We start from the raw sequence: 60,948 nt of genomic DNA on the forward strand, positions 1-60,948 counted from the left end.
CCCGAAGATCTCAGGTCTCCTTTTATCCCCCTTCCAAATGCATATGCATACAGTTTCACAATAGGTTCATACATATTCATTCCGCGTGACATTTATTGCCAGTTCTTCTTTATCAAAGGAATTCCTAGGTTGGGGGCAAATTGACCTCGTGGTCTTTTCTGTTTTTCTTTCTCTGTCTCCTTGCTGTCTCGGCATGCGAGTTTTTTCTTCAGCTTTGGCCGCACAGACTTTTCACCTCTCCTAGACACTTCACCTAATTCAGACTGGATCTCTGCTATGTCTCACATGGAGTATGCTGTTTTCATCATAGTTCTCAGGGAAACTGATGTTTGGGTCCAACAAAAGGGGTTACAACTTTTTTTGCACCAAGTCTTTTTTTTCCCCAGTTATTAACAGCTGTGGTAGTGGGCAGGAAATTCAGGTTCTCCTGGTGCTGGAGACCTAAATCCATAGGCTGAGAATTAATAGGGGCAAAGGGCTACATTAGATGTGGCTTTCTTAAGGGAGTTTGCTAAGGAAAAAAACTCACAGTACAGGATTAAGCTTAGGGATACTCCTCATTGCACCATTGCACCAGGAAAAATATCCCTAAACAATGACTCACCCAGTACTTGTTTGTGATTCTAGTAATTATAAATTAATAGAAAGCAGAAAGCAAACGCTGGGATAAGCTACTGTTACTGAGCAAACCTGCATTTTGAGAATAAGAATAAAGCTTTTTGGAAGATAATATCTCTTTTTTTCCCCTGTGCAGTTACAAAGAAAGGTATTTAATCCTTCTAAAAATAAGTATGAATGTGTCTGCTTCCAGAGTCTGCAAAATATGTCTGCATCAAAGCAATGTGGGGACATTTGGGAATAAGTAGCTAATTTAATACTCATAACAAACCATAGCCTAGGACTTTGTGTCAGAGAACTGGGTTGACCTTTCAGCAACTGATGATAGTTCTGAAATGATTTCTCATCAGTGAAAGCCCAATCTAACATCAGTTAAAATAAATTAAAAGCTATCACTGGCTTCTACAGATATTGGATTAGACGATACAAAACCCACTTGAATGATGGGAACCCAATGAAATTATCATGGTAAATCTAAATTCTAGTGAAGCTTTACAGGCTTTAAAATATCTCTCTGCAGCCCCATTAAGAATGGGTTTCTACTTAGCTCATGAATAATTCACTTCTTTTTCCTCTGATAGTGTCATCATGAAGTAAGCCAGCAAAAAGCCAGCCTCCTTTTTGCTCACAGCAGATCCAGAGCACGTTTCTGTTGAAAGAACAGTCCAGAGATTAAAGGCCTGAACATAGACACAGTTTCCCCTCGAAGTATCTCTTCTGATTTCCTGCCATCCCCATAAAGCTAGGAACAGCCTTTCCCAACACCTTTTCATCTCCCCATTTCCAGTCACTTACCCTGGGCCATGGTGATAATGACCATGGATCTGGAAAGATTAACTTTCTTTTAGGAGTTGGTCCTCAAACACAACTTTGTCCATCTCCTCCTGCTCATTTTTGAAGCACTTGATCTTCATTTCAGAAGGATAAAACCTTGTTGCAGAACAAACCTGCTAGCTGGGGTAGCCCCACAGCTCTGTTACCATGGGAGAAATTTTTGCTGTTCAACTAAAAAAGAGAGAGATGAAGAGTGCTGGCCAGTGCTCCTCAGGAATCATTCCTAGCCATGGGAGAAATGGATATCATATATATTACTCCCTCAAACCATTTGTCATTGCATCCTTTGTTCCAAGTGCACTGCCTTTAACATGACCTCACATTACACATCTCCCAGCCACATTCACCTTCAATCCTCTCTCTTTCTTCCCTCAGTGAAGGACCATCTTAGAAGACAAATTCTGCTTCTACCAGAAACATCTATTGGGAACATTTCATGTCTCCTAAACCCAGACATGAGTACAGAAGAACCATTATTTTTCATCATCCTTTTAAACCTCCCTCCCTGCAGACACCCTGGCTACCGGCATCCTGCTTCCCAGCCCAGACTGACATTGCTACTCTGATCCACAAAGAGCACCAGTGCTCTCTGGAAAGCTTTTAGAAGGGCTCTGCTCTGCATGGCAAGAAATGAAACATACATTCATACACAGCCATGTCTTTGCCAACACCTGAAACACCTCCAGAACACCCAGTCTATGTACCAGAGAGGAACAATGCTGGGAGTTAGCTGCAGCACTGCATCGATCTATAAGGACCTACTCGAAGAACCTGAGATCTGGGGTCATCCCTGAGGCTATGGTTTGTGGTTCTGATGGTGCCAAACTGCTGGCCAGTGAGGACAGCATCCAGCAGGGAAAAGAAGATGGGCAGCTATGGGAACTGAGGTCTACAACCCTGAGATTTTGCTGTGAGATGTGTGGCTAGGGGATTTCCATGAGCTATTCCATGAGATGTGTGGCTAAGGAATTCCTGGGGGCATGAAGATGGGGGGAATAGTTTATCAGGTGAAGGCCAGGTGACCCTCACCACTGCAAGAGGTGGAAGAGGGAGTGATGCTAAGGTGTTATCATTCTGTTCCACCCTTGTGCAAGACCCACAGACTCTGTGATCTCTCTCTTTGTTACCCTTGAGATTCCCCATTTACAGACAAAGTGGCTGCCCCACCACTTATGACAGCAGGAGCAGAAGATTTGACTGTCTCACCTCCACTTCCCCCAAAAGTATAGTGATACCATTTGGGTTTTGTAGAGAAGGATACTCACCTGGATGAGAAAAGTTCAAGTCTGGTCCAAAAACACTTGAGGCCAGACTTTCCTGTGTTATGCCCTTGCCTCCAATTGCCCACAGGTGGTCCTAGAGCAGATGGGTCTGAGGGGAAGGACCGTACCACTTTCCTGGTGTGTTTAGACATTGTCACTGGTGCTACCCTCTAATACTTCCTTACATTAATTGTTTATTTGCCCTGAAGATGGTTTAATGAGCCAAATAACCCCAGAAAAAATATTCTGGGCAGTAGGGCAGAACAGGAGAAATCAATCCATAGCTGAGAGCAGTAAGGAATGCGCCATGTGTGACCAGGCACAGAGAACACGTAACATGCACTGAGCAGTCATTACACACATGTTTAATTCTCACATTAAGCCAGGAGTTCCCTGAATGACAGAGGCCTAATTTCCTACCAATTCACATCCTGTATCTCTGCCTGACACTGCAGCAGCACCAGCCCCTTCCTGCACTAGGATTCTCTAAGAAACCACAGTACAGCAGTGTACCAACACACAGCAAAGCTCAGTGCTGGCCCTTACAGGAGGGGATGGTGATTAGCATTAAAATAAAATTAATTTTGCTCACTGAGGAGTACAAAGACATGTGTGCCTCTGTGTTTCTATCCAGCACTGAGGCAGTAACCCATGTGTGTCCAGGCAGTCTGCACGATTCCATGCAGTGGCTCAGAGGTCAGATACTGGCAAAGCTGTCCTTGCTGCCTGAGGATGTGCTTCTATCCCTCCCTGTACCTCCCCTCCCTGCACCCCACCCCTGAGGTCTCCTGTCCTACCTCTCAGTATCTTTCTTATCCAGCTGGTTATGTCTGTGGCCCTGCCCTGCAGCTCTAATTCCTCAGGATGGTGTTTCAGGCAGGACAGAGCTCAGGTCAGGACTGAGCCAGGGGTGGGGACATTGGCTTACTTGGAGCAAAAGCAGAGGTGAAGGAAGGCCCTGGCAAGCAGCTTTGGACTTTGAGAACAAGAAGCTTTTCATGCACAGATAAAAAGAATCATATGGGAAAGTCAAAAAAGCTTTCCTCTCTCTTTTCCACAAGCCCCGCTTGTTTCTTCCAAAAGCAGCCTCTGGCCAGCAATTCCTTTCTTACCTGGGACTTTACAGCAAGGTAAAAGGTTTGCCACCCTGCAAGCAGTGTCACTACCAAAGCTGCCTCCCAGCACCTCCTGGCCCTGGAGCATCCCACTGCTGCTCTCTTGTGTGACCTCAGTGCTGCAATGATCAAAGCACGGCAATGAGGCGACCTCTGACCACAAGCACAGCAGGAGTGTTCAGCTGCTGCCCTCCTGCAGGGAAGCTGCAGAACAGGGACAGGCAGGAATCAGGCAAGCAGAGCAGCAAAGGCCGGGCTGCATGGGGAAGCAGCACGGGCTTTACACATTTCAGAAAATCATAGAATGTTTTGGGTTGGAAGGGACATTTTAATATCGTTTAATTTCAACATTCCTGCCATGGGCAGGGAACCTCTCCATTAGACCAAGTTGATCCAAGCCCCATTCAACCTGGCTTTGAACACTTCTAAGATTAAGGCAGCCAACCTGGGCAACCTCTTCCAGAGCCTCACCACCCTCACAGCAGAGGATTTCTTTCTCGTGTGTGATCTATATCGACACTCTTTCATTTAAAAACCATCTTCCCCTATCTTTGCACTAAAGGTTTCTCTGTCTTTCTTACAAGCCCTCTTTAAGTTTGGAAGGCTGCAGTAAGGAAAAAGCCCTCTTCTCACCAGGCTGAGCAGCCCCAGCTGCCTCAGCCCATCTCCATAGCAAAGGTGCTCCAGCTCTGTGACCACCTTTGTGGCCTCCTTTGTACTCAGTCCAACAGGTCCGTGTGTTTCCAGTGCTGCTGTCCCCAGAGCTGGATACTCCAGGTGGGGTCTCACAGGAGCAGGGGAAAAATCCCCTCCCTCACCCTGCTGGCCCCACTGCTGTGGATGCAGCCCAGGATATAACTGGCTTTCTGGGTTGCAAGAGCACATTGCTGGGTCATGGCCAATTTTAAGCCCACCCCTAATGCCAAGTCATTCCCTGCAGGGCCAGAGACCCTGATGGCTGCTCCTCACCATCCACCCACACCACCTGGAAGGACAGAGGGGCATAAGCCTCAAAAAGAAACAGGAGAAAAGGTTTATTCATCATCAAGGCTTGAAGAGCATACCCAAGTCCTGAGCCTCTTATCAGGAAAAGTGAATGTGAAAAACGCTAATCACTTGTTTTTTAAAATTTTAAAAGTTTTATAGTAATAAAATGGTTATAAAAATAATAATACAATTAGAGTAATAAAAATTTGGACAATTTGAATTAGGACAATATTACACAATAGATACAAAGAGTTACAGATGTCCAGGTACCATTTTCTGGGCAGCACGAGCCTGAAAAAGGACACCTGTTAACAAAGGATTAACCCTTAAAAACAATAGCCTGTTGCATATTCATACATCTCATACATGATGCATAAATTCCATTCAAACACAGGATTCTGTCTGGTCAGTGTCAAGTTCTTCCTCTGAATCCTAACAGCACCTTCAAGGCAGGAAGAAGTTAGTTTCTTCTGATAAGGGAGCAATAAATTATTTTTCTCTGCAAGATTTAGGTGTCCTGTGGCTGCTATCTCGCTGCAAGCCCTTTCTTTAAAAAAAGGTATCCTACATAGCACAGTTTCTATTTTAACTTTTTTTATAACTTAAAACTGTATTAGACACATTACTTAAGAGAATCAATACAGCATTACTTTCTAACACAACACATATAATATTCATTTCAATATTTGAGAAAAGCCAATCATAAAATAGGTATTTTTCACAGTGAGGAAGGTCGAGGGGTATGAGAGAGTCACTGCTCCCTGGGAGAAGCCCAGAAGGACGGGAGAGTGGCTGAAGCCCCCCGAGAAGCACCGCACGCCACCTCCAGATCGCGCTGCCGCTGAGGTTGTCCCAACGATCAGTAGGATACCGTATCCCCGCCACGGGGATCCCTTGTGTCCCAACACGGGATCCCTCTCGTGGCCACGGAGCATCCTTACTCCCACTCGCGGAGATGCCATTCCCACGTGTCCCGCTAGGAGCCGCCATCCCGTAGAAAGAACTACATTTCCCAGAGCCGCTTACGGCCGGGAGGCGGAAATGGTGGGCGGAGTCGCGCATTCTGTTCCGATTGGCTGACCCGGGGCAGTCTGGGCGGCCATTGGCTGGCGAGCGGTCACGTGGGGCGGTGGGAGGCAGGCGGGCTCACGTGGGCCCGTGCGGGAACCGGGAGCGGGCGCCGGGCTCGGGCTGGGCTCTGGGGAGCGGCCCTGCCGGGCCTCGCCATGCTGTGCGCCCGGGGCGGGTGGCGGGCCCTGCGCCGCTGCGCCTCCCTGCCGCGGGCCGTGCGGCTGCGGGTGCGCGAGGCGCTGGGGGCGCGGGAGCCGGTCGAGGCGGTCAGAGTGCAGGTGTGTGTGCCCCCCGGGGCCGGTCAGAGTGCGGGTGTGTGTGCCCAGGGCGCCCGGCCCAGCCCGGAGCCCGAGCGAAGGGGAGGGCCTGGAGGGGCACGGCCCACGCCCGTGCTTCAGCGAGGGAAGCGGGAGCCCTGCAGAGCGTTTTGAGCTCCCGGATCTGCTGTGCCGCCGTGCCGAGCCGCTCCGTGTGTGCGTTCTCCCGCCCTGCTGTCGCAGCCCGCGGAGCCTTGGGGGCACTCGGCATGTGCGGGGCAGCGTTGTCACCGTGTTGGGTTGTGCTGAACGTGCTCTCCGCCGCGTTGGATTTATCTGTTCCGGAGAGCGAGCCATTGCCTGTGTGCTGTTGGTTTTAAAACTTTTTCACAGGTCTTGTGCCACGTACCTCCAGGTTTAGAGCAGTGTCAGTAGAACCGTCGGTAACACTTCCCCTGACGTTTGTATTTTGCTCCTCTTGTGAGCCAAGATAGCCTGGAATTAATGGGCATTTTAGCTATGGGGCGCTTCTCCTTGGCATGGGATTGTTCCCCTTTTTTGTGCTGTTTGCAAGTGGCAGAGCGGTGGTTGCACACACAGAGTCCCTGCTTCCATGCAGGGCTATGCACTTGTCAGTATTTCTGGACAAATATGAAAAGGACTGGGGTACTTGGTAACAGTTTTAAATGAAACTGAAAGAGGGTACATTTAGATTTATAAGAAGGAAATTTCTCACTGTAGAGGGGTAAAGCACTGGCACAGGTTGCCTAGAGAAGATGTAGCTGCCCCATCCCTGGAGGCGTCCAAGGCCAGGATGGGGGTTGGAGCAACATGGTCTAGTGAACAGTGTTCCTGCCCATGGCAGTGGGGTTAGAACTGGATAACCTTTAAGGTCCCTTCCAATTTAAACCTTTCTGTGATTGTACTAACCCAAAAACCAGTTTGTAGCACACTGGTATTCCTGCTCACACATAGGTTAAGCCTAATAGGGTACGAAGAAGCTCATCCAGTGTTGGTTCGTTTTGGATGTAGTTTGATGAATAATGCAGGCTAGAATAAACTGATGCTAAAGTTTGCAATACTGTCATTCCTTCACCTTCCCTGTCCTCCAGACCATTGCTGCTTTGCTCTTCCCCTTTGCTACCAAAATGTGGGAGTTTTGTATTAAAATGGGCTAGGAATCTGGTCTGGCTTAAATCCAGCCTTATAATTGCCAGGTTGTTGGAATCTGCAGTCTAATTGGTAGAGTCAGGGTTGTCACTTTTATTGTACATTGATTCTGGTAGGTGTGAAGTGGTCATAACATTGCTGCTGCAGCCTCTGCTGCTCCAATACAAGCCTGTGGGTATGCTTTTACTTCCTTTTGCAGGATGCAAGACTCCTCTTATTTAATAGATTCCAGAACAGCTTGATGAGGTGGCAAAAAAAGCTCTTGAGAATGTTTCTTTGCTCATTTTTGGTGTGTTTTGTTAAGGAGTGTTTGTGGGGAGGAAAAATACCTGCCATTATACATTAAACATGCATAACATACGTGGTGTGTTCCTGGAATACAGAGGATAAGCACAAAAGCTTCAGGCATGTTACTGTAGGAAATATCTTTTACTTTCACTATACAAATAAGAGGATGCCCAGATGATGGTGTTTCTTGCATTAGTTCTTCCTTTGGGTGGTTTACCCTGTCTGACTCACTAGATTCATGTCTTTAAAATCTTCAATGGTTCTTACATAGAGTATGGAAAGCATGTTCTACAAGCCTGTGTAATGCTTTGCCTGTGCTAGTAGTAGTTCTTAAAACTATAACACACTTTACTTCTGGTGCTGTTTAATCTTGGTTTGTTCTGTCTGGGTGACAGAAGTAGATGGATTTGCATTCGTTTGCCTGGTAAAAACTCCCTAAAGCACTTGCCCAGTTTGAAGTCATTGGGACTATTTGGTCCCTTCCAGTTAAGAAAAAGATGAAACTGGCTGGAAAAGAGGCAGTTTGGTTGTTTAATCAGCACTGGGTTTAGTTCTCTATAATATTGTTAGAATTTGATCTGCAAGGCCCCCAGCAGATAATTTTGCTTTGAAGGCCAGCTTTGTCTCAGCTCTGCTAAGCTGAGAAGCAACTATGGGAGTTACATTTTGCATGCTATTACTATTGCTTGCTGCCTTGGTACTGACTTAATATTTCCCATAAAAAAGTAATTAAAATTTATATGTCTTTAAAAACTCAAATTAAGACATTTAGCCTGCACTGTACATGGTCAGTTTTCCTGTTTTGCTGTTACAAAGAATTGGGGTATCATTAGTTTTATTCTTTTCATGAAACTCAACAAAGTATTTTTAAATTTTTTTCTTAATAGCTTTTTTTTTTTTTCTCCATGGGCTCAATGAAGCAGTCTTGGTTTTTGAGATGAAAGGAAAAACATCCGAGGCAATAATTTTTATTTTTGTTTTGCATGAATACTTAGTTTTTCATGTGAATCTATTGGCTGCAACATGCAACATTGTTTTAGCAGTCCAGCATTTTAGGGCACATAAACCAGTAGTGAACAGATTGGAAGATTTGAAACATTAGAACCTTACTACAAGGGTGCAACAACAAAACTGATACTGGAAACCATCAGAACAGTCTTGAGTGTATTGTAATGAAGAATAGTGCATTACTGGTCTCTCCTGTTTTAGTAAGAAGAGTTTGGAAGGGACATCACCTATAGGAATATGTACTTTGCCAAAACACTTTACATCTTCAAAGCACTTTGTTGCTTTCTATATTCTCAGCTCCCCAAAGGTGCAGGTACATCTTTTTAATCCTTGCTGTTCTCAGGAAGAGACTCTGCCTCAGAAGGATGTCTCTGCCTAAGGATTCGTTTCTCTCTGCTTTGAAGTCAAAAGAAAAACTGACGTTAACTTTTTTCTTTTGGTTTTTTATTGTCATTAATTTTTTTGCCTCTAAAGAAGCAGTTACTTTGATTTCAGTAAGAAGATGAAGTAGGCTTGAAGTGGTGTGTCCAGCTCAGCTGGAAGAAGAGCATGAGCACACAGCGTTCGTGCCAAAAAATAACAGATCTCTTTTTCTTTTACCTCTAGGGCTGGGTTCGCTCTGTCCGATCCCAGAAGGAAGTTTTGTTCCTGCACATAAATGATGGGAGTTCTTTGGAAAGCCTCCAGGTGGTTGCTGATCCCAGCCTGGAAAAGAGGTAGGTCCATTTGAAATAACTGGAGAAATACATGTGCTGAGCAGTGCTTGGAGGGGTCTGCTTAGGCCTCCTTCCCTGTGCCAGGGACTGGCCAGCCACGTTTGTCTCCACCAAGAGCCTCTTCTGATAAAAACCTGTCACTGTTTTCCTTGCTTATCCAACATTCCTGCCTTGTTCTAAATTCTTCTATAGCTTTGTGAGTCTCTTCCCATTCCCACCTCTGCATTTAATAATTTTTCATTTTGTCAGTTAAGCTCTATGGCTACAGCATCTCTTGTGATCCTCAGTAATCCAGCTAAATTAACAGGAATCTCTCTTCTGAATGTAGTTGTATCAGCACCTAGTTAAGCTGTTGTTTTTTCTTTGTTTCTTAGAGACCTGACTTTTGGAAGTGCAGTGGAAGTGCAAGGGAAGCTTGTCAAAAGTCCTCATAAGATGCAAAACATGGAGCTGCAAGCTGAAACCATTCATGTGGTGGGACCTTGTGATATTTGGGTATGTCACTGTAGCAGAAGGGGTAGGACTGTTAGAAATCAATTCTTGAAGGGCCAAGTATCCAACAAAACATGCTTGAAACTGTATTTTCTTTAAGTCTGAGTGATCCTGCAGACTTTGATTTGTCAGCAATGCTTGTAGGGTGCATCAAAAGAGAAACATTGGATCACCATGAAAGCTCTTTCCTGTGACAGAGCCATTTCTTCATGGAAAATGTGCACAAGCTGACAGTTAGGAGTATGCCTTTGTCCCACCCTGAAGCACTTACCTGTGTAGGTGGCTTACCATGAATTGGAGAAACAGTGGAGCTGGCAAGACACTCCAGGTTGTACAGCTGTAAGAGCCATATCTGCCACAGGCACGTTCAGAACCAGCTTGCTGTTGCAGCAGTGAGGTGAACAGCTGGGTTTCAGAGGGGCTCAACATCCAAAAGGTGGAGTCTTTTAGAATGCTGATACTTCCTCTCATGTTCATGGATCTTGCTCTGCTGTATGCATTGTAAAATACACAAAATAAACAGAGGATAGGCAAAAGCATCTAGTTCTTCTGTGCTCTGTAATGGTGATTTGAGTTTTAGTAGGGAGAGATGGCATTCTGTGAATAGCAATAAAACTGCATGGACTCCCAAGTTCTCATCCTCTTACTTTGATTTCCTTGTTGTTTCCAGTCATTTCCCCTGAAAATGAGGGAGAGGCACCCGCTGGAGTACGTCCGACAGTTCCCTCACCTGCGCTGCAGGAACAACACGCTGGGCGCCCTGCTGCGAATCCGCAGTGAGGCCACTGCCAGCATCCACTCCTTCTTCCAGGTAATCCCCTCTGTACCCAGCCTCTTGAGTAGAACACTCCACCCAGGCTGGCTCTATGGGAGCAGGTTAGCAGGGAAGGAGCATGACAGTGGTTTTCTTTCCAGGCCAGAGCCTGGCTGCACCTTGGCCAGACTGTTGCTTAGGCAGTTGGTTATGTTGGTTAGTGCATCTGTGGCCTGTCAGTGTCTTTCCACCCATTTCCTGTTATTTATCCCTTTCACAGAGTTGCAGTATAATTGCCTGCAAGTGTGTGGTCTGTGGAACACAACATAATGTGATTGTGTTTAACCCATCCTCTGCAGTGACCTTATGGTCCTTGGACAGAAACCTCCGCCCACATGGAAAAACCTGTGATGCAGGAACACAGACCAACTGACTCAGAGCTTCATGTTATTCTCAGTTCTTGCCTCTTACTGCAATACAAGTCTGTGTGGATGCTGTTGGCTGACATGAGACTCCTGGTCTGGTGCATTTGAAACTCATGGGTGGGAGCCACTTGTGTTTTCTCAATGTGTCACCCTTAAGCTGTGAGCACAGCACAGACTTTTTGCAGGCAGAGGAGCAGTGAATTGGCTCTGATGCCAGATGTCACATAGATTCTAGTCACATGTGTGACTAGAAAAAGAAAGGTAGTAAGTCCTTTAGCACACCTGAGCCTTCTTTAAAGCTGTTCCTGGAAATAAGCATGTTTTAGTTTAGATAAGCTGGCTTTAGATAGAATAGAATCACATTCAGATAATTCTGATGACAAAATTCATCTGTAATAATTAGTGTGGCCTAAGAAACCGGTTAGAAATGTTCAGATGAATTTCTGGTTCCAGGTTTGCTGGTCTTTGTTGCCTGCAATGGCAAAGAAGGTTTGCTTGTTCTGAGAACTGCCTGTGTGGATTTGCATGGTGTTTGAATGAGTTTTGTGGGTTTTGTTGGGGTGGGGTGGGGGTCCCGTGTCAGGTAAAGCTGCTGGTTTCAGGATTGTGCCTGCTCCCAAGACAGAAGCCAGCTCTGTTGGGAATCAGTCTGTGCGGGTGTCGAGCCACTAGATGGCATTGCCTACAACGCTTTGTGCTTCCAAACCTGGACACCGCCGGCAGCCGAGGTACAAAACAGCCTTATTCAGGCTTTGCTTCTCCAAACCCCCTCCTGCTGAGGCTCTGACATACCTTCCTGTTTACAGTGCTCAAGAGCAGAACTTTGTTTTGTAATAGACTCTATCATCAATTTAGCAGCAGCAGCTACACTAAAGTTATTTTTAAAGGAATAAGGCAAGATTTGGTCCCAGACCTGATATTTATAAATGCTTGTGTGAGAACTCTCCTAGTACCAGGAATGTCTGTGGTTTTATTCTGTCTCTAATGGAAGGAAGTCTTAAAATTGCCACTTGCATCATCCCAAGAATATGGCAATTTCCAACTTGACAATGTCAGAACATACCGTAGCTACAAAGTATAATTTGACCATTTTCACTGGGCAAAGCTGTAAGGAGCTTAATGGTGGAAGAAAATAAGTGGAGCTGTTTGAATACACAAAATTATCAAGACTCTCTGTAACTTTAAAAACCTCTCTGTTTTAGCCTGTTCATTTCCAGGAATGAATGACTAGTGCCAAGTGCCTTTGGTTTGGATGTTGAAAGCTAAAAATGCCCTTTTTAAATCTTCTGAGAATTGTGGTCCATGTGGGATAGGAACATTGTTCCTAGGCACAGTAAGATAGTTGCATTGTGAATGGCAAATTCCATTCTGTACATTAAGTTCCAGGTTTGTGAGAGCCAGTAATGCAACTCGAATTATTTTAGAAGCTTTTATAATGGGAATTATCCAAGAGGTTTTATGGGGATTCTCTTATTTCAGATCTGTGCAGTTTGCATTACTTTCCAAAGCATGTAAGGGATCTTCTATGTGAAGTGTGCTTCTTTACAGCAACTGCTACCACTGTATAAGGAATTTAGGCATTTTTAAACATCTCATGTGGAGCTGGGAGGCCATGTCACCAGCAGGGCCCTGAATATGCAGAGAACTGTGTGAGAGGCCTGCATTTTGTACTGGTAGACTGAAACTTCCTTCTCCAGGCAAAGCAAGTAGCTCTGGATCCAAGACTTCCTTCTATGCAGTAACTGGATCCCAGTGAGGAGCCAAGGTCCTTGCACCTGTAACCAGGGTAGCCTAGAGCTGGCTGCAGGGACTTTGCTCCCTCTTGGTTGTGTTACTGTACTCCCACAAAATGCATTGCATGTCCATATGAGGTTTTTGTTCCAAATTAATTTTAGAGTGGGCAGTAAATACTACTTCTGTCTTCCTAGTCCCTTAACAAGCTGGTGATAAGGACCAGGACCTCTCATATGACTGGCTGAATTATATTATTCTGGTAAAAGCTGTGCAGCTAAGATGTATCTATCCGCTGAATATTGGGTTGCAGCTGTTTTAAAAGCCATGGCTGCACTGCAGAGAAATCCAGAGAACAGGGCCTCTCTTCATTCAGCCTTACTGGTTTCAGAGGCCTCAGCTGGATTTATGAGCTATTACATGAATGTGTAATACTGCAGGTACCTAGAACACGACCAAGCCAGGGTATACCCTGTCTCTTAAAATCAGTTTGACTTCAGTATCTTAGAAGATGCAAAGTAGGACTGACACTTTATGGGTGGTTGGGTGTCTCTAAGGTCTCTTTCATCCAGTACATGATTTTTGTCATCCAACACATTTGATCACTTCTCTTAAGGCAGCACACAAAGCGTGTCCTTGCCTACCACTGTCTTCCAAAAAGCTGAAAGAAACAACGTGTTGAGGTCTTAGGTGTGAATTTGATTGAAACTGCCCAAAACTATAAAAATGCTGGAGGAAGTGAAAAGAAGAGAATGGTATGGAAATAGGCCATTGCAAAAAAAACTCATAGTAATGACATAAATCTCTTTTGGTTTTGAAACCTGGAGGAAAACACGCAGATAGTAAACAATGATGTGTAAATCATGGTAGCATTTAGTTTGTCTTCTGTTCCAGAAGCTGCCGAAAAGACTCCATGTGCTGTCCTGGCTGGGGGCTGATGGCCTAGTTATGTGTGCTGGTTGATGTCATCCTTCAGGGTGACAGCTGTTAACTTTGCTGTTCTGTCTGTTCCAGGATAATGGATATGTGCATATTCATACCCCCATAATTACATCCAATGACTGTGAAGGTGCTGGGGAACTCTTTCAAATTGAGGTAAGTTGGGTTTCATAAAGTTTGTTTGGTTTGGTTTTTTTGTTTTTCTCAAAGCAGTTCTTGAGTTATTAAAGGCTAGAGGAAATATTTATCTTCATAAACCCTTTTATGTACTTCTGTGATTTTTTTTTAATAAAGAAATCCTTTGTTTCAACTAATAATTTAGACAGTTAAACAGATACATTATCTTTTATTTTATTGCTATTTTGTGCATTAATCAGCACCTTTTGTACTGATGAGGTTGTTCTATTCCTGGTGCTGTGGAAAAATTTACAAAGAATAACAGAGGGAGGTGGAACATCTTAGTAAACAGAATGATGTGATCATAAGAGCCCAAGAGATGGGATGGGCCATTCAGGACAGACTACTACACTCAAGTATTTCTTAGCTTTGAAACAAAGAATATAATTAATCATGAGATAATTCTTTAAAAAAAAGTCAGCAGTATCTGAAACTCCTTTTCACCAGCATGTACATACAGGTTTCTTCCTACAAGCTGCTCCTGTTGTATGTTGGAATTCTCCCCCAATATTGTCAAGTTTCTCCATAAACACCAAATTACTGCCACAATCTGTTGTTATAAGAGTACTTCACATCATGGGTCAGAACCTCCTGTGAAACTGAAACACAGCCATAACCACTAAGATCTCCCCCACAGATTTCTCATGATTCCTGACCCCACAGTCATTAATCATACAGAATCCCACTGCCTGTTATACTTCTGTATCTGAAATTCAGTCTTCTGTCTCAAACAATGGCATCCATTGCCTCGTATACGTATTGTCTCCAGCTTTGCTGGTGATTCATCTGTAAATAAAAAAATTTGTTGAGGTAGCAGTTACTTGTGAGATCGTGTCTTCCACTCTGCACAGCCTTGTGACAAAAAAAGCTTCTGTCTGCTTGTTCTCCAGGATCTCAAGGTCTAACCTGTGCTACCAGTGATTCCCTTCCAGACCAGTACATGTGGCTCAGCTTTTTGCTTGCTGGGACAATAGGGTTGATTAGCTAAACTAAATTGTTCCTGTTTAATTGAGATGCCTTAATGCTACCCAAGGTTCACTCCAGGCTGTTGCATGCAAATTAAGACGTGAAAACAAGTGACACTTAATGATGGAAACATTATGCAGTTTGCAGCTGTACAATGTTTTGCGTCTTCAGGACAAATTGTATCCACTTGAAAGCTGTTGAGGATGCAGGACTGCAGCGTAGGTGGCTGGTAGTGACAGCAGCCCTGATGCAAATGCTGATTGAGGTGCTAAACTGTGAGCCTGAAACTTGTATAAACTGGATCTTATCTAAATGCATGGTTCAAGGTGGATATTTTACTCCTCTCCAGTGGGATTGCTGAGGTGCAAATAGTACCTGTCTTGGAGAAATGTAACTACAGCTGTGCTTGAAAGGTGTGCACTAAATGCCAAGTCAGGCCCCATTAAATGGCCTGTGCCATAAAGGAAGGAATTCACAAACCCACTTGCTGCTGGGAGGAGGGGAATTCTCCCTGATTTCCTGTTTTTTTTCTTTGATTACAGCTTCACTGTCTGGCTTAATTTAGGACTAGTTTTGTTTCTGCAAAGCCCTATTCACAACTGGTCCTGGCTAGCAGAATTCTAAGGCTGCCTGCTATTGTGCTGGGGTCACGTCACTCCACTGGAGCACTGATACTATTTTTTGACAGTGAAAACATGGAGAAGATTGAGCCTGCCTTGTATGTGATGTGATGTATGTGATGCTGTCAGACACAAAATAGGAGTCACAGAAGGCTGTCAGACATAATATTAAGGGTATGGTGTTTGCAGCAAAGCCCAGAATCTTCACGTGCTTTTAACCAAACCAACTATCGAGACATTCTTGTCTGCTGTATTCAGTCACTTTTTAAACTAGCCTTTAATTCACTGTTTGAACAGGACAAGGGAGAATATAAATTCATGTTCCACTTGTATTTGAGGAGGAGCTAAGATTTCTGGTGATGGGAGTTGATGAAAACAACCTTCAAATTAGATTCTTCAGTTTCAAAAAATATTTAAATCCTGTTCTTTAAGTTTTAAGACCCGTCTTCTAGCTGCAGCCAGAATTGGTGTCCTATTACTCCTGAATTTGTAGTAGTTGCAGTACATCTGCTGTTAACAGGTTGGAGTTATTCTGCCTTTTGGGTTTGTTTCTTTTTTTTTTTAGCTTCCTTGGGCAGTGTGTAGAACTAATAGTCTCACCAGTTTTGCTGATCTGCTGCAGGTGAAGTAAGTTGAAGACTTTAGTTGCATAGCCTTTAGGACCCAAGTAGAGGCTGCTTTTGTACCCACTATGTACTATTGCCTTTAAATAGCTGTTTTCTCTTACTAGCACAATTTTAATCCTCTGACTAACATCTGATGGCTGCTCAGGCTTGTGCATTCTTTTGAAAGGATGGAAAGTGAAGAGAGTATGAATATGTTTTTACATGTGAGTTGAAGAAATGGGGAAAAATGTATCTGAAGTTAGAATGAAAAGGCTTTTTGAAATGTGGTCTTTGATTCCCAAAACTCTTAATCCTGTAGGATTTGTTTGTTTATATGTTCAGCTTCCTCATTATCTTTGTTTGGTTTTGGATTTACTGATGAGTCTGTACATAGCTTTGGGTCTCATTTTAGGACTTGGGATGGGGGAGAATCCATATTCCCTCTCTGCTGGGCAAATCAACTAAATGTTTTTAAAATGAAGTACTGTAATAGTGAAAAGAGTGCAGTAAGCAGAGGACATTTTAAAGAATAAATAAATCACAAGATGCTAACAACTCCAGAGGAAACTTTTCCACCTGAAAAGTGTAGGTTTGAGGAGAAACTGACAGAAGTGTGAAGACTACTAGACAGAACCTAACCCACATCAGCAACACCATTTTGTGGCTTTCTGCACTGTTGACAGTGTCTTCCTGTAGTGGGAGCATGTAGGGGAGAAAGTATCTTGTTTGTGCTTCTTTCTATAAAGTAAATATATTGAAAATACTAGAAGAAGTTTGACTGTTGAAAGCAGTGTTTTAGTATCATCCAGAGGAGGATGAGGTAATGAGAAATAGGGAGAATGTAGATCAGCAGGGGCAGATGGCCCTTTTTCTATTTTAATCTGAAAATAATTCCCCTATACCAGCAGTTTTAGCACTACACCTCAGCACAGATTCTTTCCTTGGTTTTTTGGTTAATTTTCTTTTTTGTTTCTTCTGAAGTCTAGAATTCTTAGCAGCTTTTTATGTTGCAAGAAACTTTACCCAGTCCCCTTCTGTGGCTGCGTCCTAAGAAATTTGCCATACTTTTGTCCTTGTGACCCAGCTGCATGTCTGTTCCCTGCTATTTTCAGTAGCCTCCCACTCTGTCTGCAGTGTTGAAGACTCCCTGTTTTCTGAGTCTCTTGCTCTCTTTTCCACTTTGCTGCCTGGAAAATTTTCTTTGTATGGCTGCTTTCATCTGATGTGGAGAAGGTGGAGGCTTCTCAGTGCTCTGTAAGAGCCTGTCTGGCCCAGGACACTCCAGCTGGTTCAGTGTGGGTCTCCACAGCCACTTTCCCTGCTGCCCAGCTGCAGCCTTTTAAGGGAACTCAGTATGCAGTGAGTTTCAAAGTATAACAGCTGCATCATGCATTCACAGCTCCTTAAAGAAGATCTCACATGTAGTTTTTATTAGCTGTGGCCATATTCCTTCCTGGGACCACTCTCTATGTGTAAGGAGTTTTACCCTGTCAGAGGTAAAATGTGCTCTGTGTGAGCCTTGTCTCTTCCCATGCACACCTCATGGCACCTGGCTGAACCCAGGGTCTGGGTCAGGCTCTTTCATTGCTTGAAAGGACATTTAACTGTAAACTTGAAGAACTGTCCAGGTACAGTTCTTCTCTAAAATGCATCTGGAGATTGTTGAGTTTTTGAGGGTTTTTTGCCCCTCGCTCACACAAACCAATGTCAAAGTTTTTAGGTTCCTGATGGTGCAGGTTTGTGGCTGTGCCAGCTGTGGCACCAGCAATATGTACCTGCTCCTGAAGATGCAGAAACTTACTCCTACCATCCCTTTGGTACTACTGAAAAGTATCCTTGTCAGCACCAAAGAAAGCTGGGATCTGCTGGGGAGGATCACAGTTAAACACAACAGTATTAGCGTCTGTAAGGTGTTTAACCTTTTAAAGATGTGTGATGGTCTGGGAGGCAGCCAGTGCCTGAGAGACTGGTACTTCAGAGAAGTGCTCAGCAGGGATCAGGGTAAGCTGGACCTGAGCTGAGGGACAGCTGGCTTTTTCATGTTCTAGCTCTCCCAGTTTCTCCTCATTTCTACCTGATTCATATCTGCCTGTTCAGTCCATATTTATGAGATGTTATGCATTCCAGTACATATTTATGAGATGTGTGTCTCAGCAGAACCAGCTGCTGTTGCTCAGTGCAAGTCCAGCTGGTCAGAATTAGGACTGGAATTGCAAGGAGGACTACTTAGAAGTTAGGAATTTTGCAGAGGTTGTCTGAAAAGGAAAATCCAATAATGTTTATGATGGGGTGTCACAGAGGGCAAATCTGGATTAAAGATGTGTTTCTGGGAAGCTGCAGCAACATGGTTGTGTGGGCCTGGGCTAGAGCTACAGCAATGATTTCTGTGAGCTTTTCAAGTCCTCTCTGATCCCTTCATGCTTTTGGCTTGCATAGAGTGTAAGACAGAATCAAACAGTTTGTACTCTCCTGAAGCTAATTGCCTCAAGGAGAAGTTAATACAAGACTGACATCAAAGGGAATAATTTTAAATTAAATCATTAGACATTTGAGGAGATGGAGAACAAAACAGGTACTAAATCCAGTTGTTCTTGTATTTAGAATGAGAATAAAAAGCCTTTGAAGTTGACGTCAAATACTAGCATGTTTATAGCACATTTGCTCTGAGACTCCAAGATGTTTCATACAGATTCTCTCTCCCTTTTCCCCCATTGTAATTTGGGTAGTTTTTGACTCTGGGATGGAAAGAGCTTGAAAGGACACCCATAATTCACCTCCTAATATTTTATCAAGTCCTTGTTTTGGGTTTGGGAATTGGGAGAAGTGTCCATCTAATTGAAGCAACAGCACCACAGTGTTATTACTTCATTTTGCTGGTCATGGACATGAAAATCAGTCTCACCCAGTGTTAGCAGTGAAGGGATAGTGTCCCCTACCATTTGTTTATCTTGTACCAGTAGCAGTGGTTTCATATAATAAAGAAGCCATCTTGATCTAAAAGGCTGAGCATGAATCTGGGGCACAGGCCCTTGGGAACATTGGCCTGTGCTCAAATGTATAAAGTGGAGGAATCACCTCCAGTGGATTAGCTGATACTTGTACCTCTGAAATGTGCAGCTGCTGATTTTGGAATCTCCCCTTGCTGAAGGGGTCCATTCTGAACAAAAAGGGAGGCATTTAATTTTTCCTGCACAGAAAAGTTTTCTGCATGAGCTGTGTTGTACCATTGTATTGAGTATTGTGCCTTAGGATGAGAGAGAGCAGGTGGGCAGCTGTGGAGAGGGGAGGTGATCAGATGGTGATGGGGCAGTAACATTTAATCTAAATATTGCTGTGTTTATGCTTCACCTTCTGTCAGAAGCCATTCAGGAGCTGCTCACAATGCAGACAAACACCTTGGGATCTCTCAGTGACCTCTCAAACAGGCTGCAGGTTTTCAGGAGATCAGTTGAGTTGTAGATTGTCTCACTTTGTCTAGTCACTTACTGTGTTTCTCTTTTCTTTTTGTCTCTCTGAGATCACATCTAATTTGAAGAATGAAAACTTACACAAAGTCATTATAAATAAACCAGGCCCCAGCTCCTGGAGACAGTTATATCCTGTTTGTGGATTTGGGGGGAAGCATTGAGATTTTGTGGCTGACTTCTTGTTCTTTTCTTGCTTCTAGTTTGTCTCTTTGTCATTGTTTAGAAGTTGCATCCTACAGGATTAGGTGGGATTTTTCACTGGTGAAACAAGGAATGTCTGAACTAAGCTTGCAGGAAAAGAGAAACCAGAAACCATGGCTCTTCTCTTTAGTGTTCTGGCCATGGTTCTGGGGCTGCAGTATGTGAATGTTTGATGTTTATTAATATCCTTATTGTTTTTGAGCAAATGTTCTGGGTTTATTTGATGAAAACAGTAGGGACCTGCTTCTGCATCCTCAAAGTTTGGTGTTTGGTTTTTTTAGAACCACAAGACCTCTGAAACAAAGGAAGCAGTCCTGGGGTTAGAGCCACAAATTGTCATATTTTCATTGATCTCTGTGGAACAAGGCAAGCTTGCTCTTTTCTTCAGTGTGATGCTGTGAAGAGATAAAACTGCCTTGTGATCTGAGGTTTTTGGAAGTCACTGTTTTATCTTTGTGATGAGCAGCAGAGCTTTTTGAGAACAAAAGCAACACCTTCAAGCTCATAAGAGAAAAATGGCAAGTTGTAGGCTATCAAAGGCTGGAGAACAAGGCTCCCTGTGACAAAGCAAGTTGGGGAGTGGGGTGGCTGGAGGCAGTGGCATACTTAGCTGAACTAGCAACACTTAGCATGACTCCTAGGAGCTACACCTTGGGTATTTCAAACTTATTTCAGAAGAAAGTCTTTGTTTGGAAGTGAATGTAGATCAGCCAGACCTCAGATTAGCTTTGAGGTTTCGTTCTGTTTTTCTCCTGAACCTTTGGCTCCTCTAAAGTTTAGGGATGACATTGAAATATACAAGATGATGATACACAATATAATTTATCCTCATGTTTCTTTAAAAGTCACTGAGTTGTGACCTCTAGAGATCATCTAATCCATCTCACTGCGCTCAAACAGGGTCAGCTGGAGCAAGCTGTCCAGTACTCCGTTGCTGAGTTTTTTATATCTCCCCAGATGGAGGCTTTACAGCCTCTCTGGACAACCTGTTCTAGTGCTTGACACCCACAGTAAATATTAAAGGTTATTCTTGTTTTCAGATGAATTTTTGTGTGTCTTTTTTAAAATCTGTGCCTATTGTCTCTTTGGACTTTTTTTTTCTTTTGAGGTTTTTCATAATGGAACACTGAACTTGTTAAATTTTCTATTACTTGTAGATTTTTATGCCTAAAATATCTGATTACCTGAAAAAAACATGCAAAAGCTGAAATGAAACATAGTTTATTTTTCACTGCCTATATAATATTTAAGCTGTGATGTCTCCAAATTAATATTGTTTCAGTTGAGATATTTTTGAAGACTGAATAACAGATCTTAAGAGGATAATGCACTGCATTTTTTTTATTTCTGTTTGTCTTTTTCCAGTGGAAACAAATTCATTTCCCTGTGAAAAGAAAATAACACTGTGTTTCAATTTTTTGCTGAAAGACAGTGGGGCTGACACAGAAAACACTCCTCCATTTTTCTCATCAGGCTTGAAATTGAATTTTGAAGGCAATGCTGTATGAAGCTTCAAACTACAAATGATAGAGATTCTTCTCTTCCTCCTCTCTGTTCATCTTGGTAGGAAAGTGAAAATTGATGCTTTGAAAAGAGGGAAAATAAGCTGCGTGCTGTGCTTTTTATTTAAACACCAATGGTCTGACTTGTTCCTCATTGTTACAGACATCAAGAGAAGAAGAGGATTCAGTGGAAAAGAGCCATTTCTTCAATGTGCCTGCCTTCCTGACAGTTTCTGGCCAGCTCCATTTGGAAGTAATGGCAGGGTGAGCAAAATTAGAAGTTTTCGTCTTTGTGGGATATTCCCAGCTGGTAATTTTGGTATCCATCAGGTATCTGCTGTGGTTCTCTGCCAGAAATGCCAGCAGTGGCTGGATGATAGGTGCTGAGAGGCCAGTCTAGAGAGAGAGCTGGAGCACCTCTTGTGTGGACACAGGCTGAGAGAGCTGGGATTGTTCAGCTTGGAGAAGAGAAGGCTCCAGGGAGACTTTAGAGCCCCTTCCAGTACTGAAGGGGCTACAAGAGAACTGAGGAGAGGCTTTGGACAAGGGCATGGAGTTACAGGGCAAGGGGGGATGGCTTCAGATTGAAAGAGGAAAGGTTTGAATTAGATACTAGGAAGGAATTATTTACTTGAGGGTGGTCGGGCACTGGCACACGTTTACCAGAGAAACTTGAACACACCCAGGGATGCATGCCCCATCCCTGGATGTGTTCAGGGCCAGGTTGAGTGGGGCTCTGAGCAGCCTGGGGTAGTGGAACATGTCCCTGCCCATGGCCAGGGAGTTAGAACAAAATTATCTTTGGGGTCACTTCTAAAACCATTTAATAATTTTGTGCTCTGGAGGGACTCACAGCATCTAGAGAGTTAATGCTGTGTGATGTATCTGTGCTGTGCTTTTGCATCCAGAAGAACTTCATTTATTTTTGAAGACTGAAGGGATTCAATACCACTTGAGCTGCAGGCCTCAAAAACTCAGTGTACTTAAAAAAAGTAAAAATAAAAGGAGCAGGTTCCCAGAACAGCTATGCTCCATTATGAATAAACACATCTAAATTTAGATGGCCCTAGATTTATTCAAAATGTCTGAAAGAACAACACACTACTGTAAAATAGGAACATGAAGCTGTAATGTACTGCATGCTGAAGAGCTTTGATTTTTTTATTTCTCCATCCTTAGAGAGTAAGGTGCATCTGAGTGATATCAATGGAAAAAGTATTTACCAGACAAGTAATATGCTGAGTTTAGCTTTATCTTAGAGCAGGCTGTGTACTATTTAAGGGATACAGCCTGATGTAATAGAGAGATTGTATTTCAGGTTGATCATTAGAATCCACGTTGCTTCTTTGAAATTACTTACTTGAATTACATCTTTCTGTAAAGGTCACGATGCATGACAGTCAATTAAGTCTAACACATACAAACCCATGCCATCTCATTTTCCAGGGACCAAAATCTCTCCCCCTTCAATTAAACAAACCTCTTCCTCATTAACTTGCCCCAGCTAATATCTGAGATGACACAGCTAATATCTACTGCCAAGTGAACCTGTGCTTTGGCCACAGCAGGCAGGGCACCACATGAGAATCACCTTGTCTATCAAGAATGTCTGGCTTGAGTGTTTCGGCATATTGCAGACATTGAGCTGGTCTGAGAAGAGACCATGTCACTCAGGAAGAACAAACCAGGCAGAAAAGAGATTTCTGAAAAAATTTATATGTTTTGATTTGTATGCAAAAATTGCCCTTTGAACAATTTCATTGCAGCTATTTATCAGCAGCCAATAAACTGTGCTACAGTGATTACATAAAAAACTCCAGCACTGATTCTCGACATTGCATATTGAGGCATGGACAGCAAACACTATTAGAAATACAGGTCAGAACTCCTGGATGAAAAGGCCAATCTTTGAAGTTCACATTATCCGAAGCTAGAATTTTATCCCTCCCATTTTCAGAAGGTTTCCACTCCACAGTAACTGATCACTTTAAAAGTGTTTTTAAAGTCACCATAAGTTCATTATGAGCCCCCCTTGGTACATGGCAAACAACTGCAGTGCTACCTGCCTGAGATCTGGTCTCTTACAGGCTCTATCAGCAGTCCAGCTGGCCAGCAGTAATTTGGCTGAAGTACCATGTCTGAGGAGAACACACATTGCAACTGCTCAGAAAAATGTGCAGATAAGGGTTGTTGTGCTGATTTCATGCCAGCTGCTCAATGTACTAATTTAGTTAATTTATTGGGAAAATTCAGTGTAGATGAAGACCAAACCTATTATAAAAGAGAACATTCTCTTTGACAGACTTGAGACTTTCACTCATAGTCTTAGAGTAGTAAAAAAGTGAGTTTTCCACCTCCAAAATGGAAATATTCTGGTCTTCCCAATAAACAAATCAGGTAAAACAGTAAAGACTTATCTGTTTTGGATTTGTTTCCATGAAATTTACCCTTCGTTTTAGCCAGACTAAATTCTTCACATCTATAAAATTATCTAGTCATGAAAAATTACTTTAGCTTAGATATAATGGTAAGTGTTGCAGTCTTAAGGCTCTCCAGAACGTTTTGTTCCTGAGAATTTGTGGGAGGAGACTGAGATAGGATTGCTGAGGAGAACCTTCCCCATCCAGTCTTGACCAATATTCTCTTGTGACTTGTAGGACTTGGGAGAGGGACAGATCCTGCATAAGTCCATTGGAAAGTAGAGGTGGAGCAGGATAGGTGTGAGAGGCAGGTAGGAATTTGTCCTTGGAGAGGTGTACGTAGAAGGGGAGCAGAAGGTCATGTAGGCAGTCATGTAATTTTGGGGTTAGCTTTTAGCTTTACAGAGCTCATGAGCAACCTCCAAGCTGTGGCTGGAAAAGGCTGGAAAGGGAGGTATGGAGGAGACTTACCAGATGAGTCTGGAATCACATCTTCTGTGTCCTTGCAGAGAGTTTATCTGCAGACCTGAATCCCCACGCTTGTGTGTTGTCCAGGGCTGTGTTTCATGGCAGGATTGCTTGGGATGCTGTTCCTGATCACAGGAGAGAGCAGTGAGCCATTTATAGTTGATGAGTTTTTTCTTTGAGGAAAAGTGGGAAGAGAGATGTTCCTGTTTATTGACCGTCTGCTGTGCTGTGTGCTTGTTACTGAAGGCAAGGTCAGAGGAGTTCATCTTGTCTTTCCGTATGACACACACGGCCTACTTGGCACAACTTCTCATTTCATTGTGCCTCATCTTAGCAGTGACAGCATCTCGGTTGTCTGCTCAGCATGTCTGAATCATTGTCAGCTGCTGCAAATCCATGGGCTTTTTAAGGTCTCCAGAAAAGTCTTTATTCAGTAATAGAGCTCTCCCCTTCAGTCTCCTATGAGTCAGTAGCCAGTGTGTGTGGTACAAGTGCAGGGCTGTCTGTGTCCTCATATCTGGTTTGAAATGTCACTGGTTTGCTGTGAAGTCCATGTGGTATTCCTTGCCTCCCAGTCCTCTGGTGAGGACAAAGGCCCCCTTGGGGGCCTGAACTGGGCTAGAGGGTCTGAAGACTGCTGAAGATGATTCAAAACCATACTGGAGACAGCCAAAGTCATTTGTTGTCAAGAAGTACAGCTCACTGGCTGCAGTAATTATTTTTTTTATTCTCCTTTCCCACAGGCTGCACATGCTCCTCTCTTTTCAGCCCTTCTTGTTAATAGTTTAACATCAATGTTTTTCTCTTGTGCCACACTTCATCCCAGGCCCTGTCTCTTCTGCCTTTTGCATCATAAGCTTAAATAAAATTGCTTTTCTTAAAACTTCTGGGAGCTATCCCCTCCCTAATTGGCAGCATACATTATCTCATCATTCCTTGCCCTCCTTAGCCCTGTTTCTTTTCTCTCTTATCAGGCCCTCACTAGGTTTCTCCTCTCTTGTTCATCTCACATTGTGTTGAAGTTCCCTGCAGATAAAAGGCTGAGGGGCAGCCTTATAGCAGCCTGTTAGGACCTGAAAGGAGATTCTCCAAAGACAGACCCACCCTTTGCAGTGGTGAATGACAGGAGGACAAGAAGCAGTGGGGATAAGTTAAGAAAAGTGAAGTTCTCAGTGGACATAGGGGGGAAAATAATGGAGAAATCAGTCAAGCATTGAATAAGATTGATGAGATGCTGTGTGCTCTTCACCAGAAACGCAGCTAGGTGGAGCCTTGAGCTGGTCTGGCCTTCTTGCTGACCCTGCTTTGAAGAGAAGACTGAACCATTGACCTCCTGAGGTCCCTTCCAGCCCAAGTAATTTTCTTATTCTAAGTTTTTTTCTTGCCTTTGTTCTCATTGTCCTCTCCACCTATTTCAGGCACAATACCATCTTAGTGAATTATCTCTCTAGCTCAACATCCATATCTCTCAGTTCAACATCCCCAGACTTATTTTTTCCTGCTAACTTAAAATCTCAGCCTTTCATTCAGACTTCTGCCTGCTAACGTCTACTTATCAAGCTTTGTTTAGATGCAGCGTAATTAATCCCTCTCTCCTCAAGCACATCCCCTCAATTGCTAAACCGTCATCTATTCTACTGCTCTTCTGCCTAATCCAGATGTTCTCTGCAGTCCTACAACTGGTTTTGCAGGTTGCAGAGAGGATCTAAAAAGCATTTCAGTCATCCAGACTATTTTGGCTGTGTCTGCCTGAGTTTGTAGAGAGCTGAACTCAGTGAATTTCCTGTTGTTTGCAGAAGGTACTAAAGTCACACTGATTTCACTTTTAAAATGCCAGTACTTCAGTGTTTTTCAAAGCATGGAGGATGGAGAATGAGAGAAAGCTGTCATTTTGATGTTCAAGAAAACACTGCAGAGCTCAAAAGAGATGTGTTTGAGGCTGTCTTCCATAAAAGAGACTTCATTCTCAGCAGTCTGGCAACACACGCTCTTAAAATTTGATTCCAGAATGACTTGCTAATGATGACACAGATTACATTGTCTTTAAACAAATATTTGCTCTACACTGTACAATTTTAAATTCCTCTGAATGCAGCTGCAGGAATGATGTCCAGTTGTATAACATTCCTGTTGCTAAGAAGTAACAAAAATAAGTGTAATTATTTATCTTGGATGTCTGAAAAAAAATTTCTGACATTTCTTGCACAACATTTGTTTGAGTCTGAGTCATAATGCAGACTCTTATAATTAGAGCACTAAGTTCCATTAATTAGGCTGACACTTAATTGGATCTATAAAAAGCAACCGTGACATGTCTGGTTTTAATCAATTACTGCATACTTCAGTCTGGTTCATGACTGCTGCAGTGATTGTTAATGACTTTGTATTACTGGGAGGCCAAATAGATGAACTCTGTAGGTACAACAGTGAGTCTAGAGTTGCTTGGCTAGTTGGAGCTTTACAGCCACATGGATATCCTGTTGGTCCTTTTTTCCTCTCCACATTTTGGGGAGGGTAAGCAGGTAATCAGCTTGCAAGCATGAATGAGTGTGTGCTGAGGTTAGCTGCAGTTCAGACATGTTCTGGGATCCTCACATGCAGGGCGGAATGCAATCTCTGCAGTCTTGGACTATGTGCTCTTTGTGTTATGTTCTTGGCGTAAAAATCAAGTCCAAGAAGCAAGAGAAGAGACAGTTTCATGTTCATCTGGTGAAACATGTCCTCAGCTGAAATTCTTGGTCCTCATTTTACAAGTAAGCTAAGTTGAACCAGTATGTTTCTGTCTTGAATCCAGTGCATAGTCCCTTTTCCTTCTCTGAATACCTGATCATCCCTGTTCCAGTCAGTGGTAGGTGCTGTAGGATCTGTGGCAGGAGAACCCAGCATCCACATGTGTGGGGGGCCTTGCAGCCCCACTGCATCCGTGTGCCTGGACAATGCCGTGAGAGCTGCAGGGGTTAAGAAGCTGTGGCTTTGTGAGTGACAGTACTGGCTGTCACAACCCTCTGCCCACATGTTCCTCTGCCACGTTTGTGGTGACTGCTGGAAACTTATTTTACTTTGTGACTGAGGCAAGCAAGAAGCCTGTGGGGAGCTCAGCTCACCATCAGTGAGCAAAACAACACCATGGCAAACTTAATACCCTATGAGAGCATGAATCTGCCTTGTGTCCAGGCTGCAGCTCCTGCTTCTCAAGGAGACTCTATCCCTCAGGAGATGGCTCCAGGATGAGATGTGAAATCAGGCAACTTCATCCCTATTTGCTCCCACAGCTTTCCTTGAAATAGATGCACAAATCCATTAGCACATGCCCTGAAGTTCTTCGATTTGCTGCCATTGTACTACAGTAGAATAGAATATAGATACGTGTTGTAGTCAGCGGTAACATGTTGCATTTTATACGGATTTTAGTAATTTTTTTGATACAGTTGTTTACTTTGTTTAGTTAGTGTAGAATTTGAGGCTTTGGAGGTTTTAAATAGTTACACCCAAACTTTGGAATGTGGCCTGAACCATGACTCCCTTTGTTAAGTATTGCACCCACTGATGCTTTTTTGTGTTGTGATTGATACTTGCAGAATTCATAACACCAATGTTCATCTGAAAAATGAAAAAAAATTAAAATTAATTATCCTCTTCCTGGTTGTTATAATGCAATTTTTATAGAAGATGGATTTTTTCCACTTTGAAAGGAAAAAGATTTAACTCAGTTGTTCCCTCCTAACGTGTTGGTAATGTATTTTAATACCTTAGAGTAGGAGTCAATGGGATGATTAAGTTTGAAAAACATTTTAGCTACCTGTTTTATTTAAATCTTTAGAACGTTTTGTATCACTCCTTTGTAGAATATCTCTGTTAGCTAGAGAATGGGAAATGATTATTTGAATAAATCCTCAACTACTCTGGTGGCTTTCATCAACCCAGCTTGAGTTTTCATTGCTAATCAGCCATTTTATTGACTTTAATTAGAAACAATAATATCAAAACTAGGACAGAGCAAGACTCCACTGACAATGAAGTACAACACTTGCATAGAAGGGTGGAGGACCCAGGCTGATGAGATCTTTAAGCCTGGAGCAGATGACGTGTATGGCTCTGAGTAACTCTTCATGTCCTTTGTCTCAGTTTTCCCGTGTTCTCCTGCCATCTGTAGACTAACAATCCAGTGTCTAGCTCTGCTGAGAGGTTTAACAAACAAACTTCTGGGTGATCGCCAGATAATTAGGGTATATGGGTCACTTTGATGTTAATTACTCGAGTGTGCCTGGATCCTATTCAAGCAGAGGGGATGACCTGGGAAGGATCCTTGTCCCATCTTCTGTTTTGTGCCGCTGAAGCTGGAGCAGAGGCTGTGGCAGGGGGCGAGCAGGTCCTGGAGCGTGGCAGGAGGGTGCTGTGCACATGCAGCCTCGCGGGCATCGTGGATCCCTGCCCTTTGGAAGTTGCAGCGAGAGAAGCTGCTGCATTGCTTCACTCTGACTGGCTGCAGGGGGAAGTTGGCACTTCCCAGTCCCTGTCTGGGAACTTAGACAGCTTTCTTTTTTTTTTTAATTTATGTATTTATTTTTGGCTGCTTACAAAAGGAAGTACAGTCCCATCTCGTCGCAGCATGAGCCCAAACCTCAGCACTCAGCACACCAGCTCTGCTGCCCAGGCCTGAGCCTCACGTACTGCTACAAAAGTCTTTGTTAAGATGCAGCTTTTCTCATCTGCCTTTCCCCAGAGGGCAAGCAGAAATGGCCTGTGGGGAGTCTTTAAAACCTCATTTTTCTGGGTAAAATTCAGCCCCTTCTGCTGCCTTTTCAACAGAAATGTATATTTTCATTGGGCAGAATACAAACCACCAGACAACAGTAATGGAGCATTATTTTTGCACTGAGATTAAAACCCAGATATTTCTGTCCAACTCTGACAAGTATTTTTTAACACAGTCTACCTAGCTCAAGGATTTAAAATATGCTGCCTCTTGTCCCCACTGCTGAGCATCTGTACCTCATTCTCATCATTAGGTGCTCTGAGCTTCCAGCTTCTCCAAAACTAGAAACATTGGGCTGGTATTTTGAATCATTGCCTGTGTATGTGATTTTGTGCACAGGGCCAGAGCATCTTTCAAAATACAAATTTCAGCATCCCTGAACAATCCCATTCATGTTCAGGTCAATCACTGCAGCTAACTGGTGCATCCTGGCAGCTGAGCAAAGTCACCTGCTTATTTCAGTGGAGCAGGCAGGTCCTCCATGCTCAAAATTAATATAGTCATGCCAGGACAGAGTGGAATTAAATCAGATGGCTCACTTTATTAACTTTTTCCCTTCCTAAGAGAAAGGACAATGGATAGATAAACTCCTGGGCTTCAGGGTCACCTTGCTGAGGGTTTCTCCCTCTCTACTGACATTGTGGGTTCTTTTGTGTTTTGGTTAGAAGTTACTGTTTCTAGATTTTCTTGCAATCTAGATTTTAGTATGTGTATGGCAGGGAGGAGTTGGTGGATTATGGTGCAGGGGAGCACCCTGTGTTGAAGTGTTACATGCTGTATTCATTTAGCATGGCCAAAGATGAGATTTGGCACAAGTCACTGTTCAGCTTAACTCGTCCCTGCAGATATTGCCAGAGTAATCAATGCACGTGTTGTATTTTGGGGTGTCAGCAAGGGCACCATGAAAATGAATCCCTCCCCCTCTGCCATGTTGGTAGTGTATTTTTATGGCTTACAGTAGAAATCACTGGGGTGATGAAGTTTTGAGAAACATCTTTGCTCCCTGTGTGTACTGGTGCGGTTTAGTGCTTAGCCCTGAGTCACAGGAACCAGCTTCTGCCTCCAGTTGTGTCACTATTGTGTGGTGTGACCTTGGCATTGGTTGTAAGCTGACTGTGCAGGGATTGCATCTTCTTGATTAATAGCCTTGTTCAGAGTTATATGCCCTTGGTTCAACAGCACAAATAAGTCTTTATTACCTCGGTAGCAGCGTGGAGTCCTGGCTCAGAAAAAGAGCACAATCCATTCCTGGCTTGGGAACCATCAGCACAATTAATTCTATTTGGATTGCACCATAAAAGTTGCCAGTAAGGCAGAGACGCTGAGGCCTACAAACATTGCATGAGTTTAATTAAAAGAATGATTTGAAGTAGCTTTGGGTACAGATACTTATTACTTCTCGATTGGTTCCTCTTACTTCCTCTGTAATGAAATGTCAATGAACTCAAACAAAATGAGCTTTCATTCTGCATGGCAGAAAGCTCCCAAAGGTGGCTGCTTCTGGAGACTGTTTTAGTAGTGTGTGAAGTAAAGGTGAAAGGGGGGAAGGTTCTGCCTTCCTGGCTGTTCATAGGGCAGAGAACACAAGGGTGGCCTGTGCAGCAGTGAGCCACCTCCATCCGTGCAGAGGATGGCTGTGTCCCAGCAGCACTTCCAGGTACTGCTTTGGTGTCCAAAGGGACTCCTGGGACCCTGTAGCTAAAAGTGGCTGGGCCCTTCACTGGGCTGGGGTGAGAAAGCTCAGTGTTTGCAGGATGGGGCCCTGGTTTTTGATGCGTTTCAGTGTGTTGGAAGGAGTACTGTGGGTATTCTCTTGGCCTCCACATTAAGCTCTCAAATTTTCCCAGAGAACTGGGCAGAGGGAAATACAGTCACAGAAAGGGAGCAATTAATTAAGCAGCTCTGTGCCTTCTTGTGGTGTCAACCCCGGCAGCGCCTGTGAACTGCATAAATGCACTCAGGCTTGCTGTCCAGAGCTCTGATCTGGGCAAAGCTGACTGCAAAAGGACTCGTTTCAAAGCCTCTCTTGTGTTCTTTGGTAGCACGTACGAGGAGAGTGTTACAGACATTACTGCTCTGCCTGTAATGGCTAGGGAAAAAGGCTCAACAGATTAGTCTGCTTTTTTTTTTCCTCTCCTGTGTGTATGCTTTTGTTGGAGATGAGGAATTAGCACTACTGATTTTTTTTTTTAAAGACTCGTGAGTGCCCACAACCCAAACTGACCTAGGCACTTTTGGTGACTTAGACAGAATTTTCAAGTTATTTTTAAATGCTGGAAGTCTTGCAGAGGTCTGGGAATGTTAAATGATTGATTATTTGCATCATAGAGCATAGGAGTCACAGCACTGCACTGAGGCTCCATTGTGCTAGGTGCTGAATGCACATAGAACAAAATGACTGGATTTGCTCTCAGTACCATGAAATCGGAGCAGAGGCAACTCCCATCCCTCTTTTCTGGTATATCTGTGCATGCTCAGTGTGCTACAGCAGTAACAAATCACAGATATGTTTTTTATAGCAGATGAAGTACAAATAAAGACTTGATTTGTATAATGGGCATTTGCTTAACATCTTGAATGGCAGGGCACAGTAAACAATATATAAATGCCTGGATGGAAAATAATTGTTCATGCACAGAGCTGATAACAGTGACTAACAGTGTACTTTCAGCTGTGTTTCTCTGTTATGTCCAGGCCTCTGGTCAGCGCTACAGTGCTGTTACCAGATGACTTGTATTTACTGGGCTCCTTTGATCGCTTTGCCAGTGTGACATCTGGCTAGTTTCCCTTTGCCAGGGTCCCAGGATCCTGGGGAAGTTCTCACAGTTACTCGTATCTGTCCTTTCCCTTTACAGTTAGCCTGAGAAGTGAATGATTCCTCCCCTCCCTGCAGGTGGGGGTTTATTTGATGGGGAGGGGGGCTAGGGGTGAGTGTTGTTTTTCCCTTTTTTCAAGGGTCAGACAAACTCAGCCTCAGACCAGTGATGTTAGGTTTACAGGCTATCACAAGGCCCTTATATTTACTGTCACCTTGGGGTAGTCCAGAGAGTCACAGTGGTAATGGTTTGTTTTGTAAACATAGGTGGTTGGTTCTCTGTGTGCAAGAGCTGAGGAGACAGAAATTGGTTCCTGTGGGAGTTGTTCTGCACTTGCCCTCCCTAAATGCTGTCTTGGGCACAGAGAGGCTTTATTCTTCCAGTACAAAATTGATCTCTGACTATGAAGTGTTTGACCATGGCTGACATCTTGGAGCAATAAGAGGGTGGGTTTTTTTTTTTATTTCTGATTACTTTTAGGTATCTTGCAGGCAGCAAGCCCCTTGGAACATGAGTAACTAGTCATGATGCTTGGGCTGCTGATCAGTAGGAAATAAGTGCAGTTCAAAGTGCTCTTGGTAGCCTGTGTTGCTGGAGACTGTCCTGCCCCAGTAACCTACAGTAACTGAAGTGTCAGTGTCTGTGCATGGACAGGCACTGAGAAACATCTCTCCCTGAAGCCAGGCTGTTGCTCTGTGGGAAAGGATCTCATGCAAGCCAGCTAGTGTCACACTTCAGTTTTCAGTGTTACTTTGAGGCCTTCATGTCAGTGAGACATTAGAGACCTGCACATCATACTGAGCAGACCTGAATGAGTACTTACAGCAATTGTAAGCTTTTCACAATATTTTCATCTCATGTCTGATCCTGGCAAACTGAACTTGTGACTAAACTCATTTATTTAGAAAAAATTCTTTCTTTAACTGAAAATATTTCAAATTGAAATATTTTAGCAAAACCCTGAAACATGGGGGCAGGTAGAGCAAGAACCTGCCTCTAACTCCTGTTTCCCACTGCAGGCCAACCTCCACAACCTGGAAAACAAAAACTTTTGACTGGTTCTGCCTTAAACATAGGATGATTTTGACTGCATGACTCACTGTTTTGTATTTGTTGTTTGTATTGCTATAGCAGTTGAGGCTCTTAAACTTTGGATCGGAGACCTTGTTGTGCCAGGTGCTGTTAGGAGCATGGGAAAAAAAACAAAGAAGGCCATGTGAGGAAGAACATGAATTTCTGCATAACTCAAGACAACAGGTGGCTACAGATGGGGGATCACAAGAAGCTGATGAAATAATAGTGAATGACCTGTGCAGTGAGTAATAGTCTTGGTACATCACTTATCTAAACATTGCTGAGGTTTTGTAGATGCTACAGCGAAGGGCAGTTTGAAGGAGAATAATGGAGTAACAGAAGTTTACAGTAACATCTCAGCAAGTGAGAAAGGCAGCAGAGGGAATAGTGGCATGCTGAAAATGATGCTTGAAGGAAGATGTTTGCTGCAAAATCTGGTTAGTTGGTTGCGGATGCTGTGGTCATATATGAGAGAGGACAGATACAAGAGCAAAGTGCAGATGGAAAGTGTGTTTTTTGGAGGAAGGAAAACAGAGTCATGGGGAAAAGAAACCTACAGGCAGGCTATATATTCAGAGTTTTGACCTGAAACTTTTGGAGTGTTTGCTATTAGCAACTCAAGGAAAAAGAAAGTACTGTTTCTTTGGATCATAACCTTTAACCAACACGTGACATGAGGGAACAGATGAGTGAAGCAGAATGCGTGTGTTCCTTTATTTGTAGCACAGATGTCTCCATAAGGGATGAAGGAAAAGTGCTGCTTTTTGTAGTGTTGTTTATTTAAACTTCAGTTGAACAAAATTAGCCTGTTCAGAAACTTCAGTGAACGTCCTTTTTAAGTTGAAAGCTTGCAGAGCAAGATGCAAGTCAAATGCCAGCCCCAGCAATTAGCATGCATCCTTTCAGGAGTGTCAAACTGTGCTTAATCTCTTCTGATCGGGTTCTTTTTCTCCTACATGCTGTCTGCAGCTAAAAATAACACCAAGTTAAAGATGTACCAAAGTTAGCAGCTGCCCAGTTCATGGTTTTTCTGAAGCAGCTTGCTCTCTTCCCCAGTCATGGTTTTTCTTCCCATGAAGCATGAGAGGAAACATAGATATGTCACAGCATGTATTTGGGAAGCTCTCACTCGCTTGAGGGTGTCCAGGAGCTCATGTGCTCATAGATCACAGTGTAAAAGGTATTGCTTGAAGTGCAGCTTCCCACATAAAATCAAAAATGTGTGTTGGTGTTTGATAGGAAGGTTTCTCATGAAGGAAGTGGAATCACAGCATGACATGACTGTAGAATAAGAGAGGATGTATTTAAATAGACTCCCCAGAAGGTGGTTGGAGAAATGGCTTCATAATAGGAAGTGCATTGGCTGCTTCAGCATTAAGTGCTCTCCCCATGTGTTGTCTGCAGTAGGGACCCCTCTCAGCTGAGCTATTTTTAGCTGTGTGGAAGAGCCCAGTTCTTTATCTCCATGGCTCTCTGAGCAATGAACTTCTGTCGTACCACTAGAGGGGGACTGCACACCGTACACCTCCCGTCCTGCTGGGCCTCACCCCTCAGTGCCCACCAGCCCAGCAGCTCCAGCTGCACGGCCCACTCTGCTCTGGTGAGCACTGGGGTCTCACAGCACCTGTGAAGGTCAGGCATTGCAGGCAAAGAAGTGTAAAGGCATGTGGATGAGGATAGCATGATTGGTATAGTATCTACATGCTTCTCTAGTTATCCAGTTCTGCAGAATGTTGTGTTTTATTCCCACACACTCACAAAAAGTGTCCTGAGCATGACTTGTGTTCAGAGAAAGCTGAATAGTATGTTTGTGCAACATCTCTGAGTCACAAGGTGTGAATAACCTCTCTCCACGCCTGGATGAAGGAACGTAACAGCAGCTTATTCAGCAGCGCCATCAAACTGGTCAAAGATGAAATGGAAACATGATTGTTTCTAGATGCTGGGAGAAAAGTGAGGGCTTTAGGTGCAACAGATCTAGTTGTGTGCTGGACCTGACCTGGCCTGTTCCCTGCTGCTTTGCAGGGCTTTTACTCACGTGTTCACCTTTGGCCCGACGTTCCGAGCGGAAAACTCGCAGAGTCGCCGGCATCTGGCAGAGTTCTACATGGTGGAGGCTGAGCTGTCCTTCACTGAAAGCCTTCAGGACATCATGCAGGTGGGCACTCCAGATGTCTATGCAGGACTGGTACCAGTGTTACTTCCTCCTGTGGTCCCTGCCCTCAGCTGGGGTCACAGCTCCTCGCACCCTGCGAGAACCAAGTAGAGGTTGCATGGGTATTTCCCAAGGAGGAGAGTTTGCTTCCTTTGGATAGAAAGATATAGGTGCACACAGCCCTCATCTGAATGGAAGATCCACAATTGCTGTATTGCCAGGGAATGTAAATGTGCTTGACTAGTGCTAATGAGTGGCACTCTTCCTTTCAAAATGTTCAGCACCTTTCCACTGAGGGAGCAGTGTTTAAGTAGTGTGCTCTGTAAAGGCCTCCTTGAAATCTGCATTGAAATCTGAAGAAGAAACAACAGTTTCTGGCATACACTGTTCACTGTGGCTTTAGCAGGAGACTGGAGATAATCCTTCATCAGCTGGTTTTTGATTTTTAAGGATTGACCTCTCAGATGCAGTTTAACCACATGATGGATGCCTATACACCTTACTAGTCTCAGCATAAGCCAGTTTATACCTAGTAGGACTTGTATGTAAACATACACACACACTCTCATTTATCAGATAGGCTCTGTAGAAAGTGATTGAAAAAATAACCTTATAAAGAAAAACACCTGAGGCACTGGCTGCAGATTTATAAAATAACATCCAGGTGGTGGTTTCTTCAGCATGGGTCATAAACAGTGCTGAAGCAGCAGAGCCTGAGAGCACAGTTGGTGTGCTCTGTGTGTTGCTTCTGAATCTGGGATGTCTGCATGACACTGGGCTGTGTGGACTGATCTATTGGGAGTCTGTGCTCCATCATGAATAGCATCCTCCTCTTTCTTTTGTCTCTCCTTTTCTCCATAGCTTTGTGTATTCTTAGAGCACAGCCTGTGCATATGTACACACCTTAATCCCTGAGCCCCCTTGTTTCTCTAGGTAATTAGGAGTCAATTGAATTCTTCACTACTTTTATCTAGTATAGTAAGCAGGGTCTTCTGTTGAGTGGTGTTCGAGCCCTTCAACACAGAATCAACATACCTCTTGCGGAAAACCTTAACTTCCTGGTTTTGAAGTATAAACAGCCAGTTCAGACAATTCAGAGAATTAAATTTGAGAACTGTTCTGGAATTTGTAAGGCTTTTATTTGTAGAGAAAGGAGGAACTTTCCCTCTCAATGTTTGCCTTTGTTGTTGCTAAGTATCTTGTGAAATTTCAGCTTGTGCTCTCTGTAAATCTTCCCTCTGTCTCAAAGTCTTTGACAAGCACCTTTCCCTATAACAGAAAGTCTCCTAGCAGCCATTATTTTGCATTTCTCATAGTGAGTATGTATTGCAGCAGGCTTAATTTTGTGGTGTTCTTACTTGGGGAAGTGGAGTTCCCACTTTGTTTATTTTTAAACCTTTGAGCAATCTCTCTTACAACAAACCAAACAAAAAACCTCAATCAACAGAAAACCCTGCTAGTTCCTCTAAAACCTAAGTGTCTCTCCTGGTGTAACTGACCTAAATCCAGTGTTCTCTTATGTATCTGCCCATCGGGTATTTTGTCTGTTTGTTTTCATCTGCAAGTTCTTTATTCAGTGAAAAACACCCAGTTGAAAGCCTTCAGGGCTCTTGGCCAGGGCTATTATCTGAACTTTGTCTTCACATAAGGAGCTGCATTGTTAAAAAATTATTTTTAAAATTGCTATTGGACATTTGGACTAAGTATCTCTCACTTGAGCAAGTTACTGTGCTGGGAATGCTCATCTTCTTCAGGGACATCTTGAAGTATTTGGTTATACACCATTAAAGAGCCTTGCTACAAAGATGTGCATGTTTACCATTCACTGGTGAGGCTTGAGATCTTTCAGCCAAAGCTCCAAAAGAAACATAGTTTTCATTATGAAATAAAAGGGAAAAAAGGAGATTTAATAACCAAGCTACATGTATTTGGGAACAAAGGGCCTGAAGTCTTAGAGCAGCGGCCTTTTTTCCCCTCTGTAATTGCACAAAGTAGAGCTCAGTTATTCCTAAATTAGTAGCACAGTTCTTGTGAAGTCTCATGTGTCTTAATCATGCAATCTAAATTTCTGTTCTGTGCCAAAATGTGTTTTAGTGCTACAAAGAAGCTTCTACTCTCACAGTGCTGGTTTCACAATACTTTCTGTGGAAAGTCCCGTGTTCTCAGTGCAGTACTTCATGCTGCATGGCTGGGTGATAGTATTTCTGCTTTAGTGTGCAGGGTATATGTAAGGGTATCTAAGGAGGTACCTCTTTTCTCCTCCAAAATGGATGAGAAAGAGAAGGATTTAGGAAAAGGTCAGACAGACAGGAGAAGAGGTACAGTTGTGGAAGTTTCTGGACCCCCTAGAGCCATCAACCCCCCAGTACCTGAATTGGTGATCCAAGGTCTCCAGTATTACTTGTCCTCTGAGATGCCTGTTATCATTCCCTCCTTCCCTCTTCACTGCTGTGTCATGTAGGTGTATTTGTAGGCCATTATCTTCTATTTTTCATTCCACTGTATCAGCAGTGCAGTATATTTAAAGGATCCCACTTCACTCATGACACTAATGGAGTCTCAAAGAGGCCATGTGATACAGTCGTTATTGAATTTCATCAAAAGCACATACAAAGCCATGGTAAAAAAGGCATTATTTAGGCTGTAAAGTTAGGAAATGCAAGAAGGAAGTTTTCCTGAGGGCATTGTCAGGGGTTTATGCATAGTGTTAGTCTTCCTTAACAAGATTATATCCTAGAATACTGTCTCTTTAAGGGATGGAGAATATTTCTCTTTAAGATGGGGCATGCAATTTAACACTCAGTATTTGAGCTGTGTCCTGAGGGCAGGAGTATTGTCTTCCACTGGTTATGTACTTCATCAAAATTAATTTGCTGTCATTACAGCCTAGTGACATGGAGCATTATTACCTCCATTTTACAGAGGGGAGTTGAGGCATGAAATGAAATCAGGTACTCATTCTGGGTGTCAGCTCTAGAGAGCTTGGATCTAAAACATGTATGTGATTTGATTTCCAGACTAGTTTTCACTCAGCATTCCATCTTTAGTAGCAAGTCTGAGGCCCGTGGGCAGATCTGACTGCAGTCTTGAGGGAGCAAACACTGGTAATCACATGAGAAGGGTTTGTTCTAGGAGTTTTGCACAACACTCTTTAGGGACATTGGGCTATCTGCAGGACTGTAGGTTCCTTGTCTGAAGTAGTATCCAGCTGCCATAGCTCAGGCTTGTTCTCTTCCCTAACTTTTATCAGCATTCAGCTTCAATGGGCAGTGGAGCAGTGGTCTGGCAGACAAGTCTCTTTTCTTGCACAGCAACAGCATCTCTCCAAAACGGGGCCTGAGCTGTTGGTTGTATGCTGAGAGGAGATTTTATGACCAAGATCAGATGTGAATCCTCCTCTCTGTGTGTATGTGCACATGCAGAGTGGGTGTGAACAAGCATGGGGGCAGCAACAGTGGCCCACTGGTGAGTGTTTCATATGTAAGGAGCCTGTGATCTACACTATATCCATATGCATGGCCCAGGTAAATACATACATAAAAATCCTGTTGGCAGGTTGTGTGATTTTTTCTTATGTAATCTTTCTTACTTAATAAAAATGATGATTTGAACCTTTCTTGGAGTGCACAGCACCTTCAATTGCTGCTGCTGACTTTTGCTGCTGTTTTATTGATGATTTGCTCTGTTTCAACTCTGGTCATAATTTTATTTGGGAAGAGGATAAGTTGCAGTATCAAAAGATCCAGGGTAAAATTAAGCAACGGAGCTGCTTCTAATCAAAACTGAGCTGTTAACCATTAAACAACAGAGTTGCCACATGGGGGAAGGCCAGTGTTGATACTGCTGAAGTTTCAAACGTGAACATCAAAAGACAAAGGCTAAAAGGGTTGAGGGAAGGGAGAAAGCTTTAACCTCTGTCCTCCTTGCTTGCCCCCCCTACCAGCACAGTTTCCACACAACCATTGTGAAGCAACCACATTATTGGGCTTTTGGGACATCCAGGGCCCCACCTCTGAGATGAGCCATTTGCTGTGCCTCCAGTGCCTTTCTTCCCCTGTGTAAGTCTCCTGTCAAACATGTATCTTCCAGAATATGTTCAAACCGATCACTTCAGCTATATCTCACACTCCTGTGTTCCCTTAAACCAGCAAGCCAGTGATTTTACTTCTCCACTCATTTTTCTTACAGCCTACTTTGCAGCGCTTCATTATGCTACCTGCTTAAAGACATAAATTCTCAATTTGAGAGGGTTTTTTTCCCTCCTTTTTTTTTTCCATCTACTGTTTGTGCCTAGTACTTGTTTGGCATAAATAAGAGCAGTGAGGAGGCCAGTGTATGACCCACGTGTCTGTCTTTTTTGCCAGGATAAAACCTCAGTCTCAAACCTGGAAATATTTCTCAGATTGTTTTTCCCATACCACCCACATTTTTTTTCCACAAGAGGAAGCTGCTTATGTTGAATGCTGTGGGAACCTAATTGTTACTTTATCGCACAGTGAGGAAAAAAAGTGCTAATTAAACAACATGCCTTTCCAAAACCAGATGATACTTTCATTTTCTAGAAAGAGGAAGCTTAATGTAAAATCCCTGTGTCTCTGCCTGGTGAAACCAGATGAATTGCTAAGAAGTTTTCTAATTTCATTTGCATAAGCCTTTTTCTAGCTACTTTGAAGAAAGTTCAAAGCTGACTGTTTGGTTATTTGCCACTCAGCAGCAGGAATGCTGGCTTTTCATTTCCTCTGTGTTTGAGTACCAGGAGGCGTAAAACTGTTCATCTGCATATGATAATGCTGTTCCCTTATTTGCATCTTCCCTTTTTTTAAAAGGAGAGCCCAGGTTGATGCAGGAGTCTTGAGTCTGAGTTTGGCTCAGAGGAGTACAAATGGACTGCTTTACCAGCTCCACTAGGCTGGTGGCATGCAGAGCTTGTTCACCAGCACAGAGCAATGTTTCAGCAGCTTGGGGCAGGTGTGAAGAGTGTTCATCTAAGCATAAGTTTGAACAACATGTCTGAAATCTCATCTTGGCTATGTCAGTAGCCCAGCTGCTTTGTTTCTGTGCTTGTGTTCCTCTTACCCTGTAAGATCTGGTTCCTTGTAAGGCATAGACCTACTGCTTCTTCTTGAGATCTTTCCACAGGTTCATCTTTCCACAGGCACAGGCTTTGTGGTGTCTAGGGGCTGCTGCTCACCTAGATAGCATTAGTGGAAACTTCAGTTCTCTCAGGTCTGCAATTAATGAAACAGTTGTTACGCTCAAAAAAAAACCCCAAACAACAAAACAAAACAAAAAAAACCCAAAAAAAAAAAAAAAAAAAACAAACCTAAAACTGACCAAAAAAAACCACAACCAACCAGGAATGTGCCAGAACTTTGAGATGCACTTTGTTAGGAAAAACCTTGTCCCATCCCAGGCTGAGATGACATGCAGCCCCAGCTGCATTGCTCTGTTTTGACAAAGAAAATGAGACTAGGAGGGTGATTTTGAATAAGAGGTAGGATGATCAGTTGATACCATAAGTGTCAACTACCTGCTTTGTGCTGGTGTAAGAGTACAGGGAGCCATGGGAACTCTTAGTCTGCACAACAGCAAGTGTCTTCTTGGATGGTCTGCTTTGCTTAGCCAAAAGAAAAAGTGACTCTTAAAACAGGTTGATGAAAATGCAGCAGCATCCCATGTGGGGGCTTTTAATGGCATTTTAATTTCTTAATGAGTGAAGCCCGTTTTACTGGATAAGTATATCCAAATTGGATGATAATGTCATTTAGTTAATCCACATTCGTTTAGGGAAATGGAACCACATCTTTTTAGTTTCTCAAACATCCCTGCATTGATGTGTCCTTTGCTTTAGCTCTCTACTCATCTTGTACATGTTCACTTTGCCCTTACTGCACGGAGTCTCTCTAGCTGAGATCTGTTTGATGGGCTTGCTCTACACATTGCATGTTTATTCTCTTTCCTTCAATTTTGCCTTTTCTAACAACAAAGCATAAATTCAGAATTGTTCATTAAAGGACAGATGCCTCACTAAGAATTAATCTGAAACCAGACCCACAAATGGTTGTAACATGTCTGTGGCTAGCCAGGGTTGTTGCTTGAATATTTTAGTTGTGATTTTTTCTACTGGAGGTACGTGACTGAAGATACTGACTCCATCAGCCAACACTGAAACCCTAAACCCATAGCAAAAATCAAAGCCCCAGTCCTCTTCAGCTACTAAGCAAGCCTGCTAATTAGGAGTATTGGTGAGGTGGTTCCCTCTTATGCAGTCTGGCCATGCAGAAGGACAGAAACCCCTTCTGTACTCTTTGGCTGATGTGTACCATGTTTCATTTATAGTCTGGGACACCAAAGCAATGTTCATTTTTCATGCATTCCTTTTTTCTCTATTAGGTTATGGAAGATCTTTTCAAGACCGTGACAAGCACTGTGCTCTCCAAATGTCCTCGTGATGTTGAGCTTTTTCATAAATACATAGCTCCTGCACAGAAGGTAATGCATGTGACAGGAAAGAACTGCAGTCCTGTCATGTGTTTTGCGGGTTCTTGGCTATAGGAAGAAATTAATTTGTTTAATTTTATTTTTTTTTACTTTTGTTGTCCTCTGTTAAGAAACTGAAAAGCTAAATATCACCTTAAGCTTAAGTGATTGTTCAAGCCAACAGAGAGAGGACACAATTTTGTGTAGCTGGTAGCAGGTGTGGTAGAACTGTAATTGTCACTTCATCTGGTAGCCTCTGAATCATTAACTTCAATAATTGGGTACCCTTTTAGCACTGAGTGGCCAGGAGTGGATTTTGACCCATATCTATATCAGAATGCAATCGTACAAATTACAAAATAGAGAGAGAGGTCACTTTCCTGAGTTTTCCCCTGAACCATAAAGGGTGGCTTTACATGTTTTATGTTTTTCTTGTTTTGACCAAGGGCAGGTTGGAACAAATGCTGAAGCACAAATTTATGATGTAAGTACTATTTCAAAATGATCTTGCAGAGGGCTTTTGGGGAAAGAGTTCCTATTTTGCATATGTTCTTTTTCTTTCACAACTCAATGTCTTCTGAGTTAGCATAATGTCTCCAAAAGAGCATGAGCTGCAGCTCCCTTTTACTATTTGTCAGGCATGCCCTTTCAGCTCTGCATGACACTGACACCTGAATCTGCTGGCCTTTGGCTTTTGCTCCCCTGGATGAGATCCTCTCCTTCCAGCATGTGCCTGCACATTGGTTGCTCACAGTCCTGCTTGGTTTTGGCTTTGATGCTCTGCTTTCATTCGCATTTTCACTCCAGTGGCTCTCTTTATATTAAAGTATTTTATGAGAGTTAACAATCCCAATTGGTTTTCTGTTCCCAATTGATTGTGTAGCTTCTAATCCTAGTTCTCTTTGTGCTAAAGAGCTGAAGGCTTTGGGTTTCCCTCACTGATCCCCGAGAGTGCTACATCCTCCCTACTCCTGCTTGTCTCTTCAAATGGTGGAGCTCTCCATTTATCCCACAGAACATTGTAGGCATGCTCATCCCAGCACTGGTTATCTTGTTAGGCAGCTACAGCCACAGCTGGGCAACAGGATCATGATGGATCCCCCCTGTGCCTCTGCCTGCAGGAGCACCATGGGAGTCCTCAGTGAAGTTAGCATCTCCCCATTTCAGTCCTCTCTTTGGACCTAACTGATACTCCTGAAAGGACAAAATTGTGCTCATCTTCTCCCATGCTCCAAGGAAAAGGAGAGAGGACAGATCACCTCTTTGTCCCTCTCTGTCTCTCTCTCCACCAGCTGCTGGCAGATCTGGGCCATTCCTGGCTTACACGCATGGATTATGTGTGTTAACCTGTGCCAGTGATACACCTCATTTGGTCTGTGGCCTCACATAACCCAAACATGTGGAGCAATATATTCCTTCTTGAGGTATTTCCTCCAGAAGCCTTCCTTGCTTTAGTGAAACGTTGTAATGGAGTGTAAAGAGCTTGTACTCCTTAGGGAATTTGGTTTTTAAGTGGATTAGCCAGTGATACACAGATGAAATTATTGTGATCATGCTATTCTTTTCTTCTCTCTGTCCACAACATTTGGCTTGGTATGTGGAAAACTTGGCTGCCATATTGTCTTCCACTGAGTCTTGATTTCCAGTTACCAAACCTGGAGCATTGTTCACTGCACTTTTTCTGTTTGCTTTGCCATGATGCTGTTCTTTTGTGCTGGTGGAAATTGGTGGAGAATCTGCTCTCAAATCTGCCAGAGAAGTAGAGAAACATTGCTGCAAGTAAATCTCATGGTTTTTAAAGTAAAGTGGAAACATTTGAGCTACAAGCCCTTTTGCACTCTGGGCTGTTATTTTTGCCTAACACACCCTGGACTAGAGCTATGTTGTTGTAGCTATGCTGATGAGGACATATTGTTTTCTTTAAAAAATCCACCCATTTCTATGAAGCAATTCCCTGCAGAGTTCACTTCTGACTAAAATGCAATATTGCAATAATGCAGAACTGTTGAGAGCTTAGCACTTCCTGCCCTGCATGTAGCTGAAGCACAGGAAAACATAGGATTCTTGCCATATTAAATGCTTTTTGGTTTCTGTCCAAAGAAGCATTGCTGAGAAGTCTGACATTACACACAAGTTGGCATGGTGGTGGGGAAATGCCTCCTTAATTTTCCAGCACGGCACTTAGCCAGAAAACTTTGTTGTTCCTTTCATAGTTATCTTAAAGACTTTTTTCTTCCTCTTGCAGAATTTCCTACAGTGAAGCAGTGGAAATTTTGAAGCAAGCTCCTCAAACTTTCACTTTCAAGCCAGAGGTAGGTCACTGCCAGCTGGTTTGTCCCTATGCAGAGTCTGAACTCTCCGTCTCTCCTTCTCTGATACCACAAGAGTTGTTACTTTGCACATATTATCTGCCTCCTGGGGTGTTTTGTTTGCTGGGTTGTAAATGTAGTGTAACTTTTGCCCTTTGGGGTTGAAATGGGAGCAGTACAAGGAGTGAGATGTGTAGCAGCAGAACATGTAACACTTGCAGGGAAGGAAGTGATGAGCTTGCTGTTGAAGGACCAAGGCTTTAGCAAAGGCACTTCTCTTTCCTGTATGTGAGTGTGCTGAGAGTGTTACAGATGCAGGAGCAATCATCTAAGAAGAGTTGATGTAATAGTTCTCAAGAAAAGGAAAGATAAGAGGATAGCACCAAAAGTTTGACAAGTGTTAATAAACTCATACCATGAGAAAATGCCATGTAATGTAGATGTAGGTAAAGGGAATCCCTTGCCTTTCCAAAGCATATATGTTGACTGGGAAAAAGAGTAACATGCTAGTCTTTCTAAAGCTATGAGGTTATGGTTTTCTAAAAATCATATTTTGCCCAATTTCATATGCACACCCACTCCAGTATGGGACAGCATTTATGGTGGTGCTCATCTTATGTCTATATTGTTTAATCATTATCTCATTATGATACTTCAAGGAAAATAACCCTCTGGCTGAAGCCACCCTCATAGCCAGTTGGGTAACTGTCTCATCTCTGTGCACAAGTGGGTGTAGAACCTCAGATCTTTTCTCTGTGCTACCTGGATCTGAGACAGCAAACTTGGGATATTTTAATATTAAGAGAGTCTGGGAGAGGTCTGTTCCCCTCTTCCCCTTCCATTCTCCCAGTATTCGTTGGATGTCCTATGAACAGACTGGGGGTCTCAAGTCAAAAGCCACAGGATCTTTAACATCCTTGGAAAAAAGGAAAAATGAAGGGAATTGCAAATATCCATGGTTTCTGATAACAAAGAATTGCTTAATAGGGTGCTACGTTTTCTTAAGTGGGGATTAATGTAGCATGTAACAGGACACAGCAGGGAAGAGAGTAATCAGCCTAAGAAAGCTGCTTTCTATACACCAGAGGTAATACTGAAATAAGGCTGGTTGGCTGGGTCGAGTGAGCTGGCTTTGGAGAGGTGCCTGTTTTCCTTTAGATATGAGCATGTGGTTTGGGATTTTTGGGGCTGGGATTTTTTTTGCTTGTTTTAGGTTTTCTGATTTGATACCAGATGCATGTGCTTGATACAGGGACCATCTGGCCCTGTTCTCTTAAGTTAAATCATATTTATTTACATGCTTTGCTCTGCCTGAAAACTTGAGAAACTGTCTACTTCCCAGTGACCTGTATGAGAAGTTGCTTTGCTTGGTTTCATGCTATTCAAAGCAGCACATCTCTCTATGTGCAGGGACTTTGCTGGGTCTCTTGCCATGGGCGAGAGGCACCAAAGCAGATTCCCAGGCCTCTTTTGCTGTCCTTACAGTGGGGCTGTGACCTCCAAACAGAACATGAGAAGTACCTGGTGAAGCACTGTGGAGATGTTCCTGTGTTTGTGGTGAACTACCCATACGACCTCAAACCTTTCTACATGCGGGACAATGAAGATGGACCTCAACACACGGTGAGTCCATGGGTCACATCTCCACCACTTTACTGTCTAGGAACATGTCTTGGCCTACTGATAGACATCATCTGCTGGGCCTGCTCACAAGAAGTTCAAGATAAGATGTGACCATCAGGTGATCCTGTCCATTTCTTTTCCTGTTGTAGAAGAAAATACCCAAAGCAGGAACAACAGGAGGAGGAAGATTCAGGGGTTGGGGCAGTGTTAACTTTTTGCTTAATTGCCTTAAAATAAGTTTACCATCATTTATTTCTTTTCCTGGTAAACTTCTGTACTTTTAAGTGAAAGGCCTAGAATTGGATGGCTTCAGGCAGTCTGTGATTATCTTGTCATCCAAATGTAGCATCCATGTAATGCTCAAATAGCAGATGGGCCGAAGAAATAAGCTCTTTATCAAATCTCATGCCTTGAAATTGTGATTTCTCAACTGAATTGAGACAACCTGAAGCATTGCTTCTGCTAAAAAGAGCAACAACACCACCATGTACCAATGTGTCTTCAGTGTCTTTAATTCTAGCAACATTTCAGCTGTGGAATGAGAAAAATAACCTTAGAAGACAAACCAGAGAAGACAGCCCAAACCTAACAGCCTAAGTGGTAACACTTGGATCCTAACACTTGGATGCAGCACCTGAGTGCCATTGCTACCATATCCATTATAACTGGTTATAGGAATGGGGATACACAGGGCTGAAGCAACAGCATCAGAGCAGGGAATCAGGGCTTCAGGAAGCTTGCCCACATGTCCTTGCCTTTTTCTGAGCTGCTGTTGGGTTCTTCATAACCCCACACAGGTTGTCACCAGAGTAACTTGGTGAGATTCAACCAAAGGGTTGAGTGAGTTCAAACCACTTAGTAGATGTCCTCAGTCTGAGATATCAGTAGATATCCTCAGTCTGAGACATCAGTGCTGTCATTTAGGTTTTCTGTAAATTTCTTATGTTAATCCTTGCAAAAATTCCTCCCAGCCTTCTCCTGTCAACAAAAGACTTTTCAAGTATGTGAAAATCCTTCCTAAGTGTCCTGGACTCTGGAAGAATTACACTAGGGTTTTACAAAAAAAACATCAGTGTTAACTTCTTCTGCTAATCACTGTGTGGCTATGTGAAATGACTTCAAATAGTTTTCTGTCTTTGAAGGTTGCAGCTGTTGATCTCCTTGTACCAGGAGTAGGGGAGTTGTGTGGAGGCAGCTTGAGAGAGGAGCGCCTGCCCTTCCTCGAATCACGCTTACAGAGGTATGGAAAATCCACACATGCCAGGAGACTAGCCTGAGCAGGAGAGTGTTTTAGCAGCTGAGGTTGGCAAGACAGAGGAGTGGAAGGCCAGATAATAGTATTTAAAAGAAGTCTATTTTTGTCTTTGTGATATCTATTTATATCAGTAGGTGACTGCAAACTGGTGAAGAAGTTCTTGTGCTTCTGTCATAGGTGTGCAAAGAACCTCTGTTTTAGCTCATCAGAGAAGAAAAGTTTTCTTTGTGCTAAGAGCCCAGGGCAGTAGGATGCCTCAGCTCTGCTGCAACTGTCTGGAGCAGGGTTTGCTGTGGATCCTTTTCTTCAGTTTTTGTGGCTGAAAGTGGACTATGAATGTGGAAGTTGTCACATATACAGAACTTAGATATCTGTCATCACATTGTGTAACTGAGAAATTGCATTTTTGGTCAGAAGCTTTGCCAGTTGGGATGCAGCTGGCCTCAGACTGGCCTGATTTCAGAGAATATGGGGCTCTTTACTAATAGTTTCATGGGAAGCTTCACTGGAACTGCTCAAGACCTGTACTGGGTTGCAGGGGCTTCTCTTTCCCTGCTGCTTTAGTCTGCATCTTGTTACTTTGGTAATTTTTGGTAACTTCAATGTCAGAATATCAAAGCTGCTTTTTAGTTAATAATTAACTTTACGTATTGGGTAATTCTCCATAGACAGTTGTTCTCTGGATCCTATCTGATTGTTCAAAAATTTTGTAGAATCGGGATGGTTTGGGTTGGAAGGTACCTTAAAGACCATCTAGTTCCAGCCCCGCTGCCATGAGCAGTGACACCTTCCATGAGATCAGGTTGTGTAAAGTCCCATCCAGCACTTGAACACTTCAGTTTGGGCCAGTCATACATTTGTGCAAAGCTATACTGGGGGAAGGCTAATCCCAGAGTAGCACCATTTGCACACTGGGAATTAATTTGTTGCTTAAATTAGCCACATGCTTGCACAGGTGTATCTGTTCAGAGGAGAAGAGTAAAATCTACTTCAGCATAATGAATCCAAAGGGGCACCAGGCAATCAAAATCACCAGAACATTAGTTCTCAGTTGTTAGTGTAGGATGATGATAATTCCCTGTGTTTCTCGCTACTCTCCCTGTAAGCTCTCTGAAGCAGGCGTGCTTCAACTCATGTAAAGTACAACGTTCCCTGCTGCATTTTTTCAGTCAAAGCTTTCTGCCAGTATCTGAGTCCACAGTCCTTAGGAGGAGGAAAAGGGTCCATGTGGAGTTTGAAGCCAGACTTTCTTGTTTGTCAGGAAAGTCATAGAAAGCATTTCAAGGTACAAATGGGGTGTGTCTTTTGTAAATCACACCTCCTTTCACATGGTTTTCTCAATTTTGAGTCCTCAGGATTTGGTTTTGTTAAGCCCAAATACTCTAGACCTTTAAATTCTATTTCCTGCAGAACCAGCATAACCTTAGAGAGAAAAAACAGGATCCTTGTCTCCTTATGCGTGCTTCATACAGTAGTTCACCAGGTTTTCCCTTTTTCAGTAGCATGCTCTTCCAGGCAAGTGCTGCTTGTGCAGAATAACTCTGTTCCTTTACTTACAAGGGATTTTCTTTTTGTTTCACAGATTAGGACTCACAGATGCCTATCAATGGTAAGATGCCACCCTGTTCTGCAAGCTCTTTTTCTTCTTTTGATACTTATTTAAGTAACTGGGGTTTTGTTTGGGTTTTTTTGTTTGTTTTGGTTTGTTTTTGTTTGGTTCTAAGGGAACAATTTTTTGGCCCTGTTGCCCTGCCATCACTGCCAGTCTAAATGAAATAGCCAATTCACTTAAACAAAGGTTAATCTGATGCTACTTAGTTTATGCCTCCAATTTATCTGCTCACAGCACAGGTTATTCCAATTTGTCCACTCACAGCACAGGTTATTCCTCTCAGGACTGCATGAGGTGGGTTAGTTTATAACCCATAATGATTTTTGATTAAATCATTAGGCTGTGTTGGAAGCTGGGTCAATTCTGACCACCATGCAGGTTACAGAACCACAGCAATTTGTGACCTTTAAGAGATCTATGAATAACTCCCTTTGTAATTGACAGAGCAATTGGTTCGAAAAATCTCCCCTAACAAAGCAGTTAAAGCAATTAAAACTGTCCTCCTAAGGAGACAGATCAACCTTTGAATTAACAGTTTAACACATTAAAAAGACAGAAGGTTCTTAGTGTTTCTTGGTATGTACTTCATCACAGCTACTGAGAGAGGGGTAGTGCAGAGAATTTTAAATTTAGAAAAGTATTTTTAAATATTCTGCAGTATTTGGGTTGATCATTAGGAAGGCTGCTTTGAAAAAAAGCCAAGTATAGGTTCTTCACTCTCATCTTCCTTCAATATGAAATCACTGAGGAACAGCCCAGTGTATGGCAGATCTTCACATCATCCATGTGCAAACAGGGTGAATTTAATTTCTTCCTTTGTTGTTGTATTTGTGGTCCAGAATACACCATATCACTTTATCAGAGGGAGGGATTATCCTGAACAAGGTGATAAGTTGTGTGGTTAGATGCTGAGGTGCGGCACAAGGAGGTCCGGTGTTCAATGGCAGAGCCTTTAAGCACTACTAAGACAGTGCAGCCCTGCCTCATGCTTCCCTCAAAAAGAGATGAGGACATTGCCTGTCACTCATTTGCATTTTCATGTGATATGTAACCATCACATTCTGGAAACTCTTCCTGCTGTAATCTTGTTTTGGAGACTCTTCCCTCCTTTATTCCCTCCACTCCATCACAGACAATGAAACTTCCTGGAGAAGATTAAAGCTGTTGTTACTCCCTGCCTTAGCAGGGTCTGGTGTCCTAGGAAGGTGCAGGATAGTAGTAATTCTGGATGCTTCTGGACTGCAGTCCAAAATCTGCCAGAATACAGGTAGGTGCCTTGCCAGCATCCATCTTTTCAGTGGAGGTGGTAGGAAAGACTAAAATTAATCTCCTCCAATTTAGTGATTGAATTGAGTCTCCAAAGCTGGCTCACAAACTCCTGGAAGAACAGTTGAGTCATTCCTTTTTAAATATAATATTTGCTGACTTTTGAATGTGATCTCCTTTCAAGTTCCTTAACCATTGCCATACCTCTGATTCTACCTGTTTTATTCCCTCCACTAAGGAAGAGGATATTGTGGGTCTGACTGTTTCTAGGACAGTTTCAGAATTGCCTTGTTCGTGGGTGAATCGTAAGGCAGAGGCAAGTGATGATCTGAAATACTGCTCTGCTTCTTGCCATTCCTACCTTTTAGGAAGATTTTCAAAAGATAGATAAAGTGACATGGTCAAACTCTGAGTCTTCTTCAGTACACTACATCTTTCCTGTTTGGCAAATTTCTTTCCATATAGAATATGAGTTGAAGTGGTTTTTGGCTTGATTTTGTAGCTATTTTATCTTATTTTCACACTTTTTCCTTTGAATTGTAGATGGAAAATAGCTCAGAGCCATAGATTATGATCTTGGCTAAACTGAGAGGTCTGTGAAAATGAGGTGGGAAAGTTGAGTGATGAGGGTACTCTGGGAGTAATTATATATATTAATAATTAATAATATTAATAATAAATTATATTAATTTCTCTGTGACCAAGGAGTATTAAGTATATTGCCATGTAAACAGGGGACTTGATCCTGTTTGCAGCCTCCAAGTGCCATTTTAAAAGTAACAAAGCAGGTACTTGGTAAGGTTCCCACAACCATCAGAGTGAGCAGCGTTTCAGACAGTCTTCCTGCGTGTAAGGCACTGCTTCCTTACTCTAGTTATCTTCATGTGCTTCAGTGGAGACAGCTGTCTCATACTGAGCCCTTTACAGTCCAGGTACCCTTTTGATCTTCTGGTGTAACGCTGGTGAAAGTACGCAGCAGCAGAGCAGGTGTTGTCTGCTGTCTTCAAGTGGATGTTACTGTGTTTTGGCCCTGCTCCTGCTCTGAATGAAGAAGATTGAGCTCTGTTGTGCTCTTCTGCAAACCTTTGAAACTGGAATATCAGAGTGTTCTGTTGGGTCCTTGTGTGGCAGGGTAAAAGGAGGAGTTTGGCTTAGGGAAAAGTAGCACTGATGAGCTGCGTGGAGCCCATGGCCAGTGACTACACTCTCCTTTAACCTTCTTCAGAGCCCAGTGAAAACAGGTAGCTCATCACTGTCCTTGGCAGCCACCTGGTCCTATTACTCCTCTTTGGGAAGAAACTGGAGTGCTGTGCTGGGCCAGACAGAGGCAGGCAGAAAGCCAGGGAGGTTTTTCTTACACACAACCAGTAGAATATTCAGTTTCATGGGCTAGTATCTTTGTTCTTTCAGCCTTACCTTTTTCAAAATGGCCACAGAACCTTCAGCATAGCAAGGGGATTGCATAAAAGGTTGAGATGATATATGTTTTGAAGAGACTGAAAAGAGCACATTCTGTTTATGAATGGTCACTAGGAGAGCACTGCTCTTCACAGTGCCTTGCTGTGCAACACAGGGAGCTCACAACGATGATAAAAGAATATAAATTTTTAAAAGGATGAACGGAAATGTTCTAACATGGCACATAACGGGCCCCTGGAATTCATTACTGGGTGATGTTGTTATAGCACACACTTTAGTAAGATTCAAATCTCTGAAGATCCACCAGTGCTCAGGTCTAGAGCAGGAACACCTGGGCAAGCTGGGGTCACAGAAACTTACTTCTCCTGTGGAATATCGCTGCACAGTCCACCAGTTGCCAATAGAGTGTTCAACTCTGCTCAGCTCTACTGGCAAAAACAGCTAGACTACTTCATGACTCTTTTTGAGGTGAGAAACATCCAATGTCTCTGAGCTATTGAATGTAGGAAAACCTCAGGGAGCATTTTCCAGCCTCAAGTGATTTTTCTCTTTATCTGCAGGCAGTTACTTTTTCTTTCATCTGTGAAGAATGGAAAATTTCTCAATTCTTCTCCTTCTTCTATGCACAGTCATCAGAAAGGATTCAGAGTCTTGATCCTCAGCACATTTAATTCAATGGACTTTTTCCATTAACTTTGATGGGTTTTGTTTCGCTCCTTTTGCCAAAATGGTTTCTCAAAGTGCTTTGAGATCTACAATCAAAGTCCTGGATAAGCTAGGGTAGAATTTATTATTATTGTTCATCTGGAAGTAGCTGAGTTATTTCATCTTCTTACAATGACTTTATAAACTCCATTGCCAGCAAAAAGGGAGAGAAGATGCTGGGCTTAGTCACAACTGCCTTTGCAAAGGCTGATGCACTTACAGACATCATCAGAAAAGTTTGTGCTGTTACTTGTATTCCTGATTACAGCTAAAGTAGTTACCAGCTGCTTTGGCAGTTCTGAGCTGGGTCAGACTGATCTGCCACGACCAGCACCCATATCCCTCACAGTCATGCGTGTTTTGTGAGTCACCACCCTCAGCATCAGGTCTGCCCATCACCTTCCTTGCAAGCCCTTGTAAAGCTGTGCAGTGGAGCTCCCCAGGAGAAGTTCAGGGTATTTGCAGAGATTCAAGTTCTTCTTAATGCAGTCTGTGTAAAGGGGATAGAGATGCAGACCACCATGCAGTTGCATAGGCTGCGTGTTCTTATCCTGGGCACAGTGCTCATCACAAGATATGGGGTGCATACACCAAGCCTTAGTGAGCCAAGCCAACACCCAGCAGCACAGAGAGAAAAGCACATGGGTCCCAGTCATCAGAAAACATGTCTCACTCTTGGGCCTGCTGTTCAACTTGCAAACTGCACTTTGTGTCTCAGTGCTATGAGCAAGAAGTAAGCTCTGCTTCTCCTTTTGCTATTTGGGCAGTGGAGGGGAGAAGAGAAACACAGGGGAAGAAAAAACCTGAATATTGGATTGAGTGTAATAAATGGTTTCTCAAATTTTAACTACTGCTAATGAGCTGTAAGGAAAAATAATATCTCATGGTATGAAAGGCATACTGTCAAACTGAGTGACAGGGCAATCTTGCAGCTATAGAATTTGTGGGAGTGTTCTTATTTTGCAAGTAAGGGTGACCATGGGCATGCTTTGTCTTCATTCTGTTGAAATACAGTCTTCAAGCCAAGAAAGATCTGATGTCCAAGCAACTACACTCAAATATACATAACGTATATTTTACATATTTATACATATATAAGTACATATACACACAAATATAATGTTTCCTTGCAGTTCATTAACAGTATGTAAAATTTGGGAAGCCATTTATTGCAATCAATCCAATCTTAATTTCTTTCACACTGTTCTGCCCCCCTCTACTCCACTGCATAAGTAGTAAAACATATGCATATATATTTAAGTGCACTTGATTTTTTTTTTAACTGGGATGATGAAATATTCATATACCAAGATTAGAAGCAAGTAATACATCTGGAGTCACTCAATCCCCTACTGGTGCATTTATATAAAGAAGAATAACTTGGTGCCCTCAGCAACCTCAGAAGTGGCCCCAGAAATCAATAGAAGCACTGAGATGTTTTTCACTTCTATTAAAATAAAACTGTTGGGGACAATTTATAGCTGCAAATACAGTATCACATCAGCCACAGTCCAGCTGGGGAGTAACTGTAGAAGAACCATCATGATCTTGTTGACACCCATATACTCAGAGTATCTGCTTCCAAACGTTTTCTGAGTTTTCTGTGCACGACAGGTGCTGTTCTGCAAAATAAAATGTCTTGTTCCAGATCTCATTTTTAGAGAAGATATGTTCAAGGGTTTTTTTTTTTCTGGCTTACTATAGAAATAAATGAATCAGTCTGTAAGAGTGATTGGGGGGAAAGTAGCAAAAAGCCATCACAATTACCTTAAAAGAAAAAAAAATGAAGGAATGTTGAGTAGACAGACAGCAGGACCTATTTAAGCTTCTAAAGAAATTGCTGGAAATGAAATTACTTAGGCAATTGAAAAGCAAATGGAAATTGAAAGAATTTGCAGGACAGATTTCCACACCAACATGGCAAAGGCTAGACAAGCCCAAGCAGAGAGCTTCACCTCCAGTAGTGGAAGTGATTCTGTAGGAACCTGGCTTTGTGTCTCTGCTAGGAATATTTTAGGTACTAAAACTACGGAGTTGTTTCCAATATGAGCAGAGGTATGGTGCTCAAGCTGTTCCTCATTACCCAAATACCTTCTTGCTCCAAAAAAAATAGGCTGTAGTGTATTGGCAAAGTACAGCTATTCTGGTTTGACTGGGTTTAAACCTGGGGTTTCTGCTGATACAATTCTGCTTCTTCATACCCCTGATCAACACAGAAATCACAGTGGTTAGGGTCAAAGGGAAGTAATTAAGATAGAAGGCAAAACCCTAGATGAAAAGCTCACTTTAATGATGTCAGCATAACTGTGCTGCAAATGTAACTGTCTGTTTAAATTACAGGTATCTAGACCTCCGAAAATTTGGATCAGTTCCTCATGGAGGCTTCGGGATGGGGTTTGAACGCTACCTGCAGTACATCTTGGGAGTTGACAATATCAAAGATGTCATTCCTTTCCCCAGGTTTTCTCACTCCTGTCTCCTGTAGCTCAGCAGTTGACTCACATGGAGAAAACCACTGGTGTTACTGTGTGTATATAACATACCAGGATATGACTGAGTGTGTTTCAGTGGGAAATCAAGGAAGTTTTTATATCAATTAAACTCTTGGTCAGTTTAATACTGGGTTATTGAAAATAATGTATGTTCTGGTGAGATTATGGAAGGACACTGGCAGTTAATTTGATAGCAGCTCATGTCTTCAGTGCACTTCTGGAGTATTAATAAATCCCACTTAACTAAAGGGTTATGATTCTCATGAGACTAGTACATGCCATGGAAGTACTGAACAAGCACTGAAGGTAGGCAGGGGGTTTTATGTGAAATATTAATAAGGAAGTGTGACCTAAAATATTGTCATGGCTGTGATGCACTTGCTACTGCTACGGTCAGGAAATGGCTACTGTAAAGCATGATTCTCCCCTCTCTGAGTCAAAAGCAAATACTGTTTACCTTGGAAAAGTCAGCCAAACCTTGCAAGGAACAATGTTGTACTGGAATTGCTGGAATGAGTTTGTTGAATGATGTTTGATTTTGTGAATCATCAATAAAGATGTACACTGGGTTGGTTTATAACTCTGTATGATTTCTTCTTCTGTTATAAAACTGTAGCTCTCAGCATGAGAGAGCGTCCTTCAGTGTCTGGTAGAGGTTTCATTTTCTGTGTAACCAAATTAGTTGCACAACTTTTGCAGAAGATATCTGTTTTCTGTCTCCAAGAAAGCACATATTCACAGCAGACAGAAATGTTCATTTAGATGAGAGTCCATTCATCCATCCATCTCTCCAGAGCCAACTTGCAGTTCATGGTGGGGTTTTGTTGTTGCTTTGCTTTTCTGTTGTTGTTGTTGCGAAAATCTCTCATGTGCTCATTGGACCAAGCAGTTTGGTCTGTATTGTGAAACAACCAACAGATGCTCCCAAGCATTGCTGTGTATTAAGTAATTGCTTATCACTATAGGATCTGAACTCCTTGGCAGTCTCTAATGGGTTTATGCTCTCAGCTTCTCTGCCAAGTAAAGAAATACTCATTTCTGTTTTGAAGACAGTATTATGGGAAGAGCAAGTGACTTGCCTGAGGCAACTGGAAACCAGTGATTTATTTGGGACTTGAACTGAAGGTTTCCAGCATCCTTCTTCCCTTCCAAATGATCACAATCCAGCAAATTATCATTTGCATAGTGCTTGCTACTCTGGAGGCCACTATGGCTGGAGTATAAACCATGTATATAAAGGGGAAAATCAAGTGGCTTTCCTGCTGATGAACCCCATGTATATGGGCACACACTACAAGAAGTGGCTGCAGGACAGCCCTGAAAACTTCTTTTCCAAGTAGATGGAAGAAACTGGAAAACTGTAATCAACTAGCACTGCACTGGTAATTCTGCAGTCACAGTTCTCTCTGGTAAGGCTGTGCAGAACTGCACCTGCAGCATCTAAAAATACCTGTTTATGTCATGTGGCACCTGCCATGTCTCGGTGTGCTCCATGGCTGGGGTTTTTACCTGTTATGGTCATGCAAGCAACATCACCATGAGGTCATTACTTTGGGGGGTTTCTTGTGTGCACTGAGACATCTCCTGCATATCAAGATGTTTTCCTGTCTCCTTCATCCACTTGATTAGGCAGGTGTTAATTGTGTGTTTGCTGGTTTGCATTTCTCAGTACAGCCCTGAGTTGGCAAGTCTGGTTCCACAAAACAGTTTGAGCACCTGCCTTCCCTTTGAAACCACTGAGAAGCTCCCACATCAGACACTGAAGTATCTTCCTGCATTTGGACCATCTCTCCTTTAGTATGTTATCTAAAGTGTTATTGCTGGCCTTTATGTTTTGGAATGATTTCTCTGCAGAAAGATGTGGAAAGAGTACAGCTGCTAAAGAGCCCCATCCATAGCATGTTCCCTAAATGACTTGCAATGAGCAGGTGTCCTTATTGAGGTCCTTAGTCACAGTCACTGTAAATGAGTGCCTGAACTGTAAGCCTATCTTCTGAAAAAGAGTGGGGTGATGGCAAAACATCTCCTGTCCACTCTGCTGGCAATCCCCAACAGCAGCTCTGGGCTGCCTGTGTTGGTTTTGGCATCAAAGGGAGGTTGTTGATTCTGCTCTGAGATGCCAGATCTGATGGGCAAGGTGGGGCTAAATAGTGACAGGTGAAAAACAAAATGTAAAAAAGAAGACAATGGAAGGTGCCAAAAAGTTCTAGGTTAATGTGACATGAGTCACAAGTTACTGGGAAGGACACAACTGCTTCAAACAGGTTTGCAGGGTGGCTGTCAGAGTGACAGGGCAAGAACAAAGAACTGGTCTAATCCACCTTTTGTTCTTTGCCGTTTTCAGAATTTGTTGTATGACTGAAGGTAAAGGTTGAACCTTTGATTTGCAGATAAGTAGATGTAAGTAACAAAGAAGTAACAAGGATGCACTGTGAGTGGCTTTTTGCAAGTTTCCAACTAGGTATCCATGAGGAGCAGTCTCCCCCGTCTTCTCCATGTCCTGGTTCATTTCAAGGTGCTTGATGAGCTGGGTATCCAGTCAGCTAAGGGGACATTGCCCTTGGGTCCAAAAGCTAAAAAAAAAACTACCCCTGGTAATTTGGCAGATGAAGCAGGAGCTGAGCAGGTCCCAAGAGAGGTAACCAGATGGCTCAGAAGGGGAAGGAAAGGTTGTCTAGTCTTGGTAGCAGCTTTCAACATGTGCTGGTTTTGCTGGTGGTGAGAGAGAGAAGAGGCCGAGGCCCTTTTTGCATTGTGATACTGCTCAGGGTTAACACTGAGATTGGCATTCTTGTGAGAAACTTAATTTATGGGTAGACAGCAAGTGTGGGAGCCACTGTTTCCTTCCAGGCTGGCATTGTTCACCTCGTGCTATGTATATATAACATGGACTGGTATTGCCAAGGAATGTGACATGTTTTTTCTGGGATTTCCATGTGGAATGTCGTGGATTTCCTTTGAATCTCCTTTCTAGAATGCAACGGAAGTTAATCTGGAGGACGGGGAGGTCATTTCTCTTGGACATGTAAGCAGGGAAATGCACCAAGATTTTAATTTAAGCAGCTTTCCTTGCTACATCTTCTCTCAGAGTCTGCGCCCTGACAGTGGCTGAAGCCAGATAAAAACTGTGACACTTCTTCAGATACAAAGTTGTTACTCTTTGCACACAGGAATCAGTTCTTAGGCTGACTGCAGTGCACAGTGGGGTTTTTAGTGCCATTAACAGTCACTTCTCAAGCCCAGGTGACTAGCACTGTCTCTGCTAGCATTATTTTGTGAGTATTTCTTGAAGTTTCAGTTCCTCAGTAGCCCATGCTTGCCTCTTTTCAAGTTTGTCCTCACTTTGAGCTTCAGAGGAAAGAATGAGTGTCATTGATTACTGCGTCGGTAGCTTTACAACAGAGTGATGGGAGATAAAAGAGCTACACCATAAATTTTGCATAACTAAATGCCAGCCTCTCAGAAGAGTGTTTAGAGGAAAATGTCTGGTTTTTTCACTTCAAGAATATCAGATAATCCCTTCACTTAATTTTTTAATGTGTAAGATCAAAGTATCCCAAAGTACTCTATTTTCAATTGAAAAAATAATACCTGCAGAACTAACACCCTGTTCCAGTCTTCTCATTTTTAAATCCACAGGAAAGCAAATGCGCACTTGGAAGCTAGGAGTAGAGACTGCTGTTCTCTCTTTTATGATTTACATTGTGATACTGTGGCAGTGCTCAAATCCTGGGCTGTTGTACCTTCTGTATAAGCAGAGACAATGGGCCAAATGTTTAAACATCAGCAGACCAGCACAGGAATTTTAGCTGAATTACCTGCATTCAGGCCCCCACACCTGAGGGAAACAGCAGCAAGGTGCCCAGGTCAGCAGTTCTCTCTCTGGTTTATTTGGTAGCAGTTATAATTTATAAGGCATCGCTTGTTTGAGGGAATGCCAAGACTTTGATGGGAAACGTGAAGTACAGTTTTGCTTGTTGGACTAATATTGATTGTTTTGGGAATAGCCTATAGATGTGCTTTTCCTCAGGGGGTGAGGGGGGCTAATTTGCCAAGAAACACTTTTGTCATTGTTTCCATTAAATGTGTATATAGAGATAAACATGGCTTTGCTCTTGCTGAAACCAGTAACAGCCATTATGACTGTTGTTTTAGCCTTTACCTTACACTTAGGGACAAATGAGAGATGGGTCCAAAGGAGAAATAAGATTTTGTATAAAGATTGACGGAGTTCTAATTTCCTCAGACCTATCCAAAGCAGCTCAAGCCACAAAAATGGTGGTCTCGGGAGTGAATTTATTGTTTTCTCTTACTGTTTGTTGCAGAGCCATGACCTTCAGAAGGGTTGTAAAGTTTTATTTTATGATCCTGCTGATAAAGAGACATATGTAATTTACTATATGCGTTCTTACAGACTTGGCTAACAACAAGTTTGACCCAGAGTTCAAAGAAATTATGGCTCCCGTTGTTTTATGGCTGCTGTGCCGCAGTGTCTGCTGCACAAGGTGTACAGAAAAGATGCTGTAAAGGGAGAACTTTCACATAAAGGGCCAGAGAGGGACAAGACCGTATGGCCATTTAAAAGTCATGTACCAGCTACATCAGAAATTGTAGGCTCTATTGTGAGTGAAATACAGATGAAATTACTTTAGAATCCATGTAGCTCTTATTGCTGACACTATTTTACTGCAGAAAATTGAGGCACAGAGCAATTAATCTGCTTGCCCAAGGTTAAGGAAGATGTGTGGCAGAAGCATGGAAGTGACCCAAATCAACCAAATCCCTGCTTGGTGCCTGCTCATGAGACTTCCCTCTATTTGCCTTTGGGTGCACTGCCACACCAGAAACAAGGCAGGATGTTTGCAACTGATCTGGTTTCAAATGCATTTTTGGCATTTCTAAGATCCTAGACTGTGCTTCAGTGATTTTTATCTATCCCTGTATGTCCTGAGGCCTTTCAGAGATAGCAATCCTGCTGTTTATTTTTATTACTCTTAAAATTGATTTTTTTTTTCTGAATAATTTGAGGCAGCCTATAGAGTAGATTTTAAATTTTATTTGCAAGGCTTCATCTTGCGCTTTGCTCTTCATTGATATCTGTGTATCTTCCTATTTTCAGCAGGTTAATGTATTGCTACTTGTGCTGAAAGAATGGAGTTCAGAGTTTTTAGAAGTCACTGATCATACAGGTTGCTGGCAAAAAAGTATGCAAACTGCTCAGAATGTGGTCTGGTAGGAGGCCTTGGTAATCATGTAAACATTTAAGTTTCAGTATGGAACTATTCCCTGCTATCTGTCATGGCTTCAAAAAGAGGCTACATTTCCAGTCACAGTGGAAAATAATTACACTTCGCTGACACAATGTTTTTTTAGTAATACTTCCATGGTGTCTTTACCTTCAAAGTGATTTTTGAGCAATAATTCTAGTATCTCTGATGGCCCTTTGAAGATCCTGGGCTCTCTGTGCTTAGTACTGTGGTTAAAGCTGTGTTAAGCAGGCATATGATCCGTATTTTTCTGAGAACACAGGTCTCCCATTTTCTGCTTGTCCCCAGCTTTGCTGCTGCTCCGTTGATGAACGTTGTGGCCAGGGGCTGCACATCCAGGAGGAGACAGCTGAACTCCCACCACAGCCAGCCCAAAGGCTGACTGACCCCTCAGTGTCAGTGCTGCCAGGGCTGTTCACACAGCTGGGACACTCCAGGTCAGTGACAGATGAAGGGACTTGCCAGAGGCTGTGGAGGGAAGCAAGAGGCAGGATGGGGTTTCATTTCCAGGCTGCACTGTCAGAGTTGAGAACAGGTTTCTCCCATTTCTGCACGAAGTTACAGAAACTCAGTGCTCAACTGGTAGCCAGTTTGCAGCTCCAGGAGATGCAGCTGTGAGCACTTACCTACTGCAGAGATTCTGTCATCACTGTAACCGAGGAGGTCTCCTTTTGGCAGGTTGGGCTCACATGATGGCATCTCTGTGAAGCACTTGAAATGACCTCTGCAGCTGTTTAGTATAAATAAATCACCATGTGCTTTCAGGCTGGCTCAGCAGCGTGTAAGTGGCGTCATAGCTGCCGAGATGGGGCTCTGCACAGCAGCTGGAGTTCTGGGAAAAGCATGCTTTAGGTGCTTCTCTGTAAACATGCATGGCTGGTGCTTTTCCAGATCACCCTACAGGGCTGAACTTTGCCACCTGCAAAACTCGAATAACCACACAAATCAAATCTGAGGGCCTGGTTTATACAGTGGCTTCAAACAGTCTTTCAAATTCCATTATTACTAATGGCATTAATAAATTATTAGTGTTCATGGTGATTTAGGAAGTATAAGGTTCAAGTATTTAACAAATTTCATGGGCCTATTTGTTAATGAACTTGATGGATGACTTGCCAGGCAGGGTTATGTTGCCATGTCCTTGGAGTACATGCTAAAACATGATGTTTTTAGGACTGCGTTACTCCAGTCCCTAATTGAGATCCAATACCATCTGTAACAGTGCTGCCACGGATAAAAGGAAGAAAGTTTGTGCTAAACCCTCTGAGATAGAACATTATGAAGTGTTCATTTCCCAGATCATTAGAAACTTAAAATAGCCATCTGGCCAAAACCAGAGATGCATATGCCTGCAACCACAGCTTAACAGCATTCAGCTGGGAGGGTGGCTGCCGTGCAGCATTTGGGACTGGCAACTGCAGAGTGGCGTTTGCTCTGATCTCAGTGAAATCTCTTCACACTTTAGACTTCGAGGAGATGTCTGTTTAAAATGCAATCAACATCTCAGCCAGGAATATAATAATACACTCTAGATGGGCTAAAATGCTTTGAAACCACAAGGGCATATCCCCTCCATGCACTACTCCAGTGATTATTTTCACTGTTAAAAAAGCGAAAATATTTCCT

The 60,948-nt window shown here is 42.9% G+C and overlaps 1 protein-coding gene across 1 annotated transcript; it reads left to right on the forward strand.

Annotated features, from left to right (window-relative positions):
• The first annotated feature begins 5,989 nt into the window (after positions 1-5,989).
• On the forward strand, positions 5,990-54,623 carry NARS2 (asparaginyl-tRNA synthetase 2, mitochondrial). Its single transcript, XM_064702007.1, has 14 exons — positions 5,990-6,165; positions 9,217-9,326; positions 9,701-9,821; positions 10,489-10,629; positions 13,743-13,823; positions 21,369-21,469; positions 34,765-34,897; positions 41,288-41,386; positions 41,821-41,858; positions 43,620-43,686; positions 45,169-45,306; positions 46,449-46,546; positions 48,144-48,170; positions 53,904-54,623. The coding sequence occupies exons 1-14, from the start codon at positions 6,043-6,045 to the stop codon at positions 54,046-54,048; spliced, it is 1,422 nt and encodes a 473-aa protein (XP_064558077.1). The 5' UTR covers positions 5,990-6,042; the 3' UTR covers positions 54,049-54,623.
• The last annotated feature ends 6,325 nt before the right edge of the window (positions 54,624-60,948 follow it).

The sequence above is a fragment of the Zonotrichia leucophrys genome, chromosome 1, assembly GCF_028769735.1.
Source record: "Zonotrichia leucophrys gambelii isolate GWCS_2022_RI chromosome 1, RI_Zleu_2.0, whole genome shotgun sequence".
Taxonomy (NCBI): domain Eukaryota; kingdom Metazoa; phylum Chordata; class Aves; order Passeriformes; family Passerellidae; genus Zonotrichia; species Zonotrichia leucophrys.

Coding starts and splice junctions, on each gene's coding strand:
- NARS2 (XM_064702007.1), top strand. CDS start 6,043: ATGCTGTGCGCCCGGGGCGGGTGGCGGGCCCTGCGCCGCTGCGCCTCC. Junction 6,166..9,216: donor TCGAGGCGGTCAGAGTGCAG/GTGTGTGTGCCC, acceptor TTTTACCTCTAG/GGCTGGGTTCGCTCTGTCCG. Junction 48,171..53,903: donor CTCACAGATGCCTATCAATG/GTAAGATGCCAC, acceptor TTTAAATTACAG/GTATCTAGACCTCCGAAAAT.